At 48.0% G+C, this 70,973-nt stretch overlaps 2 protein-coding genes across 4 annotated transcripts in view; one reads left to right on the plus strand and one right to left on the minus strand.

The window, feature by feature from the left end:
• Positions 1-20,936: 20,936 nt before the first annotated feature.
• CTSB (cathepsin B) lies at positions 20,937-44,543 on the plus strand. 2 transcript variants are annotated; one of them, XM_007961633.3, is made up of 10 exons: positions 20,937-21,088; positions 35,452-35,602; positions 36,236-36,321; positions 37,839-37,953; positions 39,634-39,752; positions 40,637-40,722; positions 40,984-41,127; positions 41,633-41,749; positions 43,005-43,133; positions 43,579-44,543. In XM_007961633.3, exons 2-10 carry the CDS (start codon positions 35,477-35,479, stop codon positions 43,674-43,676), a joined length of 1,020 nt encoding a protein of 339 aa, XP_007959824.1. In that variant the 5' UTR covers positions 20,937-21,088; positions 35,452-35,476; the 3' UTR covers positions 43,677-44,543. The 2 variants fall into 2 exon arrangements, with proteins under 2 accessions (XP_007959824.1, XP_037839763.1); XM_037983835.2 differs by lacking the exon at positions 20,937-21,088 and adding an exon at positions 21,141-21,220.
• Positions 44,544-47,466: 2,923 nt separating this feature from the next.
• FDFT1 (farnesyl-diphosphate farnesyltransferase 1) overlaps positions 47,467-70,973 on the minus strand; it is a 34,811-nt gene continuing 11,304 nt past the window's right edge. For both annotated transcript variants that reach the window (XM_007961636.3, XM_007961635.3), the window contains 5 exons: positions 62,134-62,262; positions 58,130-58,321; positions 53,743-53,919; positions 52,497-52,649; positions 47,467-48,372 (listed from right to left, as the gene is read on the minus strand). In XM_007961636.3, the coding sequence (XP_007959827.2) occupies positions 48,151-48,372; positions 52,497-52,649; positions 53,743-53,919; positions 58,130-58,321; positions 62,134-62,262 (873 nt within the window). In that variant the 3' untranslated portion in view covers positions 47,467-48,150. The remainder of the gene's footprint in view (positions 48,373-52,496; positions 52,650-53,742; positions 53,920-58,129; positions 58,322-62,133; positions 62,263-70,973) is intronic.

The raw sequence follows: 70,973 nt of genomic DNA on the forward strand, positions 1-70,973 counted from the left end.
AGGCGTGGTGGCACGCACGGGTAGTCCCAGCTACTTGGGAGGCTGAGGCAGGAGAATCGCTTGAACCTGGGAGGTGGAGCTTGCAGTGAGCCGAGATCGTGCCACTGCACTCCAGCCTGGGTGACAGAGCAAGACTCCGTCTCGGGAAAAAAAAAAAAAGAAAGAAAGAAATGGGGTATTTTTGTAAAGACAATGCCAACTGCTTATTGCCTAAGCTGGTCTTAATCTCCTAGACTCAAGCAATCCTCCCCCCTCAGCCTCCCAAAGTGCTAGGATTACAGACATGGGCTACTGTGCCCAGCCATAAGTCAAAATGAGGTCATACAGGTAGGCTTTAATTCCATGTGTCCACAAAAAAAGAGGTTTGGAGGCCGGGCACAGTGGCTCACGCCTGTAATCCCAGCACTTAGGGAGGCCGAGGTGGGCAGATCACGTGAGGTCAGGAGTTCGAGACCAGCTTGACCAACATGGGGAAACCTCATCTCTACTAAAGAAAAAAATACAAAAATTAGCCGGACATGGTGATGGGCACCTGTAATCCCAACTACTCGGGAGGCTGAGGTAGGAGAACGGTTTGAAGCTGGGAGGTGGAGGTTGCAGTGAGCCAAGATCGTGCCATTGCACTCCAGCCTGGGGGACAGAGCGAGACTCTGTCTCAAAAAAAAAAAGAGGTTTGGAGACAGATACATATGGAGGAGAGCCCATGTGAGCACATAGTGAGAAAGCACCCATCTGCAAGCCAAAGAGAGAGGCCTCGGAAGAAATGAAACTTCTGACACCTTGGTTTTGGACTTGCCAGCCTCCAGAACGGTAAGAAATGAATGCATAGTTTAAACTGCCCGGTCTGTGGTATTCATTACAGTGGCCCACACAAAGTCATACACCTGGTGTATTTCATTTCACCCTTAGAGCTACACTGACCATTTTTTTCTATCCTGCAGAAGAAATCAAGGCTCAGAGAAGTCAGCTAATTTGACTCAGCTCATAGTGAGTGCCAGAGCCAAGCTTTGCAATCAGGTTTGTATGGTCACAAAACTGACATTCTTTTTTTTGTTTTTTGTTTTTTTTTTTGAGACTGAGTCTCGCTCTATTGCCCAGGCTAGAGTGCAATGGCTTGATTTCGGCTCCCTGCAACCTCTGCCTCCTGGGTTCAAGCGATTCTCATGCCTCAGTCTCCCCAATAACTAGGATGACAGGTGCCCGCCACCACGCCTGGCTAATTTTTGAAATTTTAGTAGATACAGGATTTCACCATGTTGGCCAGGCTGGTCTTGAACTCCTGACCTCAAGTCATCCACCCGCCTCAGCCTCCCAAAGTACTGGGATTTCAGGTGTGAGTCACTACACCTGGCCAAAATGCACATTCTTTTTACCATATCAAGTTGCCTAATCAAATGAACGTTTCACTAAAAATATTCTAGAATCTAACTGAAACTAGTTACTAACCAGATCAGTAATTGAAGGACCTTCCAATGGGAGAGAGTTCTTGCTGATTCTACAGGTAGGCTGGGCAACACCAATTTAACGCCTTTGCCTGGCTTCAGTCTCAACCACAGCAAAGTCACATGGGCCTGATGACCACTGGCATGAGGAGGAAACTCCATCAAGTCCTCAATACCTTTTTTTTTTTTTTTTTTGAGACAGAATCTCACTCATGCCCAGGCTGGAGTGCAGTGGCACAATCACAGCTCCCTTCAGCCTCCACCTCCTGGGCTCAAGTAGTCCTCCCACCTCAGCCTCCCCCAGTAGCTGGGACCACAAGCAAATGCCACCACCCAGCTAATTTTTTTTTTTTTTTTTTTTTTTTTTTTGGAGATGGAGTTTTGCTCTTGTCGCCCAGGCTGGAGTGCGATGGCACGATCTTGGTTCACTCCAACCTCCACCTCCTGGGTTCAAGCGAATCTCCTGCCTGAGCCTCCTGAGTAGCTGGGATTACACACACATGCCACCACGCCCAGCTAATTTTTGTATTTTTGGTAGAGATGGGATTTCACCGTGTTGGCCAGGCTGGTCTTGAACTCCTGACCTCAGGTGATCCGCCTACCTCAGCCTACCAAAGTGCTGGGATTACAGGCGTGAGCCATTGTGCCCAGCCAGATTTTTAATTTTATGTAGAGACAGGGTCTCCCTATGTTGTCCTGGCTGATCCTGAACTCCTGGGCTCAAGTGATCCTCCTGTTTTGGCCTCTCAAAGTGCTGGGATTACAGGCATAAGCCACTGTGCCGGGTCAGGTCCTCAATACTTTTTTTTTTTTTTTTTTTTTTTTTTTTTTTTTTTGAGACGGAGTCTCTCGCTGTCGCCCAGGCTGGAGTGCAGTGGCCGGATCTCGGCTCACTGCAAGCTCCGCCTCCCGGGTTTGCGTCATTCTCCTGCCTCAGCCTCCCGAGTAGCTGGGACTACAGGCGCCCGCCACCTCACCCGGCTAGTTTTTTGTATTTTTTAGTAGAGACGGGGTTTCACTGTGTTAGCCAGGATGGTCTCGATCTCCTGACCTCATGATCCGCCCATCTCGGCCTCCCAAAGTGCTGGGATTACAGGCTTGAGCCACCGCGCCCGGCCAGGTCCTCAATACTTAAGTCCACCTTTAGCCATTCCTTGCATACTCTGAAGGCGGTGCTGACTGTTGCACAAACTCCCATCTCAGTCCCTGTGCTCACGGGTATCAGAGAGTGGGGTCCCTCGCAGAACAATAGTAATTATGGTGCGAACTATTACCTGCAGCCTAACCCCTCCAATCCACTGAGCACTGTACTAGGCACATGACGTATGCTATATCTAATCTTTTTTTTTTTTTTTTTTGGAGATGCAGTCTCGCTCTGTCGCTCAGGCTGGAGGGCAGTGGCGCCATCTCAAATCACAGCAACTTCTGCCTCCCAGGTTCAAGTGAGTCTCCTGCTCAGCCTCCTGAGTAGCTGGGAGGCACACACCACCACATCCAGCTAATGTTTTGTATTTTTAGTAGAGACAGTGTTTCGCCTTGTTGGCCGGGCTGGTCTCGAACTCCTGACCTGAAGTGATCCACCTGTCTCAACCTCCCAAAGTGCTGAGATTACAAGAGTGAGCCACCGCACCTGGCCCCTGGCTAGTTTTTGTATTTTTAGTAGAGACTGGTTTCACCATGTTGGCCAGGCTGGTCTCGAACTCCGGACCTCAGGTGATCCCACCTCAGCCTCCTAAAGTGCTGGGATTACAGGTGTGAGCCACCGCTCCCGGCCTGTCATGTTTAATATTTCCCTCTGTTTTGTGAGAATATACTATCCCCACGCTGCAGAGAATAAACTTGAGCCTGGGAAAACCTGTGGGACTCACCCAGGGAGGCACCAACGAGACAGCAGAGAGCCTGGGTTCAGGCTCACCTGTGCTGGCCCCCAAAGCTTGTTCTCCCTCCTCCACCCTGCCTCACAGTGAGAGAAACCAAAGGACACTGAGGCATACCTGTGTGGCTCATTTGGGCTGCCCCTAGAGACCCCTAAGAAGACCCTCAGGAGGTCCCTGAACCCCTTTCAGAGGGGAAACCACTATAGGAGTTGGGGGAGCTCCAGGGTTGTCATTCACCTAATTAAAGCAAGTACCCAGCCAGTAATGGACCGAAGAGGGTTCACAGAGAGCACATTCCTGCCGGCTCATCCCAGTGGCTCCTAGCACCCTGCTCAGCCCCATACCCTTGACCTACTCTCCAACAGGCAGCCAGGGACTGGGGGAGTGGTGGGATCAACACTATGACCTTGGCATTTGTTATCTCTGGCCCAGGTAACACCAGCATGAGGATGACCCTCACCATGTGAGTGTCTCTGTTTGTGGACATCTAGGTGTGTCTCAAGGACAGGCAGAGTGGGGCAGGGGACTGTAGGAGTTCCAGCTTGAATGAGCCACAGGCCCATGTTATCTCTCTGGGCCTAATCCTCCTCAACTCTCCATTAAGGGTGTGCCTGGTCCTCTCTGAAGACCCTCAATGAAAAATGATTTTGCATTCCATTCCCTGGATTTTAGCCCTAACCAAGAGTGGCTGTACCACGCCTCTAGATGAGAACTAGAGTTGGACTTTATAATTCACACATTTACCCCATCCAGCTGATGTCTACTAGGTGCTGCTGTGGGCCTGATGTGAGAACAGCTACAGAAATCCCTTGGAGAAGCACAAGACAGCACTTGATAACCCGGGTTATCAGGCCCCCGAGGGCCTGCCACTGGGAGATAAGCACACTGTGTCTGGTTGGGCTGACTGATTGACATCTGTCTTCTCCAACCTAGACCCCAGTTCCATGCCAGGTGGGCCGACATTCAGTTCCCACTGCCTGGTGCAGTGCCTGGCACATGGGAGGCAAAATAATAGATGAACACTGCAAGCCTAGAGAATGACATTATTTCATTTTATTTTATTTCATTTTTTGGGACAGAATCTCCCTCTGTCACCCAGGCTGGAGTGCAATGGTGCGATATCAGCTCACCACAACCTCTGCCTCCTTGGTCCAAGTGATACTCCTGCCTCAGCCTCCCAAGTAGCTGGGACTAAAGGCGCACACCACCACTCCCAGCTAATTTAGAAGGACATTATTTTTACATTAATACAAACATGAATATTTCATGGAGTGTAAGTCCAATTTCACATGCATTTTTAAGATGAAACTTTAGTGCAAATTGCCTAAGTGGGTACGTTTGTAGAACAAGGTCATTCTTCTGGGAGAGCTTACGGGACACCAGCACCAGACCAAGCCAACAGAGAAAAAGGGGCCCCACTCCACCCGCATTATCTCCCTGCTGGGCGCCCCCCTGGCCAGCCCATCTGCTTCCTATGGGCATGTTGGGAACCATGGAAGCCACTAGAAGATTCAGTGTTCAAGCGCACATGACCCCACCAGCAGTCCTGCCCTGACCCCCTCCGTTGCGCTAAGCAAGGCTGGAATTTCTTAAGAAGCTTTTCTAGAGAAGTGAAATTAAAAAGAGAGAGAACAGCTGGCCCCAGAACTCTAAGCAGTGAAGGAGCTATCTTTAGCCTGGAGAGACCTGGTTGGGGCAGATGACATCTTGTGTGACGAAAGTCAGCTCTGAGCCTGTAGATCATGAGGGAGGCTGTTCTTCGGGGGACAGAGAAGAAATGGGTTGTTTTGCCACTGAAAGGAATGGAGAGAAATCTGAGAATGAGGGTGAGAGGGAACCAAACAATGAGAAGTTCAGGGTGAAATGAAATCTAGCCTGGAAGGGTCACCAAAGAATGTTACCTGAAAGGCAACGCCTGTGTTCTGGATGCATTTCTACAAAGTAAATCCCTCCTCTATCTCTTGGTCAACCCCTCCTCATCCTCATTGCCTACCCCTGAGCCTCCAGAAAAGTCTAAACTCACTATGATTCCAGTGTACATAGAAATCAAGCAAGAGGCTGAATTTTACAGCCAGATCAAGCAGCATGCCCAAGAGACAGACATGCAGAAAGCGTCCTCTTAGAGACAAGACATCAAAGCATGAATGAAAAACAACCACAGCCTCCTCCACCAGCACTTCCCTCTGCCCGGAGGCCTGCAAACATCTTAGAGACAGCTTTAAGCCACTAGACACCATGAAAACAGAAGGTTTTTGTCCCTAGATCTAAAAGGAGGAGAGGCCGCACATGGAAACCTAAAGCCCAAGCATGAAAAGAGAAAAGAATGAAAGGGATAAATGAACAGAGCACAATACTTTTGTCTGAATTAACTCAGGACTGTCTTAGACACACAGACCCTGGTTCCCTTCCTGCCCCGGTCTTGAGCTAATGGGCTGATTCATCATGAAGGCTTGGGCAAAGCTGGGTCTCCACCCTTGGCTCCAGACTGACATCTGGCCCAGTAGTACCACAGCAACTCTGACGACAGGCCCGGCCACGCTCCCACCCTGCCTCCGCATGCCAGCTCCCTTCTGTTGGCAGGAGGCTCCATTTTCTGACAAGCTCACTCGCCTGCAACCCCTAACCCCAGTCAATCTTCCAGGAAGCTCCTGTTCCTGTTTTTCTTCTTTTTTTTTTTTTTTGAGACGGAGTCTCACTCTGTCGCTCAGGCTGGAGTGCAGTGGCGTAATCTCGACTCACTGCAATCTCTGCCTCCCAGGTTCAAGCGATTCTCCTGCCTCAGCCTCTCTGAGGAGTAGCTAGGATTCCAGGCACCTGCCACCGTGCTCAGCCTAATTTATTTATTTATTTATTTATTTTTTTGGTATTTTTCATGGAGATAAGGTTTCACCATGTTGGTCAGGCTGGTCTCTGACTCCTGACCTCAGGTGATCCACCTGCCTCGGCCTCCCATGCGATTACAGGAGTGAGCCACCGTGCCCGGCCTGGTTCCAGTTCTGAAGGACCCTTCCAGTGGAAAGGCAGTCAACCTGAGCTCTCGTTAAGCCAGCTGACCTGAGGCTGAAGATGTACCCTGCCCCTATAAAACGTTCAAGCCCTTCCCAGCTCTTGTTGCAAAATTTCACCAGCTTCCCACATGTTCCCGGGTGACTAATCCACCACTTCCCTCCATACACACAAACAAGATGGCTAACAAAAGAAAAATGTCTTCTGTGTCTAGTCACAGACACATCTGCCAATTAGGTCCTCTTGCCCACACAGAACCCTGAATAAACGAACAAGGGTCATATGCTCGGGCAGGTAAACATCTGGGAAAACAAATTATTTCATGCCTCAACATGGATTTCTAAACTCCAAAGACATCCTCAACCAAAGCAAAACTCACAAATAATAAAAACACTTCTTTAAAGATGAGTACATTTTTGAAAATGAGTTCATGGCCATCTACGGTGAGCATGCCAACGATACTGAAATCCATAAAGCCCTTAGACCTTCTCCATGGATGATCTCACTGGTATCTAAGTAAGTCAGAGCAGGTCAGGTGCGGTGGCCCATGCCTGTAATCCCAGCACTTTGGGAGGCCAAGGCAGGAGGATTGCTTGAGCCCAGAAGTTTGAGTCCAGCCTGGGCAACATGGCAAAAACTCATCTCTACAAAAAATACAAAAATTAGCCAGGTGGCCGGGCATGGTGGCTCATGCCTGTAGTCCAAGAACTTTGAGAGGCTGAGGCTGGTGGACCACATGAGGTCAGGAGTTTGAGACCAGTCAGGGCAACATGGCAAAACCACATCTCTACTAAAAATACAAAAAATTTGCCGGGCATGGTGGTACACACCTGTAATCCCAGCTACTTGGGAGGCTAAAGCAGGAGAAAACCTGGGGCGCAGAGGCAGCAGTGAGCTGAGATTGTGCCACTGCACTCCAGCCTGAGCAACAGAGCAAGACTTCATCTCAAAAAAAAAAAATTAGCTAGGTGTGGTGACACACACCTATAGTCCTAGCTACTTGGGAGGCTGAAGTGAAAGGATCGCTTGAGCCCAGGAGGCTGAGTCTACAGTGAGCCGTGATTGCACCACTGCACTCCAGCCTGGGTAACCCGGGGAGATACTGTCTCAATAAATAAATAAATAAATAAATAAATAAATAAATAAATAGGCTGGGCGCGGTGTCTCATGCCTGTAATCCCAGCACTTTGGGAGGCTAAGACTGGCAGATCACTTGCAGTCAGGAGTTCAAGACCAGTCTGGCCAACATGGTGAACCTCTATCTCTACTAAAAATACAAAAATTAGCTAGGTGTGGTGGTGGGCACCTGTAGTCCCAGCTACTCGGGAGGCTGAGGCGAAAGAATTGCTTGAACCCAGGAGGTGGAGGTTATAGTGAGCCAAGATCGCACCACTGCACTACAGTCTGGGTGACAGATCGAGACTCCATATCAAAAAATAAACAAACAAATAAATAAGTCAGAGTAACAATGATGCATGGAAATGGGAGTGGTTTACTGTCTACGTTTACTCCACCCACAAAAGAAGTCTCATTCACAAGCTCTTTCTGCTGGCCTGTGGTACTGAAATGTCTCTTCTGTTTGTTTGTTTGTTTGTTTGTTTGTTTGAGACAGAGTTTTGCTTTTTGGCCCAGGCTGGAGTAAAGTGGCGCGATCTCGGCTCACTGAAATCTCTGCCCCCGGGCTCAAGTGATTCTCCTGCCTCAGCCTCCCAAGTAGCTGAGATTACAGGCACCTGCCACCACACATGGCTAATTTTTTTGTATTTTTAGTAAAGCCAGGGTTTCGCCATGTTGGCCAGACTGGTCTTGAACTTCTGACCTCAGGTGATCAACCCACCTTGGCCTCCCAAAGTGCTGGGATTATAGGCATGAGCCACCACACCTGGCCTGTCTCTTCCATTTGGACCACGGACTGGGCCAAAAATGATTGAGAAACCCTGATTGGGGTACTTCCCAATTGTTCCCTTTTCTTGTCCACAGAAACTGAACTGGTAAGTTTGCCAAGTGGACATTCAGTGTCCACCGCTGATGGCACAGATCTATTTTTCACAGATAGTGAAGTCAAATTTACTACCTAGGACTAAAATACTCCAAAATATTCCATGAAACACCAAGGTATAGGATCTGAAGTAGATGCCTCATTTTTCTGTGACTCAGATTTCTTCACAAACTTCCCGGCAGATTTAGGGTGGGCCCAGGGGACCACACTGCACTCAAGGTGGTAACTGCGATCTCAGCAAAGAGACAGGAAAAGTGCTGGACTGTCAGGAGGCTGAGCTGTGTAAGTGCCATGTGACCTTGGCAAATCTCCCAGCCTGTCTTCGGTGTTCTCATCTGTGAAATGCCTACCCCACAGCTTGCTGAGAAGCTAAAAGTAGAAACGGTTACGAAGATGAGAATGCACTGTAAACTGCAAGGAGTCACAGGAGCACAGGTGGTTCACAGGGCTGGGTGGTAGCTAATGTTAACTGAGCTTGCTCTCACTGAGTACCAGGGGTACTAACTCCCTCATCTCACAACAGCCTCATGACACCAGCCCATCATCACAACCCTTCTGCAGGTGAAGAAGGAGCCATGGAGTTTAATGAACTTACCCAAGGAACCAGTGGGGAAGTGGTAGAACCAGGATCATAAACCCGTGGCCCAGATAAGCTGGAGCTCCCCCAAATCGTATTTTTTTTCCTGGGAATGCAGCTTAACCACATTCCCCAAACCTGTGATACTCGGACAGTTGTCATTAATGGAGCACATATCTTGCTCACCAGCTGGGGTGGTTTTCAAGACATGAGGGTTTTCCCATTGTCTCCCTTCCCTGGAGCAGGGACCCTGGGCTCCATGTGTAGGAGATGGTGGCGCATCCCAAAGCAGCCCGAGTCCCTCAGGAACCTCAAAGCACAGCATCTCCCCCCTTACCAACCTGTAAGGTCTCCAACCTGAATAAGAAATTAACCATTGTTGGGTAGGCTTGTTTGTTATAGCAGCTTGCATTATCGCCCTGATGAATACATCTCCAGTCCCCAAGGTACCTTCTTAACAAGGACTACTGAACCCTCTTCTGACTACAGCCACAGGCAGCAAAGAGGTACTACCATTTAGGATGGCTTAACAGTGTAAAGGTAGACATCACATATCAGCCAGGCAGCCAGCCCAGAATTATATGTGAAACCAATGAAGATTCTTGGTTGCAGTATAAAAAAATGAATGAATGCTACCTCTAATTATAAATCAGGAAACAACACAGAGTTTTCTTTTGCTTGTTTTTTGGAGACGAGGTCTCTGTTGCCCAGGGTGGAGTGCAGTGGCACAGTCTTGGCTCACTGTAGCCTCCAGCTCTCAGGCTCAAGGGATCCTCCCATCCCAGCCTACCAAGTAGCTGGGACCACAGTCATGCACCACCATGCCCAGCTAATTTTTGTGCTTTTTGTAAAGACGGGTTTTCATCATGTTGCCCAGGCTGGTCTCGAATTCCTAGGCTTAAGGGATCCTCCTGCCTCCGCCTCCCAAAAGTGTTAGGATTACAGGCATAAGCCACCATGCTTGGCTAACACAAATATATATATTTTTTTCTGAGATGGGATTTTGCTCTGTAGCCCAGGCTGGAGTGCAGTGGTGCAATCTTGGCTTACTGCAAACTCCACTTCCCAGGTTCACGCCATTCTCCTGCCTCAGCTTCCTGAGTGGCTGGGACTACAGGTGCCCGCCACCACGCCCAGCTAATTTTTTGTATTTTTAGTAGAGACGGGGTTTCACCATGTTAGCCAGGATGGTCTCGATCTCCTGACCTCGTGATCCGCCCACCTCGGCCTCCCAAAGTGCTGGGATTACAGGCGTGAGCCACCGCGCCCGGCCAAGATTTTTAAATGAATATAGGAAGGATCACTTGCTATTGCACTTATCTTCAAGGAAATTTACTTTGATTACTAATACATATGCCACCAAATCTAGGTGACTTATAGCAAAATTTCCTTTGAACTTCCAGTTTGCAGTGCCTGTCACAGGCCAGGTTCTCAGCTAACATTTGTGGAGGGATGACTGGCCTTGCCCCTCATCGTTTTGTGCTCACTACCTTGTTGAAATAAAAATGTTCTCAAGATCAGGCGTGGTGGCTCATGCCTGTAATCCCCGCACTTTGGGAGGCCAAAGGCAGGAGAATTGCTTGAGGTTAGGAGTTTGAGATCAGCCTGGGCAATATAACAAGATCCCACCTCTACAAAAAATAAATATTAGCTGAGCATGGTGGCATACACCTGTAGTCCCAGCTAATTGGGAGGCTTAGGCAAGAGGATTGTTTGAGCATGAGAGGTTGAGGCTGCAGTGAGCTGTGATCAGGGCACTGCACTTCAGCTCCAGCTCCAGCTCCAGTTTGGGCAACAGAGGGAGACTGTCCAAAAAAAAACAAAACAAAACAAGACAAAACAGAATGTTCTCACCCAGTTTTTCTCCAGGGTTTCCAAACAGCCTGCCTCTGAAGCAGCCCTCTTCCCAAGCATAGTATTATGGGCTGAATTAGGTCCCCAAAACTTTGTATGTTGAAACCCTAACCCCTAGTACCTCAGAATGTGACCGTATTTAACATCTGGGTGTGGTGGCTCACGCCCGTAATCCTAGCACTTTGAGAGAGCGAGGCGGGCAGACGGCTTGAGCCCAGGAATTTGAGGCCAGTCTGGGCAACATGGCAAGACCCGGTATTTATAAAAATAAAATAGTCAGGCATGGATGGTTGTATGCACCTGTGGTCCCAGGCAGTCCGGAGGCTGAGGTGGGAGGATTGCTTGAGCCCAGGAGGTGAAGGTTGCCATGAGCCAAGATCCTGCCACTGCACTCCAGCCTGGGTGACAGCGCGAGACCCCGTCTCAACATTTTTTTAAAATTAAATAAATGAAAATAAAAATAAATCAAACTACAAGGGCTACTGAAACCCCGAGTGAGATAATACATTTTACTCCTCATGGAAGAGGATGAGTGAGTAAACCCTGCTCTTCTGTGTTGGGGAGGCCACAGTTAGAAGTAAAGGGGCCCCACCAGAAACGTAAATGGTGGGAAGCGGTGGCCTCTGGAGGCAAAGCTTTGGGGGCTGTGGCCGTCTGCTGAGACCCTGGCTGCAGACGTGGCTTCCCTCCCGGGAGAGCTCCTGTGAAAGCCGAGGCCCCCACCAGTATTAGAGGGGCTGCCATCTCTTTTGCTCGCAGTTAAACAAGTGCACTCATAGTAGGATAAGCAGCAAAGGAGACACTGTAGGAGAATAAAGAGGAATCCTTCTGGAAGCCAACGGGGAAAAAAAAATGTGGCCAGCCCTCATAAGGCTAGAACCAGAAACTTAGTTCTCTGAAGCCGAGGCACTGTAATTTCCCTCCCTCTGATGACAGTCACGCCACGGAAAGGGAGCTGTCGGGAGGAAGAAGGAGGAGCCCAGAGGCATGGCCTCCTTGCTCGAAGGAGGGGTGAAGGGCATGAAAGTCCTAAGAGAGGAGAGGAAAGAGAAATACAAATGAATAAGACAGCGCCCTACCCCAGCCAACTTAGAGTTTAGATAGGAATGGAGACATATTTCTGAAAATACTGGAAACAATCACAGCCAAATAAGAAATCTAGTTCATTTCAATACTATGAATAGTTGAGCACTGTGGGGTATTCAAGGATAATTTTTAAAAATTAAAAAGTAAAATCAGGCTGGGAGAGGTGGCTCACACCTGTAATCCTAGCACTTTGAGAGGCCGAGACAGCAAGATCATTTGAGCTCAAGAGCTTGAGCTCAGCCTGGGCAACATGCAAAATCCCGTCTCTACAAAAAATACAAAATTTGGCCAGGCCCCTTGACTCACGCCTGTAATCCCAGCACTTTGGGAGGCCGAGGCCGGGGAATCACGAGGTCAAGAGATAGAGACCATCCTGGCCAACATGGTGAAACCCCGTCTCTACTAAAAATACAAAAATTAGCTGGGCGTGGTGGTGTAATTCCAGCTGTCAGGCCTCTGGGCCCAAGCCAAGCCATCAAGTCTCCTGTGGCCTGCAGGTATATATCCAGATGGCCTGAAGCAAGTGAAGAATCACAGAAGTGAAAATGGCCGGTTACTGCCTTAACTGATGACATTCCGCCATTGTAATTTAATTTGCCCCTGCCCCACCTTAACTGATGGATTAACCTTGTGAAATTCCTTCTCCTGGCTCAGAAGCTCCCCCACTGAGCACCTTGTGACCCCCGCCCCTGCCCACAAGAGAAAAACCCCCTTTGACTGTAATTCTCCACTACCCACCCAAATCCTGTAAAACTGCCCCACCCCTATCTTCCTTGCTGAGTCTCTTTTCAGACTCAGCCTGCCTGCACCCAGGGCGGCATAAGACTGGGAATGAGAATAAGAGTGAGTATAGAATTCACTCTTATTCTCATTCCCAGTCTTATGCCACCCTCTACCTCTCCCCAGCTATCTCCACCACACTGTCATTCTCATTCGCTCTCTCCTAGCTGTTTCTAATCTCTCCTTAGCGAACAATTGCTGGCTTTGGATTTCCCTTTCTTCCTGTGCCTACAGAGCTGTCCCTGCCTTACATACAGACGGGCAACATCTCCTGTCTCCCTACGCCTCTGAACTTCCTTCAACAGCCCTCATCTTTACCCTCCTGAAGAACTTCTTTACTTTCTAGACAGGTCCAGCAAGACCTCCCCAGACATTTCACATCAGCAAGCTGCCGCCCTCCTCCACACTTACTTAAAAACCTCTCTCTCTCCTTATATCAACTCTACTCCCCCCACATTTGGACCCCTCACAACACAAACTACTATTCCTGGGGCCGCTGCTTTATGTATCTCTCGGCAAAGACCCACTGGAATTCCCCTGGGTAACCTTTCACCTTCTCAATGTTACTCACTCTTCATCTCCAAAGCCCAGCTACACACATCACTGAAACAATTGGAGCCTTCCAGTTCCGTTTTACAGATAAGCCCACTATCAATACTGGCAAACTTAAAAACCTTAGCAGTAATTATTGCTTAGGACGACACTTACCCTGTATTTCGCTCCATCCTTGGCTACCTTCCCCTTGCTCGTAGGACTCTCCTCCCAGGCCCTCTTCTTGTTTACTTATACCCAGCCCCGTAAATAACGGTGAAAGTGGCTCGTAGACACTCAACGTTTTCTCATACACCATGGAAATCGAACCTCCCCCTCTAGGCAGTTACCCCATCAGTCCCCATGACAACCTCTGCCGGCTGCCGCCCTAGCTGGATCCCTAGGAGTCTGGGAAGGAGACACCTCTTTTAGTACTCCTTCTCACCTTTTCACTTTGCATCTCCAGTTTTGCCTCGCACAAGGTCTCTTCTTCCTCTGTGGATCCTCTACCTACATGTGTCTACCTGCTAGTTGGACAGGCACATGCACACTAGTTTTCCTTACTCCCAAAAGTCAATTTGCAAATGGGACCGAAGAGCCCCCTGTTCCCCTCATGACACCAACATGACAAATAGAGTTATTCCGGCCGGGCGCGGTGGCTCAAGCCTGTAATCCCAGCATTTTGGGAGGCGGAGACGGGCGGATCACGAGGTCAGGAGATCATCCTGAGCTAGACCATCCTGGCTAACACGATGAAACCCCGTCTCTACTAAAAAATAAAAAAAAAAAAACTAGCCGGGTGAGGTGGCAGGCACCTGTAGTCCCAGCTACTCAGGAGGCTGAGGCAGGAGAATGGCGTGAACCCGGGAGGCGGAGCTTGTAGTGAGCCGAGATCGCGCCACTGCACTCCAGCCTGGGCGACAGAGCGAGACTCCGTCTCCAAAAAAAAAAAAAAAAAAAAAAAAAAAAGAGTTATTCCACTAATTCCCTTGCTTTTCGGTTTAGGACTTTCTGCCTCCACTATTGCCCTCGGTACCGGAATAGCAGGCATTTCAACCTCTGTCACGACCTTCCATAGCCTCTCTAATGACATCTCTGCTGGCATGACAGACGTATCACAAACTTTATCAGTCCTTCAGGCCTAAGTTGACCCTTTAGCTCCAGTTGTCCTCCAAAACCTCTGTGGCCCCTTGACTTACTCACTGCTGAAAACGGAGGACTCTGTATTTTTAAACGAGGAGTGTCATTTTTACCTAAATCAATCTTGCCTGGTGTATGACAACATAAAAAACCTCAAGGATAGAGCCCCAAAACTCACCAACCATGCCAGGAATTAGGCTGAACCCCCTTGGGCACTCTCTAATTGGATGTCCTGGGTCCTCCCAAGTCTTAGTCCTTTAATATCTATTTTTCTCCTTCTCTTATTCGGACCTTGTGCCTTCCGTTTAGTTTCTCAATTCATACAAAACCGTATCCAGGGCATCACCAATCATTCTATACAACAAATGCTCCTTCTAACAACCCCACAATGTCACCCCTGACCCCAAATCTCCCTTCAGCTTCATCTCTCCCACTCTAGGTTCCCACGCTGCCCCTAATCGCGCTTGACGCAGCCCTGAGAAACATCGCCCATTCTCTCTCCGTACCACCCCCAAAAAATTTTCTCTGCCCCAACATTTCCCCACTATTTTATGTTATTTTTCTTATCAATTTCAGAAGGCAGGAATGTCAGACCTCTGAGCCCAAGCTAAGCCATCATATCCCCTGTGACCTGCACGTATACATCCAGATGGCCTGAAGCAAGTGAAGAATCACCAAAGAAGTGAAAATGACAGGTTCCTGCCTTAACTGATGACATTCCACCATTGTGATTTGTTCCTGCCACACCTTAACTGATCGATTAACCTTGTGAAATTCCTTCTCCTGGCTCAGAAGCTCCCCCACTGAGCACCTTGTGACCCCTGCCCCTCCCCGCAAGAGAAAAAAACCCTTTGACTATAATTTTCCACTACCCACCCAAATCCTATAAAACTGTCCCATTCCTATCTCCCTTTGCTGACTCTCTTTTCAGACTCAGTCCGCCTGCACCCAGGTGATTAAAAAACTTGCTCACACAAAGCCTATTTGGTGGTCTCTTCACATGGACGCACGTGACACCAGCTACTTGGTAGGCTGAGGCAGGAGAATCTCTTGAACCCAGGAGGCAGAGGTGCAGTGAGCTGAGATCGCACCACTGCACTCCAGCTGAGGCAACAGAGCAAGACCCCATCTCAAAAAAGAAAAAAAAAATTAGCTGGGTGTGGTGGCACGTGCCTATAATCCCAGCAACAAGGGAGGCTGAGGCATGAGAATCACTTGAACCTGGGAGACAGAGGTTGCAGTGAGCCGAGGTTGCACCACTTCACTCCAGCCTGGGTAACAGAGTGAGACTCTGCCTCAAAAATTTTAAAAATGCCGAGGTGTTTCTTAAAACAAGGTGGCTATACTCTTGTTCTCCCACCAACAACATATGAGAACTTCCACTGTACCACATACTTGCCAGCCTTTACTACTGTCAATGTTTTTTGTAAGACTAGAACCTCCAGCGTATCTGGCCGTGGGTATTAGAAAATGGGAGGGGCTTTGTGACCAGCGCACGCTGTATCCGTAAGCCATGTGGCTGGTGTCTCTTATAGAATCCAATTGAAATGTACTCCTCACAACACCGTGTTCTGACCCTGGGAGAGGGATGTAACTGTGGGACTAGGATCCAAGCCAGGATTTTGGGGCCTCATTTTTTTTTTTTCCTCACCCTGGCTGTGAGGAGTAAAACAAGAGTGTTGGGAAAGGAGACCCCTGTGCAAGGGAATGTTTAAACCTTTTCCCCAAGCCCAACAGGAAGCTCTGCTTCATGGTAGCTCCAAACCTGTGGGTTCAGATGAATTGGGGAGTGTCAAGGGAAGTGAGAAATCTCCTCCAAAGACACATTCCTTCCATCTGCTGGAGGTCGCAGGAAATCAATCCTTCAGGCTCATGAAAGGCCTGGAGGAAAAGTTTTGTTTTTTTTTTTTTTGAGACGGAGACTCAATCTGTCGCCCTGGCTGAAGTGTGGTGGCGCCATCTCAGCTCACTACCACCTCTGTTTCCTGGGTTTATGCAATTCCACCTCAACCTCCCCAGGAGCTGGGACTACAGGCGTGCGCCACCACATTCAGCTAATTTTTCTTTTCTTAGTAGAGATGCGGTTTCATCATGTTGGCCAGGCTGGTCTCAAACTCCTGGGCTCAAGCAATACGCCCGCCTAGGCCTCCCAAAGTGCTGGGATTACAGGCATGAGCCACTGCGCCTGGCCTATTTTAAACAGATTTGGGTAGGAAGGTTGGTCTGATCTTACAAGACCTTGAACTCTAAGCAAATTTGAACTAATGGGTTTAAGCACTAACTGGGAGGAAAGAGAAGTTAGAGAGGATTCACTCTTATCAGGAGGCACTCTGTGGAGCCCATACCTGGGAGAAAGAACTGGCCCATCCCAAAACCATCAGACTCCAATTGTTAACTACAGAGGAACCCACTGCATATCTACAGAGGCCATCCATTAAAAATTGTTCACCACAGTCTCACTTCCCGGGATTTAGAAACTGTTGGAGGTCAGAGGCAATCAGATTTATAAGGGTTTGTAAAATAAAGGAGAACAAATCGGGCATTTCCTGAGAAAAGAGACCTCTTAATAGGGTCTCATTTAGAGGGTAGGGGTGGAAAGAGTTGTTTTCAGGACTTCCAAAATCAACTTTTAGTTTTTTAGTTTTTGTTTTTGCTTGTTTGTTTTTGGTAACAGCTTTACTGAGATAGAATTGACATATTCACCCTTTAAAGTGCACAGTTTAATCATTTTTAGTATATTCACAGAGTTGTGTAATCATCATCACAAATCAATTTTAGAACATTCATGACCGGGCGTGGCGGCTCACGCCGGCACTTTGGGGGGCCAAGGCAGGTGGATCACGAGGTCAGGAGATTGAGACCAGCCTGGCCAACATGGTGAAACCTCATCTCTACTAAAAATACAATTAGCTGGGCATGCTGGCGGGTGCCTGTAATCCCAGTTACTCAGGAGGCTGAGGCAGGAGAATTGCTTGAATCCGGGAGGCGGAGGTTGCAGTGAGGCAAGATCGTGCCACTGCATGCCAGCCTGGGCGACAGAGCAAGACTCTGTCTCAAAAAAAAAAAAAAAAAAATTCATATTAGTCCCCAGAGAAACCCCACACCTTTTAGCTGTCAGCTAACTAACCTCCCATGTGCACTCCCCTAGCCTAAAGGCAATTATGAATCTAGTTGCTATCTATAGATTTGCCTACTCTGAGGATTTCATGGACTCATACAACACGGGGTCCTTTGGGCCTGGCTTATTTTACTTAGCAGATGTTTTCAAGGTTTATCGATGTAGCGTGTGTCACTACTTCATTCCTTTTTACGACGGAATAATAATACTCCATTTGGTGCATTTATGACTGTTTATTCGTGCAATGGTTTTTTTTTTTTTTTTTTTTTTTTTTGAGACGGAGTCTCGCTCTGTAGCCCGGGCTGGAGTGCAGTGGCTGGATCTCAGCTCACTGCAAGCTCCGCCTCCCGGGTTTACGCCATTCTCCTGCCTCAGCCTCCGGAGTAGCTGGGACTACAGGCGCCTGCCACCTCGCCCGGCTAGTTTTTTTTTGTATTTTTAGTAGAGACGGGGTTTCACCGTGTTAGCCAGGATGGTCTCGATCTCCTGACCTCGTGATCCGCCCGTCTTGGCCTCCCAAAGTGCTGGGATTACAGGCTTGAGCCACCGCGCCCGGCCATCAATGGTTTTTAATGGATGGACATTTGAGTTGTTTTCACCTTTCGGTTATTGTAAATAATGCTGCTATAAACATCTGGTGCAAGTTTATATATATATGTTATTAACTTTTGGTGTAGAGATGGGGGTCTCCCTATGTTGCCCAGGCTGGTCTTGAACTCCTAGGCTCAAGCAATCTGCCCACCTCCGCCTCCCAAAGTGTTGGGATTACGGGCGTGAGCCCACTGTGCCTGGCGGATTTTTGTGAGGACATATGTTTTCATCTCTTTCAGGTGTTAACTTGGGTCTCTTTTACAGATGTTCAACAAGCAAACAGCTTTTACACATGTAAGTCAGGTCTCTCTGTAAGTTCTGAGAGCTGTTCCCCAGGCCCTGAACCCTGATCCCCAAATCTAGCAGGTTAAGCCCAAATTCTCCTCAACTTCAAGGCCTACTTCATTCATTACACATCCACTCAACGCACATTTCTCCATCCTCTGCCATGGGCCAGACAGCCTGCAATGTGCTGGGATGAAGCAGGGGAATAACACAGGTAAAAATCCTTGCCCAGGTGGCGCTTAAGAACCAGTGAGGGCAGGAAGGAACATACATAAGTAAATATGCTGTACGTTCCTTTCTCCATGAAGCTTTCCTAGATGTCCCAGGAAGGGATGAATTCTACTCTGGTAGTAATTTATTTCTTTTATTTTCTTTGAGATAGAGTCTTGCCCAGGTTGGAATGCAATAGCGTGATCTCAGTTCACTACAACCTCTGACTCCCTGGTTCAAGGGGTCCTCCTGCCTCAGCCTCTCAAATAGCTGGGATTATGGGCATACACCACCACATTCAGCTAATTTTCATATTTTTAGTAGAGACGAGGTTTCACCATGTTGGTCAGGCTGGTCTTGAACTCCTGACCTCGTGATTCGCCCGCCTCAGCCTCCCAAAGTGCTGGGATTACAGGTCTGAGTCACCGTGCCCAGCCTATTTCTTTTCTTTTCTTCTTCTTCTTCTTTTTTTTTTTTTTTTTTTTTTTTTGAAAGGGAGTCTTGCCCAGGTTGGAGTGCAATGGCGTGATCTTGGCTCACCACAACCTCCACTTCCCAGGCTCAAGCAAATCTCCTGCCTCAGCCTCTCAAGTAGCTGGGATTACAGGCACACACACCACCACGCCCGGCCAATTTTTGTATTTTTAGTAGAGACTGGGTTTCACTATTTGGGCCAGGCTGGTCTGGAACTTGTGACCTCAGGTGATCCGCATGCCTCAGCCTCCCAAAGTGCTGGGATTACAGGCATGAGCCACCACACGTAGCCTGTTTCTTTTGTTTCAAAAGTTATTTTTACCTCTCAAAAGTGATTTATGTGACACTGATAGAAAATTCCATCAAACAGCCATCACGCATATCAAGCACCCTGCTCTGTATACCTCCTGTCACACTCTAAGGGTGCGAGAGGGGAAAGAGTTATCCTGGTTCTGGCTGTGTCCTCCCCATTTTGGCTATCTTATGAGCTCTTCATAGAGGTCTGAAATGATTTGACTTCCATATGGAAGGCAGCATGCCCCAGCACTGATTTGGAGTCTGGAGTCCATGCCCCTCAGGATAGGACTAGGGTGAGTAGGCAGTTGGGACCACCTGGACCTCCAGCCTTCTGGTCCTCAGTTCCTTGGGTATCCCACTCCCCTGGGGGCTTAGTGACCATGTTTGGGCTCCGGAGATTATTTTTTCCTTCCACTCCTATCCTTCGTTTGGTACTAACCAGGCGGGAATACAGTTATGTCTCTGAAGACCCTGGCAGGCTCAGGGCTGTGTGACACATCCCTTGGAGTCCTACTGCCTTCTTACTGTCGCCACAGCCTGGATAAAATACAATGATTCTTCTGAACTTTTTTTTTTTTTTTTTTTTTTTTTGAGGCAGAGTTTCACTCTTGTTGCCCAGGCTGGAGTGCAATGGCGAGATGTCGGGTCACCGCAACCTCCACCTCCCGGGTTCAAGTGATTCTCCTGCCTCAGCCTCCCGAGTAGCTGGGATTACAGACATGCGCCACCACGCGCGGCTAATTTTGTATTTTTAGTAGAGCCGGAGTTTCTCCACGTTGGTCAGGCTGGTCTCGAACTCCCAACCTCAGGTGATCCGCCCGCCTCGGCCTCCCAAAGTGCTGGGATTACAGGCGTGAGCCACCGCGCCCGGCCCCTCTGAGCCTCTTGAATACAGGGGTCATGCCTGCCTTGCAGGTTTGTCTTTAGGATTAGAGCTGTTTGGGGAGGGTCTGGAGGAGGGTGTCTTGAGCCAAAGCCAGCATGTCCCCTCCAGGCCCTCCAGCTAATAAACCCCAAGTAAATGTGCACTTTGTCAGTCCTCTCGGAGCAGGTCTCCCGGGACTCCTGTGCCAAGCCGATTTCCGCCCCCCAAGGTCCTTTTCCTCCTCTGTAGAAATCCTGACGCAGCTCCTAGGTTCCTTCGCGGTGACAGCCACCCTTTTCTATTTGTACGTAGCTGGAGTGTTTTGTGGGTACGTTCTCAGAACAAAGTGGAGCTTTTAAAGGCTGTTCTGTAGGGTCCACAGCCTCGCCACCCCCAGCCCCTGCAGCGGCTTCTGAATGAATTAAATAAGCGACGGCGCCCTCTCCCCCACCCCGCCCCCGCCAAGCCGGCAGGCAGGGATCCCCGGCGCCGGTTCTGGCGGAAGCGGTCCCGCGAGGCGGGGGGACTTTTCTAGGTGGGGTGGGGGCTTTGGGACCACCTTTAGGGGCTTTTTCCCCATCCCCTGGCCCCAATTCGCAGCGTTTCGCCACCCAGGGCCCGCAGGGCTCCAAGCCCCTCTTCCCCAACCCGCGCGCTCAGGCCCCCGCCCTCCCCGGCGGTGTCCCCGGACCCCCGGCGGAAGGGGTGGGGGGGTGCGGGGCCGGGAAGAGGAGAGCGCGGGCGGCGGAAGGTGGCGGGAGGGGGTGGGGGCTGGGAAGCGGGGTGCGCGGGCAGCGGGAGGGCACGGGCGGGGCTGCGCGGTAGTCACGTGGCGCAGGACCGGGAGGGTACTTAGGGCCGGGGCTGGCCCAGGCTACGGCGGCTGCAGGGCTCCGGCAACTGCACCGGCTCCGCGGCGCGCAGGCTGGGCTGCAGACTCTCGGCGGCAGCGTTCGGTGAGTGCCGGGGGCACGGGGTCACAGCGGCGGAAGTGACCTTGGCGGGGACGGTGCCACTGGCCGCCGAGACGGGTTCTTCTGCGTCCCCAGTCGGGCCTAGGCGCGGCCCCGCGGCGTTCCTGGGGGCAGGTGGGGAGCCAGGACCCTCGGGACTGACCCTGACGGGCGGGCTGGGGTGGGAGCCCGCACGCTCCGAAGCGTCGACGAGAAAAGCAGAAAACAGCCCCGCCCGCCCGCCAGCCCCCTCCCCTCTGCTCCCCTCCCCGGGCTGTGCGCGGGACCCCGGCCCCCGGAGCGGGGACGCGGCCAGGAGCCCCGAGGGGGGCGCCTGCGAGGAAGAGCTCGGCTAGGTCCCGAGGCTGCTGCCTGAGATCGCGCTCCCAGCGCCTGGGCCTCGGTGTCCCCGGGACAAACTGCCGAGATTATCGCATCTGCCGGCATCTATTTTCGGTTTATTTTCCCCTCGTTCCAAAGGATTTGGCTGGCCAACTTTCTGCGCAAGATCCCACACAATTCCTGGGACCCCAGAAGACTGGTCCTGTTGAAGAACAGGGATCTGGCACTGGGTGGGCTGGGGAGGAACCCGCACGGAGTTAAATCCATAAACAGGAAGAGAAACCAAGCTGCGAAACCAAGAGGCGAATGGGCGATTGGATGCCGGGTGGGGAGAAGGCCAGGGACGCTCCCTGCCCCTGGACTCCAGTAAAGGGAAGCCGGGCAGAGTCCCTGGGGCCCTACCTCCCCCTCGGTTAGTAGCCCTGGAGGCCAGGGGAAGTTGGTCTCTGGGGAGCAGTAGGTGCCTGCGTGTGGGGCGCTGCAGGCAGGCTGGGGTGGGTGACCCAGCTGGAAGTGAATTGCACTTGGCTTCTTGGTGGGCCTCTGTCACCCCCTTCCCCAGGCATCGAGGAAGCCAGCAGGCTGGCAAGGAAAAGGATCCTAGCGCAGGCCCTACACCCCTCCTCCTAACGGAGGAGAGACCCCCAAACCCACTGGAGAAGCGATGCTGTGGGGCTCAAAGGCAGACCTGGCACGTTTTTGTAGCCTAGAAAAACTGATCCCCACTGCCTCCCGCCGGAGGAGAGGATAGCTGAGATGCACCCTCTTTCAATCCAAACGTTCAGGAAGGTAAGGCGAAGAGGCCTAAGAGGGCGTTGGCTTGGTTAAGGGCTGCTCTTTCTCTTCCATAACATCCGTTTTTTTTTTGTTTTTTTTTTTGAGATGGAGTCTCGCTCGGTCTCCCAGGCTGGAGTGCAGTGCCACAATCTCGGCTCACTGTAACTTCCGCCTCCCAGATTCAAGCTATTCTCCTGCCTCAGCCTCCCGAGTAGCTGGGATTACAGGTGCCTGCCACCACACCCAGCTAATTTTTGTATTTTTAGTAGAGATGAGTTTTAACCATGTTGACCAGGCAGATCTCGAACTCCTGACCTCAGGTGATCTGCCTGCCGCGGCCTCCCCATGAGTCACCATGCCTGGCGGAGAACTGTTTCTTGTTGGTGATGGTGACTTAGAACCCGCCAGCTCCTGGAGAAAGGGGCTGGGCCGCCCACCCTGTGTAGCTTTCCCAAAGACAGAGTCAGACGTCTCCTGGAGAGCAGAGGCTTCCTCTCCTTTTTGGTTATTTGTCCCCGAGCTGGAGTACCCCCTGGTGGAAAGGCACAGGTCCCTTGGCCCAGGTGGCAACGCAGACCAGACACGGCCCTGGCACAGCTCTCGCCCCAACAGCTCTCCTGGATGTTGGCTCAGGACAGCCCTGTTGTCAACTGGTCAGGCGGCGAGGGGTGGCAGCCCTTTGGCTCCAGGTTGAAGCGGCCCATGTGGTGCTGATTCAGCGGTTTGGTGAGGCTCTTCTCCTAGGCAGGTTCTTTTCTTTCCCTAGCTGCTGGACCTGGGAGTTGGAAGAGAAGTTGCACCCATTTTAGGGGTAACAGATATTTTCTGTTGCTCTTGGTTGGATTGGGAAGTGAAGGGAGGTGACGTTTAAGGGGTGCCTTGGGATGTCTGTCCGTGATGTTCTCTTTCTTTCTTTTCTTTTCTTTTTTTTTTTTTAAAGACAGACTTTCCCTCTGTCGCCCAGGCTGGAGTGCAGTGGTGCACCCTCCACCTCCCAGGTTCAAGCAATTCTCCTGTCTCAGCCTCCCAAGTAGCTGGGATTGCCGGTGCCCATCACCACACCTGGAATTTTAAAAAATTATTTTTAGTAGAGACGGGGTTTCACTATGTTAGCCAGGCTGGTTTTCGAACTCCTACCTCAGGTGATCCGCCTCAGCCTCCCAAAGTGGTAGGATTACAGGTGTGAGCCACCACGTGGGGGTGGCGGTGATTTTCTTAAGTCTGTTAATGAGTTACGGTTGTGTAGAAGAATACACCTTCCTTTCGAGATACGGACTGAAACATTGAGAGGGAGGAGTTACAGGTATGCCACTTCTTATCCTTTTCTCTTTTTTTTTTTTGAGGCGGAGTCTCACTCTCTCACCCAGGCTGGAGTGCAGTGGCAAGATCTCAATTCACTGCAACCTCCGCTTCCTGTGTTCAAGCGATTCTCCTGCCTCAGCCTCTTGAGTATCTGTGATTACAGGCATGCGCCTCCACACCCAGCTAATTTTTGTATTTTTAGTAGAGATGGGAGTTTCGCCACGTTGGCCAGGCTGATCTGGAACCCCTGACCTCGTGATCTGCCCACCTCAGCCTCCCAGAGTGCTGGGATTACAGGTATGAGCCACTGCGCCCAGTCTGCTGCCTCTTTTTGATGGCCTGGCGTAAGGAAATTATTGGAAAAATGTGCTGTTGAGTGATATTTACTGGGCACTTCCACATGGTACATGTAAAGGGAGATGGTTGGGGTGACAGGGAGTTGAGTCTAGGGGAGGCATGTACAGATGTGTTGTGCCTCTGGGATATCAGGGTGGCAGGCAGCAGTCTCTATGTCTGGTCCCAGGCTGCCTGAGAAAGAGTGTGTGGGAGGCAAACCTTGCGCCCTGGCATAGTAAAGTTTATATTTACCCTAGCCTGTGTGGGGTAGGAGGTTTAGGGATCAAATTCCACTCTGTGTTTAGACGTTTTTTTTTTTTTTTTTTTTTTTTTTTTTTTTTGGAGACAGAGGCTCACTCTGTCACCCAGGCTGGAGTGCCGTGGCACAATCTCCCAGGTTCAAGCAGTGCTCCTGCCTCAGCCTCCCGAGTAGCTGGGATTACAGGCACACACCACCATGCCTGGCTAAGTTTTGTATTTGTAGTAGAGACAGGGTTTCACCATGTTGGCCAGGCTGGTCTTGAACTCCTGACCTCAAGTGATCCCCTGCCTTGGCCTCCCAAAGTGTTGGGATTACAGGCATGAGTCACTGTGCCCAGCCCTGTGTTTAGACTTTTAACTAATCTCGTTTTTAGCTTCAAGCCTTATCCTCCACCTCTACAGACCACTCCTATGCCTGTTTACTGGTTCTTCCAGGGGCCATTGTATTCCCTGTCTGCTGCTCCTCTTTTGGATTCTCCTGCACATTTTTTTGTTCATTCATTCATTCATTCATTTATTGTTTGATTCATGACAGGGCCTTGCTTTGTCTCCCAGGCTGGTGTGCAGTGGTGCGACCATGGCTCACAGCAGCCTCGGCCACCCAGACTTAAGCAATCTGGTTCCCACCTCAGCCTCCCAAGTAGTAAGTAGCTGGGAGCACAGGCGGTGCCCAGCTTTTTTTTTTTTTCTTTGTAGAGACAGGCTCTCTGTGTTGTCAGGGCTGCTCTGAAACTCCTGGTTTCAGGTGATCCCCTTACCTGCTCCCACTTGGGCCTTCCAAATGCTGGGATTATAAGGCGCGAGCCACCTCCAGGCCTTTTTGTACTTTTAAAACTCTGCATCAGTATATAAACAATGTTTAAGTTTATATGACTTCAGTTCCACTACATGGATCCTTTTTCACTCATGGTTGTGAGATTTATTTCTGTTGATACATCCAATTCTAGTCTATTTGTCTTAAGTGCCCAGTGTTTATCTACTGAGGGACAGTTATATTATTTCGTTTTCACTATTATCCTGTGCTACAGTAAATATCCTGTGTCTCCCAGATGCTTAGAAGAGTTTCTGCAGGGCAAATGCAGGAGAGTTTGTTCTGGGTCCTGAGGTGTGTTCATCTTCCATCTTGCTAGATGTTGGCAAAGGGTTCTCCAGTGTGGTTGCATCAATTTACACGCCCAGCAGTGTGCAGAGTTCCTGTTCCTCACATTTACCAACACTAGATACTACCAGACTTTGATTTTTGCCAATCTGATGGATTTGAAGTGGTACCCTTGTTTTAATTTCATGACCAGAAATTCAAAGTTAATCTTTGCCATAGGAAAACATTAACCCACTTATGCCTAGTGTTCCATTATTGGAACGCTAAGCATGGGGAGTTTTTACATCGTACTGCTCAAAGTCATCACCAAGGTCTGATGTTTTTACTCATGCAACAATTCAAAAAGTTGCAACCTCTGGCATAAATGGGTTAATGAGTGACATTTTTCCTGTTTTTATTGTTGGTCAGTGATGGTGTATGTGCTGGTTTTATTCTTTCTTTTTTTATTTGAGACAGAGTCTCGCTCTGTCGCCAGGCTGTAGTGCAGTGGCATAATCTCGGCTCACTGCAACCTCCACCTCCCAGGTTCAAGCAATTCTCCTACCTCAGCACCTGAGTAGCTGGGATTACAGGTGTGTGCCACCATGCCCGGCTATTTTTTGTATTTTTAGTAGAGACAGGGTGTTGCTATGTTTGTTGGGCTGGTCTTGAACTCCTGACCTCATGATCTACCTGCCTTGGCTTCCCAAAGTGCTGGGATTACAGGCCAGAGCCACCGCCAGCCTATTTATTTTTTATCTTAAATTTTAATTTTCTAAATAGAGATGGGGTCAGGCCGGGCGCGGTGGCTCAAGCCTGTAATCCCAGCACTTTGGGAGGCCGAGACGGGCGGATCACGAGGTCAGGAGATCGAGACCATCCTGGCTAACACGGTGAAACCCCGTCTCTACTAAAAAATACAAAAAACTAGCCGGGTGAGGCGGCGGGCGCCTGTAGTCCCAGCTACTTGGGAGGCTGAGGCAGGAGAATGGCGTGAACCCGGGAGGCGGAGCTTGCAGTGAGCTGAGATCTGGCCACTGCACTCCAGCCTGGGCGACACAGTGAGACTCCGTCTCAAAAAAAAAAAAACAAAAAAAAAACCAATAGAGATGGGGTCACTATCCTGCCCAGACTGGTCTTAATCTCCTGGATTCAGTTGATCCTACCACCTTGGCCTCCCAAAGTGTCAGAATTATAGATGTGAGCCACTGTGCCCAGCCCAGAACTGATGTTTTGTAAATGCTGGGTGCTGAGAAGGATGTGTGGCTGGCAGTCTTGACTGTGTTATCTGTCTTTACCAGGCCAGTAACTTCTTTGGTCTGGACATCAAGATAATCTAGCATCACCAGTAAGCTTGCGTGGAGGAGGATGGGACCAGTGTGGCCAAGATGGTAACGGGACCAGTAGAGAGCCCTGTAGAAGACATCTAGATATTCTGCCCTAAGAGACCTGGAGGGCTGGGCTGTGTCATGACCCTCTGACCTGCTGACCGGGACTCCGGCAGAATGTGCACACACACACAGTCACGCAGCTTCCTGGCTTGCGCAAGTCCTGGGAGGGCGGTGCCAGCCACAGGCTTCTCCCATTGGAGGGTTGGAAGCGTCTATCAAACCACATCAGAGTGCTGGGGGCCACCTGCCACCCATTCCCAACTCCCCTAGCCCTCCTGGTGTTTGGGACGCGCTTTGCTTTGGCAGTCAAGACAGCAGAACAAATCAACTTTTGAGGCATTGTCACTGGGTACAGTTGCCATTATTTTTCATCCAAATTAGGATACTTCTGAAAATAGAAATGATGACTCTGGGACAGCAAATGTTGGCTGTCCTGTGTATAAGGAGATGGCTTTTCACCCTCCCAGTGACTGAGGAAGTTTCTCCCAGATGGCACTGCTCTGAGCCTGGTGCAAAAGAACGTCTCCTTCTATCTTCCATCAGCCTTGCGAGATGAGTATCTGTTCCCAGGGCCCCAAGGGAGGAAAACAGGACCTGGCTGGATCCGAGAGCTAGGCCTTTCTGTGGCTCGCCTTCATGTCAGCCAGGGCCTCGACTGCCCTGGTGTAATCTCGCCTGTGGTTGAATTTGGGAACCGCCGTGTTCTGCAGGCTGGAGAGACCCAGAACACTAATCTCATTGCAATCTCAAAGGATCTCTAAAAGCTTTTATAAAGCAGGCCCAAGGTCCTTTGGTATCCGATGCAGAATGGTGAATGCATTGGCTCTGTCAGCCTCTGAGCAAGTCAGTAACAGAACTGGGGAGCAGAAGCTTTCAGAACTTTCTAAAACATTGACTTACCAAATTGTCTTGTTTCCAGCCAACAACGACAACAACAGCAAATCAGTTGCTGAGGGCCTTCGTAGTGTCTGCTATTTCAAGCATACGGTAGCCATTTTGTCTGCAGGATGTGGGGTTGCTGTGGCTGACCTTGTACAATATTCCACTCATGGGTGTCTTCAGGCCTATGGAGAGCAGCTTGCGTGGGCTGGCCCTGCAGCACCTGGTTTGCAGATAGGTGGGCAGCGTGGGGAAGGACCTGTGAGTGGCCAGCCTGGTTCAGGTGAGGGAGGTGGAGTGGGGCTTCTCTGCTTCTCCTGGTTCCCTGGAAACCTCCAAGGCTGATGAGCATTGCTGTTGCCTCTGCCCGCCTGTGTGCTGGGCGGGTTTTCTGACGGGTTTTCAATTGCTCAGGGGCTAAGGCTGCAGGGAGCCCGCTCCATGGGACAGATGGGCCGCTGGTGTCCGTTCATCAGGAGACTGATGAGACCGAGGCCTGAGAGCCCTTTGGATTTCGTTTTTGTCCTTAATTTAATCATAAGTCAAGAATCTGCTAAACACGGTTCCATTAGGGGAAAAGACATAACACATCAGAGGCCACAGCAAGGCTGTGATTCCTACTCAAAAAGGAAAGGTCTCTGGGGTCTCCTCTGGGTCACTGCACAGCACACTTGAGGTCAGCACACTCCCACCCAGTGCAGGGCTGCTCCAGCATTGAGGTACGTCTGGCAGATTGAAGTAGGGGAAGATGAAACTCGCCAGTCTTGTTTTGTGGGTGCACTTAAGTGATGGAAACTTCAGGAGCAAGTGCCGTTATTAGCAGTGAGCGCCAAGACTAGTTTTTGTAGGAGAGAAAGAAAGTTCTCTGGGAAGGTCTTACTGAGCCTTCACAGTCTCCCCACCTTTCCACTGTTCCCCTGCTCTTAGCCGCTCTGCTGCCCTATAAAGCACAGTCTTCATTTGTGGCTTCTGGCAAAATGTAGGCACTTGACTTTTGATTTTTTTTTTTTTTTTTTTTTTTTGGAGATGGAGTTTTGCTCTTGTTGCCCAAGGTGGAGTGCAATGTCACGATCTCGGCTCACTGCAGCCTCCACCTCCTGGGTTCAAGCAGTTGTCCTGCCTCAGCCTCCTGAGTAGTTAGGATTATAGATGCACGCCACCACGCTCGGCTAAGTTTTTGTATTTTTAGTAGAAATAGGATTTCACCATGTTAGCCAGGCTGGTCTCGAACTCCTGACCTCAGGTGATCCACCTCCTTGGCCTCCCAAAGTCCTGGGATTACAGGTGTGAGCCACTGCGCCCAACCAACTTTCCATTCTTTAGAGCTAATGATGAGAGGAGCCAGCAGTATATTCACAGCATCAGCGAACGTGGAAGAGCAAAAGACTGCGTGAGAGATTTGCTAAGAATTCTTTCACTTTTTTTTTCCATCAGCCAGGAGCTAGCAACTTGGCTTATTTGGAAATTTTAGGTGTACGTGCCCTGTCTCCTTAAATCCTTTACAGATTTAGAGTGCAGTCTACCTGAGGGCTCTGTGACCATGTAAGAAAGCTTTTTCTTTTTTTTTCTTTTTTTCCTGAGAGAGTCTCACTCTGTTGCCCAGGCTGGAGTGCAGTGATGCAATCTCAGCTTGCTGCAACCTCTGCCTCCTGGGTTCAAGCAATTCTGCCTCAGCCTCCTGAGTAGCTGGGATTACAGGCACCACCACCATGCCTGGCTGATTTTTGTATTTTTAGTAGAGACGGGGTTTCACCATGTTGGCCAGGCTGGTCTTGAACTCCTGACCTTGTGATCCACCTGCCTCAGCCCCCAAAGTGCTGGGGTCACAGGCGTGAGTCACCATGTCTGGCCTCTTTTTTTTTTTTTTTTTTTTTTTTTGAGACAGCGTCTCGCTCTGTTGCCCGGGCTGGAGTGCAGTGGTATGATCTCAGCTCACTGCAACCTCCACCTCCTGGATTCAAGTGATTCTCCTGCCTTAGCCTCCCGAGTAGCTGGGATTACAGGCACCCACCACCATGCCCGGCTAATTTTTGTATTTTTAGTAGAGACAGGAGTTTTGCCGTGTTGGTCAGGCTGGTCTCGAACTCCTGACCTCAGGTGATCCGCCTGTCTTGGCCTCCCAAAGTGCTGGGATTACAGGCGTGAGCCACTGTGCCCGGGCAGAAAGCTTTCTTTTTCGAGCTTGGTGGCAGCCCAAAACTGATTCTTTAAGGATGTCAGGACTGAACACCTCCTGTGACTTAGCAGCACCTCCTCTCTGACTTTTCATTCCACCTCCTTCCAGGATCTCAAGGTCCCTATTTGTCCTGGGAGCGGCTTCAAGGTAGTCTGGGGTGCTGTTAAGGTGCTCTGGTTGATAGAGTCTCCTGGCCACGTGCTGTTTTTGGCACGTGACAACATTCTACAGAGCTGGAGTGGAGCATGCTTTCACGTAAGCACTCCACAGGTATGGAGAGAGAGGATAGGAGGAACACCTTTTTCGTTCTGTTTTTTTTTTTTTTTTTTTTTTTTTTAACCCAAAGATTAACTTGGAAAAGGGGCAGAGGGGTGCAGTGGAACCCAGGTCTGCCCAAGCAGCCCAGCTGACCAAGGTCTAGAGATGCGTCTGCTTGCAGCTGTTCTTCCACCAGCCCGCATCCTGGAAAGGGTTCTTGTGGCACGCAAGAGTTCACATCCTTCCCTCATGAAATAAGGACTTTGTGTTCATCGTTTCTTGTAAGAAGCAGAGCAGAAAGCACAGAATTGAGAAATAAAAGGGAAGTGTGTGCCTATACAAAGGGAAGTGAAAGCGGGTTGCCGTCCCATGCAAAGACCCTGGAACCTGTCAACAACCCAGCTTGTCATTTTCACCATCCACATTTGTCCAGAGTGATTGAGATTTGCGTTGTTGTGGAGAGAAAGGCGTCTGTTGCACGATGGAGTGAGGTTGTCACTGCCCTCAGGACCTCTGTGCCTGGCTTCATACTTTCTGGGTTCTCAGCAGTCTTGGGACCCTCAGAGTGGAAGCATTTTTGGATGTTAAATGATGGGGTTAATTGAAGTTAAGAGCTTGTTTTACTGGGCATGGTGGCTCACACCTATAATCCCAACACTTTGGGAGGCCAAGGCGGGCAGATCACTTGAGTCCAGGAGTTTGAGACCAGCCTGGGCAACACAGCAAAACCCCATCTCTACAAAAAATACAAAAGTTAGCTGGGTGTAGTGGTGCATACCTGTAGTCCCAGCTACTTAGGACACTGAGGGGAGCAGATCATGCCACTGCACTCTAGCCTGGGCAACAGAGTGAGATCCTGTCTCAAAACAAACAAACAAATGAACTTTCTTTTCATTTAAACTCTTCTCGGCGTTGGGGACCTATTGGAATAGGTTTAGTGTGAACTGAGGGCTAGAAGTGGTGGAGGAAGAGAAGAGAGGGAGGGAACAGAGCCCACTGGAGCAACTGCCCTTCCTACCTTATCATTGCACGCCAGGCGCGTGCTGGCGCTTCAGTCCTCAGTTCATTCTTGACTGCCACCTGAGACGTGGTTACTAGCTCCATTTTACAGGTGGTAAAACTGAGGCTTGGGGAAGGTCAGACCCCAAGGGTGCCATTTAGTCAGTGGCAGAGCCAGATCCAGATGCAGGTCTCCTAACTCCAAGTGCAGGGCTCATTTTATCAGCCGGTTGCAGCAGGCTGGCGGCCCCTTGAACCCCAACCTGGATGCCATGTGGGAGGAGCAGAGAAGCCAGGAACACCACAGCCCTGGGCCAAAGTGCGGGACTGAAAGAACTTCCCAGCGCTCAGCCTGGGACTAGTGGAATGGGCTGGACCCTGGGGCTGGTGGTGGTGGCCCCAGGGAGCCTGGGAATGAGTAGGGAGCACAGGCAGGTGTGGGAGGGCCTGGGAACCATGAAAAGAAGGGTGGGTTCAGGGAAGTTGCCCACTAGTGAAGTGGAGGCCCTGTGGGACTCCAGGGAATAGCCATGGCAGGTTGTCCTCCAGCAGCTGAGAGCCATTGGACATGGCAGCTGCCTGTGTTCTCAGCCACCACAGAAACCAAAGAAATCTTGGTTTAAAAATTCAAGTTGCCATAGAAACGCTCTCATCCTCGACTTGGCTTATTATTTAAAATAACATCTCTACAGCACAAAAGCCCCCGGGGACATCTGAGGACACTTCTGTCTGCCCACGAGACACGCTCACCTCACAGTGTGGAGGCTGTATGGGTCACTGACACGCAGGACCACGTGAGATGCTGCCTACCCACGATTCACGGAAAAGGGGAAGATTATTAAGAAAGTCACTAGGGGCCAGGTCCAGTGGCTCATGCCTATAATCCCAGCACTTTGGGAAGCTGAGGCAGTCAGATCCCTTGAGGCCAGGAGTTTGAGACCAGCCTGGCCAACATAGCAAAACCCCGACTATACTTAAAAAAACCAGACGTGGTAGCACAGGCGTGTAATCCCAGCTACTCAGGAGGCTGAGGCATAAGAATCACTTGAACCTGTGATTCTTAGGGAGGTGGAGGTTTCAGTGAGCCACGATTGCGCCTCTGTACTCCAGCATGGGCCACAGAGCGAGACTCCTGTCTCAAAGTCACCAGGGAGGAAGCCTCATTGGTGGGAAGGAAGACCAAATTGGAAATGCTGTGAGGAATCATTAAACCAAATGTCCTTTTATCAGTTTGGTGGCTCAGGGCCTTTAGTAACACCGCCAACTATTTTTCCTAGAAGAAATGAAACTGAAGTAATAGGAACATAGTCACTTTTTTTTTTTTCTCTTAAAAGTAAGAGTACGTTGTGAAAAAAAAGTCTTCCCGCTGTAGTGACCGACAACTGTACATCGTCCTCGGCATTTCGCGTGTCATAGCAGGAGTGTGCCTGCATGTTAGATTGTTGAGAGGGTCAGACGCTTATGGTCCTCGGTCACCCACAGCTTGCTTTTTCCCCACTTAACACTGGGACTTGGGGCATTTTTACTTTGTTAGTACAATAGAATGTACTTCAACTAATTGCTTTTTTATTTTTATTTTATTTATTTTATTATTATTTTTAGACGAAGTCTCTATCTGTTGCCCAGGCTGGAGTGCAGTGGCGCAATCTCAGCTCAGTGCAACTTCCGCCTCCTGGGTTCAAGCAATTCTACTGCCTCAGCCTCCCAGGTAGCTGGGATTACAGGTGTGTGCCACCACACCTGGCTCATTTTTGTATTTTTAGTAGAGATGGGGTTTCACCATGTTGGCCAGGGTGGTCTTGAACTCCTGACCTCAGATGATCCACCCACCTAGGCCTCCCAAAGTGCTGGGATTACAGGCATGAGCCACCGCGTTCGGCCTATTTTTATTTTTATTTTTTTAATTTTTGAGACGGAGTTTTGCTCTTGTTGCCCAGGCTGGAGTGCAATAGTGCGATCTCGGCTCACTGCAGCCTTTGCCTCCTGAGTTCAAGCAATTCTCCCACCTCAGCCTCCCAAGTAGCTGGGATTGCAGGCATGCGCCACCACACCTGGGTAATATTTTTTGTATTTAGTAGAGACGGGGTTTCACCATGTTAGGCTGATCTTGAACTCCTGACCTGAGGTGGTCCAGCCACCTCGGCTACAGGCATGTGCCATGGTGCCTGGCCAACTAGTTGCTTTTTTAATGGTTGCTTCATATTCTATTTAACCACTTACTATAATTTAACAATTACTCGGTTACTAGATACTTGCTTCATTTCTGGTCTTTTGCTAATGCAAAAATTATTTAGCGAGCACTCGTGTGCATGTATCTTTGCATTTTGTGGGATACATTTCTAAATGTCAGGTTGCCCAGTCCCAGGACATGCAGATTTAGAAACTGGTGGGCGTTGCTGTATATCAAGGAAAGGAAGCCTAAAGTATCTGTTAGTACTGCTTTGTCAGTTTTTGTTTTAAAGAGACTTTCCAGTTTAATGCAAGCATTTTCCTTTGAAGGCTATGTTTTCTGTCAATCCTAGGCTTTCCTCCAGCAGTACTTTAAAAAAAAAACAACTTTATTTTCTTTAGAGATGGGGTCTCACTATGTTGTCAAGGCTGGTCTTGAACTCCTGGTCTCAAGTGATCCACTTGCCTTGGCCTCCCAAAGTACTGGGGTTATAGGTGTGAGCCACCGCACCCGGCCCATTTTTAAAAGGGCATTGATTTTTTTCATAAAACCTTTATAATTAAGATCTGTCGGCTGGGCACAGTGGCTCACACCTGTAATCCCTGCACTTTGGAAGGCTGAGGTGGGTGGATCATGAGGTCGGGCATTCGAGACCAGCCTGGCCAACATGGTGAAACCTTGTTGCTAAAAATACAAAAATTAGCTGGGCATGGTGGCACGCGCCTGTAATCCCAGCTGCTCAGGAAGCTGAGGCAGGAGAATCGCTTGAACCCAGGAGGCGGAGGTTGCAGTGAGCTGAGATCATGCCATTGCACTCCAGCCTGGGCGACAGAGCAAGACTCCGCCTCAAAATTCTGTGTTGCATGCGGTACTTTTTGTGTGTGAGGAGTCCAGTGTGAAGATTCAGCCTTCAGGCAGCCACTTGTACAAGCACTGTCCTGTTTCGTCTCTGGCCTCACCTAGGTACGCTGATTCCTCCATGGAGGAGGTGCTTCCGAGCAGTCTGTTGGGTGCTCTGCTGGCGGGCATCACTCAGCGTTTTATGATACATTTGCTGCCCCAGAGGGCCTGGCTCCCGTCAGAGCTACTTTCCACTGGCTGGGTGTGGTGGCTTATCCTTGTAATCCTAGCACTTTGGGAGACCAAGGCCGGCGGATCACCTGAGGTCAGGAGTTCGAGACCAGCCTGGCAAAACCCCATTTCTACTAAAAATACAAAAATTAGGTGCATGTGGTGGTACACACCTGTAATCCCAGCTACCTGGGAGGCTAAAACATGAGAACTGTTTGAACCTGGGAGGCGGAGGCTGTAGTGAGCCAAGATTGTGCCGCTGTACCCCAGACTGGGTGACAGAACAATACCCTGTCTCAAAAAAAAAAAAAAAGAACTTTTTTTCCAGAGCCGTCTTGCTGTCCTCATATATTTATTCTCCCAGATGAATTGTTGCTTAAGCAACAATGCAGTTTAAATTGTTCTTCAGATAGAATCCACAACTTCAGATAGTTCCAGTCAGTTTGTTAAGCACTGACACCACAGTCCTGTGACTTTCATGTTGACCGGTGACCCGTGGGAGGTAGAGCACCTCACTCACCCGCGGAAGCCCCTGGAGTGAGGGACAGGAGCCCCTGCCTCACCCATCTCCCCACGCTGCGGTTCTCCCCAGCCCTGGGTGCAGGCGCCCAGGAGACATGTATTGCTTTTGTCGAGCTGCTTGCTTAGGAGGGTGACTCAGAGTTCAAGCTGGAAAGCACTGGCTTGTGACTCATGAGCCAGTCCCAGATCAAAGGGCTGAGGCATCAAGGTGAGAATTTTCCTTCCCAGAAGCCTCATCTCTGCAGCCGGAAGCAGAGCCCTTGGCTGACTGGAAAAACCAGAGAGGCCCCGGGAGTGGGTGGATGGCCAGCCCAGCCCCACCTCTCAGCCTCCACGTCGACCAGCCCACACCAAGCTTGTTTGTCTGTGTCCTGTCAAAACTAGGACTCCTGTCTTTTCTTACGTTTCTTTTCTAACTTTTCTTACATTTCCCTGTCCCATGGGTGTTCCACTTAGGGCGTAATGACACAAACAGGCTCTTCACTGTTTCATGTCACTTACTTGGGCAAGTCTCTCGAGCTGTTCCACAAATCCAGGCAAAGGCTGTTTAAAACTAGTGGAGCAGGCCCCTTGGCTTTCTCTCCTGGCTCTGGCCGCCTGGCCCCCGGGGACACACACGAGGTCATGGCATGCTGCAGGCACCAGGGCAGGGAGGCGGGGAGCCCATGGGCGCCTCAGCTCCTCAGAGTTCTCTGCCTGGGCCAGGACGAGCACGGGAGTCCACTGATGTCTGAGACAGTGCCCGTGTGTGTGTGAGCCTTTGACCCACATAACAGGTGTCCTGATGCCCTCTGTCCTCTCCAGGTGGATCTAGGATCCGGCTTCCAACATGTGGCGGCTCTGGGCCTCCCTCTGCTGCCTGCTGGCGTTGGGCGATGCCCGGAGCAGGCCCTCTTTCCATCCCCTGTCAGATGAGCTGGTCAACTATGTCAACAAACGGAACACCACGTGGCAGGTAGGCTGTGGGGCTGCGTCCTACGTGTGTCCCCTCCCAGGTCGGTCTGTGCACACTGACTCCAGGATGGGGGGCTGACTCTCACTGTGGCCCGCAGAACATTATGCCCTGGACTGTTGAGGAACAGCCCTGACCCCAAGTCACAGTGGCTCTGGACCACGCCTGCCTCCTCTGTCCCATACCCCATATGTGTGCATGAGTGTGTGTGCGTGTGTATGAATGTATGGTTGTGTGCACGCGGAGGTGCGTGGGGGAGTAGGTGAGCTTTGGAAGTGTTCAAAACCAGCTAGCCCCTGTGACGCCTGCCGTGGCAGAGTGGCCGTTCACCAGTCCTGCCCCTGATTCCCTCTGTCTCTGTCCAGCTCTGACCCTGGGACTGAGAACCAGAAATGAGGAGTGAGCCATGTTGAGGGCCGGAGAGGGTCTCTGATTGTCAGCAAATGGGAGCAGATCGGGGAGACACCCACTCTGCCTGTGTGTCACTCTGGGCTGTTCCCCGCTGCCCCCCAACCCTCGTGCCCTCGAGCTGGGTAGGGCCCCTGGCTTTCCCTGGGTTGGGCCTGGTGTGTGGGCAGCGTGCCCATCCACCACTATCCCAGGAAAGCCCTCAGTCAGTGGGTGACTCTCTTCCAGGCCGGGCACAACTTCTACAACGTGGACGTGAGCTACTTGAAGAGGCTGTGCGGTACCTTCCTGGGTGGGCCCAAGCCGCCCCAGAGGTGAGTGCCCGCTCCTCCGCACCACTGTAATGTGAGTGGCGGGCGCTGGTTTGGGGCAGTGGGAAGTGGGAGAGTGAAGGCCTCTCTGGCATCCACAGGGCTCTTGCTACCCAGGGCTACCGACACCGCTTGAGGTACAGCACTTGTCTCTTCTTTTCATTTTTGTATTATTTACTTTTTCTTTTTCTTTTATTTTTTCCTTCTCAAGTTATTAGTAGAGAAGATGCTGGTGCTTTCTTTTGTTTTGGGGAGGGTCTCACTCTGTCACCCAGGCTGGAGTGCAGTGGCGCCATGTTGGCTCACTGCAACCTCTGCCTCCCGGGTTCAAGCGATTCTTGTGCCACAGCCTCCTGAGTACCTGGGGCCACAGGCTTGTACCACCATGCCCAGCTAATATTTGTATTTTTAGTGGAGACTGGGTTTTGCCGTATTGGCCAGGCTGGTCTCAAACTCCTGGCCTCAGCAAGTGACCTGCCCCCGTCGGCATCCCAGAGTGCTGGGATTACCAGCATGAGCCACCTCCAGTGTTTTCTGTCGCGCTTCTCTAAGGTACCTCAGCCCTAGGTGTGACAGACTAGGTCTGGGTCTCCACTATGTAGGCAGACTCAATCTTGAGTAATTTAAGGAAAATCTAAGAAAAGCCAGATAAGGCCAAGTACAGTGGCTCTACTAAAAATACAAAAATTTGCCAGGCATGGTAGCGGGTGCCTGTAATCCCAGCTACTCAGGAGGCTGAGGCTGGAGAATCGCATACACCCGGGAGGCGGAGGTTGCGGTGAGCCAAGACCGCGCCACTTCCCACGTGAGGATGGGGTAATTAAGTTGCAGGACACTGCCTTCTGCACAATGGGGATGATATGAGAAATGATGAGAGGATCCTGGGCAGACGTTGAGGCAGGAGAGCGGGGCAAGAAACACTATCTGGACTGGATAAACTCATTTTAAAAGTCCATTACATAAGCCTAGAAAGAAGCATACAACATCGCAAGTCAGACCAGGCATGGTGGATCACGCCTGTAACCCCAGCGCTTTGGAAGGCCGAGGTGGGCAGATCATTTGAGGCCAGGAGTTTAAGACCAGCCTGGCCAACATGGTGAAACCCCATCTACTGAAAATACAAAAATTAGCCGGGCGTGCTGGTGCGTGCCTGTAATCCCAGCTACTCAGGAGGCTGAGGCACCAGAATCACTTGAACTCAGGAGGCAGAGGCTGCAGTGAGCAGAGATCTCACCACTGCACTCCAGCCTGGATGACAGAGTGAAATTCTGTCCGGCCCGCCCCCCATCCCCAAAGAAAAAAATCGCTAGTTGCATTGAGCAATAGAATTTCCTTTGGTTTTGTGAAAGTCCCAGGGACACCTGCCTGCAGCCTTCTCCTGCGTGTCTTGTTGTGCTCACTTCCTTTCTAGGGGATTGTGGCCCAGCCACAGTGACTGCTCTTAAACCAAGTGGCTTTTGCAGGGACTGGGGAGGGAGCTGTGGGATGAGAGCTTGTAATGAAGACCTTCCTTTATCCAGAGTTATGTTTACTGAGGACCTGAAGCTGCCTGAAAGCTTCGATGCACGGGAACAATGGCCACAGTGTCCCACCATCAAAGAGATCAGAGACCAGGGCTCCTGTGGCTCCTGCTGGGTAAGGCCCTGCTGGCCAGCGGGGAAAGGGCTGGAGAGAGAGGAAGCAGCAATGGGGAGTCTTGGGGGATTCGGGGTGGGGACAACTCTGACAAGGCAAGTTATAGAAACTTTCTGAGTCCCAGTTTCCATCAATACAAACATCACAGTCTCTCTGGCCATGAATTATGGCAAGGATTAGGCGGAGTGGCGGGCAGAGCATCCTGCAGATTGCAAGTCCACGTCTAAGGGTGGCGAAGCAGCTCCCTTCCCCTGACACGCTGCCCCGTCCACAAATACCAAGAGCTCTCACCGCTACTCTGCTTCAAGAAAGCGTCCCTTTAGTGTCAGCGAGCTGTCTTAATTTTGTCACTTAATTGTGGTAAAATACACGTAACAGAAAATTTAATAATCTTAGCAATTTTCTTTTTCTTTATATTTTTGGGAGGTGGAGTCTTGCTCTGTCACCCAAGCTGGAGTGCAGTGGCGGGATGTTGGCTCACTGCAACCTCTGCCTCCTGGGTTCAAGCGATTCTCCTGCTTCAGCCTCCCCAGTAGCTAAGATTACAGGCGTGCGCCACCACACCCAGCTAATTTTTGTATTTTTAGTAGAGACGAGGCTTTGCCATGTTGGACAGGCTGGTCTCAAACTCCTGACCTCAGTTGATCTGCCCTCCTCGGCCTCCCAAAATGCTGGGATTACAGGCGTGAGCCACCACACCCGGCAACTATTTTCAAGTGTACAGTTCTGTGGCATGAAGGACATTCACAGTGTTGCTCGGCCATCACCATCTGTCCCCAGAACTCTTTTTCACTTTGCAAGACAGAAGCTCTGTCCCCATTAACACCAATCCCCCAGCCCCTGGTGACCCCCACCCTACACCCTGTCTCTGAATTTGACTCCTAGGGACCTCATACAAGTGGGTCACACAGTATTTCTTTTCTGGGTGAGCTGTGTTTTTTGTTAAGAAAAAAACACGGCCAGGTGCGGTGGCTCACGCCTGTAATCTCAACACTTTGGGAGGCTGAGGTGGGCGGATCACCTGAGGTCGGGAGTTTGAGACCAGCCTGGCTGGTGAAACCCTGTCTCTACCCTGTCTCTACTCAAAATGCAAAACAGCTCGGTGTGGTGGCGGGCACCTGTAATCCCAGCTGCTCTGGAGGCTGAGGCAGGAGAATTGCTTGAACCCAGGAGGCAGAGGTTGCAGTGTGCCGAGATTGCGCCACTGCATTCCAGCCTGGGCAACAAGAGTGAAAACTCCACCTCCAAAAATAAAAATAAAAAAGTAAAAAAACACACATACAAACTAAAACTACACATTTGACACTTTTCAGAAATGAACCGAGTTCCCAGGCGGAGGTTCACGGTAGTGGCTCTCTTGCTTTAAAAGCTGAGTTGGGCAGATGTCGAGGCAGGAGAGTGGGGCCAGTGGCTCATCATGCCTCTAATCCCAGCGCTTTGGGAGGCCGAGGTGGGCAAATCACTTGAACCCAGGAGTTCAAGACCAGTCTGGCCAACATAGCAAGACCCCATTTCTATCAAAGAAAGTGAAAGCTGAGTTTGAGCCCCAGGCGCCTCCCCTGGTGTTGAGAGATCAGTTGTCCACAAGGTCTGAGGTGCCCCTGTGGCCCTTTGAGGGGACCGTGGCAGAGGGCCCAGCCCGGAGGTGGCAGCCTCATGCGGTGGGACTCGTTCCTACAGGCCTTTGGGGCTGTGGAAGCCATCTCTGACCGGATCTGCATCCACACTAATGCGCACGTCAGCGTGGAGGTGTCGGCGGAGGACCTGCTCACCTGCTGTGGCATCATGTGTGGGGACGGGTGAGTCCGGCTCTGCTTCCACAGCGGGTTTAGTGCTGGGAGACCCTGGGCCCCGGCGTCTCGGTGCAGGGGACTTTGAGGACTTCTGGGACTCCTGCGAGTCAGAAGTGTTTCAGGGAGACTCCGGGAGTCTGGCAGGCAGGGCCTGGCGTGGCTGCTGCTTCCTGGGAGGTGCCTGAACCAAGGTTGGCCCGGCAGAACTGTCTGAGGGGTGGTGTCCCAGCAAAACAGACAGTCTCAGAAAATGTGGTGGAATGTCTGACCCTGGCCTGGTTTGTGTCATCGCATGTTCCTTTTTCCTGCTTGGGGAAGCAGTCTGGGCATTTCCTTATGTGTAGTTAAGGAGGATGGAGCCACGTTAACAGCAAGGTGGTGGCACAGAACTTCCCAGCCCAGCCTCACCTTGGTTCTGCAGTAGTGGTGTTCGCCCGCAGCTGCAGATCCGAAACACCTGAGGCCTTCAAACATGTGCCTGGGCCTTTCCCCAAACTAGTTAAATGAGAATCACTGGCGGTTCTCATTTCAGAGAACTGGTGGTTCTCTCGTAAGAACCACCAATTGGTGGCTTTTCATAAGTACCTCAGGGAAGTTTAGTGTCCGCTCAGTTGAGAATCACTGTTCTACTTGGAAGGACACGAACAGGAGAGCCTCTTGTCCTCTCCAGGATCTTTGTGGGCAGGGGTGGGGCCGGGGGTTATTTCCTGCAAGCTGTGCTAATCTAGGGAGCGTCCCTTGGAGGGTTTGGTGTCTGGGAGGGCTGCTGCACCACTTGCTGAAGGTGGGGGCGGGTCCGCGAGTGACCTCGGGCACTTGGGTGGCACACAGCGGTCTGGAGAGCAGCTAGTGCTTCTTTCGGAGGTTTTCATGAGAGGCTGTCTTTTCAGCTGTAATGGCGGCTATCCTGCTGGAGCTTGGAACTTCTGGACAAGAAAAGGCCTGGTTTCTGGTGGCCTCTATGACTCCCATGTAGGTGAGTGTCTCCCCTCGGCCCCTTTCCGGCCAGATGGATTGTTTAAGCAGTTAACCATCGTGGCTTTATTTGCCTTTATAAAGTGGAGGTTGAGACAGAGGGCCGGGTGAAAGGTGCGAGCAGGTGCACAGGCCTCTGGCAGGACCTGCCTGGCATCCATGCTGCAGGCACGAGGCTGGCCTTGCGCCAGGTCTGCCTGTCCCAGCGGGGCTTCTTGGTGGGGGCTGTAGGTTGACTCTGCTTTCTCCCTGATCCCATCAGGGTGCAGACCGTACTCCATCCCTCCCTGTGAGCACCACGTCAACGGCTCCCGGCCCCCGTGCACGGGCGAGGGTGATACCCCCAAGTGTAGCAAGATCTGTGAGCCTGGCTACAGCCCAACCTACAAACAGGACAAGCACTACGGTAAGGGGCCTGGCCACGGCCGCGTGAGGCTGGGGAGCTGCTGCATCCTTCCCTACGCTGCAGGGAAGAGGTCAGGGCTGAGAAGCCTTGGGGTCCAGGAACCCTAGGATAGGGAAGGAAAGGGAAATGATGCCGTCTTGCCAGGGGAAGCAGCGCACTCTCCACTTGCTGTCTGTTCCACCCTGAACTCAGCCTCAGCCCTCCCAAGCTGGAAGGGACCAAAGCCCTCATTTCACAGGGGAGTGGCATGTCCTGGAGTCCTGGGGTATCCTGGCCTCTTCCAGGGCCGCATGCTCATTGTTCCCTTCTCTCACTTCTGAGCTTCCAGCCCCAGCCCCGTCCTTACTCCCTCAGGGGAGCCTTCCTCGAGCTCCCCTGGCTGGGCAAGTCCCCTTAGACGCAGTCTTCCCCTGGAGGCGACCAGAAATCAGTGACTGGCTGATGGTGGCACAGCACAAGGCACTGTCACCTCCCTCCCCAACCGCCAGCTCGGTTCATTTTGCAGGCTACAATTCCTACAGTGTCTCCAATAGCGAGAAGGACATCATGGCCGAGATCTACAAAAACGGCCCCGTGGAGGGCGCTTTCTCTGTGTATTCGGACTTCCTGCTGTACAAGTCAGGTGCGCGCTGATAACAGTGGAGGCTCATGCTGACCCTCCAGGGGAGGGGAGCCTGGGGGGCCAATAGGACTTGATTGGGGTAGGCAGGCAAGGGGCTGGGGAAGAGGCCGTGAGGGGCCTCCCGTGCAGGCTCACTGCTCTGTGGACCAGGCTGGCTCCTCACAGTCTGGCTCTCCACCTGCTGTGCCACCACACAGAGAATTCCGGAGGCCTCTCCCAGGGCCTCTGGGCTAGTTCCTTCCCATCCCTTAGAGTCCAGCTCACATGTGTTTTCCGTGGAAGCGCCTCCTCCCTGGCGGCTGAGCATGCCTGCCCTCGCCTTCATGGCTCTGCATTGCTTTACCAGCATGTTCCCGTTAAAACGGCAGGCCTTTTGTGTCCGCACTGGGTGGCACATTTTCTTCATCTTTGTCTTTGCAAAGGCCTAGATCATGCCTCACACCAGTGGATGAACACACAGGGACCTTGCCCTGGGCAGTGCTGTAGGGACTCGAACCAAGGAATCTGGACAGTCCCCATCCCCAAGTCCTGTTTTAGAAATCCCTTGCTCCAGATGAACGGTCTTTGCTGACCGCGTCGATCTCATTAATATTTTGCTGGGAAACTCCAAAGCTCTCAGCTCTTGTAAAACAACAGTTTGACAAAGGAGGATGATCCTGGCAAGAAAAAATGACTGTAAAGATGGTAGTTCTTAGCACAGTCCTTGCCCATATTATTAAAAGATGCGTTTCCACTTTGATAGTGATTTCCCTACCAGAGGAGACTGGTTGGGGAGCCCTGAGCCCCTTAGCCAGTATCTTTCCCATCAGCGAGCGCTGGCCGCCACCAGCCCGCCCTTCTCCCTCACCTCTCCAGGGTGTACCTGGAGCAGCTGTTAAAACTCTTTAAGCCGTGTGACCCTTCTGCCAAAGCCTTCCTTACATGGAATCCCCGTGTATAGAACAGACGCATCTGTCACCTACCATTAAATGTTTTACAAACTAGAATGTATTAGAAATTCTATTTTTAAAGACAACCAACAAGCACATTTTGTAGGAGTCTATTTTAATATTTACTCAACAGATTTGAGTGTGTTGGGCCTTCAGAAATATATTTAATATTCCCCAGTGTTGTGGTAACCCCAGAGCCTTCTGATGGAGCAGCAGGGTCCCTCTGGAAGCTGTTTCTCCTGCCCAGAGGGTGACCAGCGGAGTGTGGGGGGTACTGTGGGGTGCAGGCCAGTGGCCTGGTCTTGGTCTCAGCTGGTTCTTTTCAGGAGTGTACCAACACGTCACCGGAGAGATGATGGGCGGCCATGCCATCCGCATCCTGGGCTGGGGAGTGGAGAACGGCACACCATACTGGCTGGTTGCCAACTCCTGGAACACTGACTGGGGTGACAATGGTGAGTGGCGGCCCCTTCCTGTCGAGAACAGGGAATCGTGAGCCACACACAGTGCCCGTCTCGGCTTTCTCTGTTCTACCCTCTGCACAGCCTCAAACCCTAGACCTAAGGCCAGGCTGTGAGCTCCTCCTATGTGCCAGGCACCCAGGAGTTTCCTTTTGCTGCAAGGGCAGACCCCGAGCAGCTTCAGAGCCCACGCCTGCCACAGTTCCCACAGCATCGCGCCAGATGCCGTGATGGGGGCGGTGAGCGGGCAGGAGGGTTGTCAGTGGAGGTGTGCCCCACGGCTGCCTCCAGAAGCCTCATGGTGCTGAGGGCTGTGCTACTGGGCAAACAGCAGGAGCTGCCAGGGATCGGTGATTACTCCCAGGTCTTTTAGGGATGAGTCTGAATATATTGATTGACCCTTGTCACACTTTAAAAGCACCTTACTTTTTATTCCCAGGCTTCTTTAAAATCCTCAGAGGACAGGATCACTGTGGAATCGAATCAGAAGTGGTGGCTGGAATTCCACGCACCGATCAGTACTGGGAAAAGATCTAATCTGCTGTGGGCCTGTCCTGCCAGGCCTGGGGGAGTTTTCCCTGAATACAGTCAGGGATCGGGGTGAGATGGGGGTAGAAATGCCTTTTATTCTTTGAGTTCACGTAAGATACAAGTTTTAGACAGGGCTTGAAGGACTGGATTGGCCAAACCTCACATCAGCCATCAGAGCTGTCTTCCAAGGAGACGCATCCCAAATCCTGGCTACATCCCAGCCTGTGGTTACAGCGCAGACAGTCAGGCCATGTGAGCCACTGCTGCCAGCACACCACGTCCTCCCGCTATAGACCAGTGCCACAGGGAGTGCCTGCTGCCCCAGCTGACTGTGGCCCCTCCCCGATCCATCCATCTCCAGGGAGCAAGACAGAGACCCAAGAATGGAAAGCGGAGTTCCTAACAGGATGAAAGTCCCCCCATCAGTTGCCCCCAGTACCTCTAAGCAAGTAGCTTTCCACATTTGCTATAAGATCAGAGGAGAGATGGTGTTGGGAGCCCTTTGGAGAACGCCACATTCTCCCAGACCCCCTGCATCTGTCGAGTTTGCAATGTCACAACTTCTCTGATCTTGTGCTCAGCATGATACTTTTTTAATAGAAGTCTTCTCTTTTGTGCACTCTGCTAATCATGTGGGTGAGTCGAACAGCTGGGAGCACCTGTGCTAGTTTTACAGATTGCCTCCTAATGGCGCGGCTCAAAACGAAACCAAGTGGTGAGAACTTTTTTCTGACCCACTATCTCTACTACCACAAGGAAACTAGTTTAGGAGAAACCAGCTTTTACTGTTTTTTAAGAATTACTGCTTCACCCTGTCAAGTTAACAAGGAATGCCTGTGCCAATAAAAGGTTTCTCCTTCAACTTGAAATCGACTCTGATGGGATCTCAGAGATCATTTGTCACTGCCTATAGACTTGTGGCTGCCGTCTATCCTCATCCCTGCAGAGAATTACGTCCTGGAACTGCATGTTCTTGCGACTCTTGGGATCTCATCTTAACTTCTCGCTGCCCCAGCCATGTTTTCAACCGTGGCATCCCTCCCTCTTAGTTCCCTGTCATCCTCATCAACCACCTCTCTAAGTCCTTGGTAAGCTTGCCCTTGCTTAAGAACTAACAACACAGCTGTGCTCTATTTTTTTGTTGTTGAGACAGAATCTCTGTCTGTCGCCCGGGCTGGAGTACAGTGGCGCCATCTTGGCTCACTGCAACCTGCGGCCTCCTAGGTTCAAGCGATTCTCCTCCTTCAGCCTCCTGAGTAGCTGGGATTACAGGCACTCACCACCATGCCCGGCTACTTTTTGTATTTTTAAGTAGATACGACATTCACCATGTTGGCCAGGCTTGTTTCAAACTCCTGGCTTCAGGTGGTCCACCTGCCTCGGCCTCCCAAAGTGTTGGGATTACAGGCGTGAGCCACCATGCCTGGCCTCTCTTTTTTATCAGCCACAAATCCAGCAGCAGCCTGAGGATTCAGCTCATAAAATAGGCCTGGTGTCTTGGTGATCTCACATAACCAAGATGCCATCCCGTGGAGAAACACATCCCCCTGGATGCCCTCCAGTCTTGGTTTGGGCTGGCGTCAGAGCCGGTATACAGTATTTTGAATTTGTATGCCACTGGTTTGCATTGCTGGTCAAGAACTCCAGTGCTTTGCGTAGCCCTGGTTTAGAATCATGTTACAGCAGTTCTTGGTGTAGAGGAACCTAGAAGACCCAGCAATCATTCCACTGCCCTGCCAAGGTACACCTCAGTACTCCCCTTCCCAACTGAGGTTGTGTGGGGCTAGCTCTTTCCAGAAGCACTGAAGTTTGGTTTCTGACGTGACTCAGAAGTTAGGAACCAGAAGCTACATCAAATAAGCTCTGAAAATCTGAGGAGCATTGTATTGTAGGAAAGGTTATGCTCATCATGGCACTTAAGAGATGCTTAACAAAGGTTACCAAAGCCACAGTTCATAACCACTTACTCATCCGGTTTCAACTAGAGTATATTCATAACCTCAATAAAGTTTTACCTGCTCCCAAACTGAGTTGAATCATTCCTCGCGCACTGTGTCCCTCACCTCCATTGTATCCCCACCTGCATCTCCCTCCCAGCCTCTGCATGGAGCCAGCGGGGATGTGCTAGTGACAGAAGGAATTGTGGGGCATCTCAACCTCAGCCTAAGGCGGTTAGAAACACCTGCCTTGCAGTGTTTGTGACTGCGACAGAGCCCAGTGCTTTAATGCACCTCAGATCACCCCAATGGTCATCACTTTGTCACCTCAGTTCAGTAGTTTCTCCTGGATTCTTGTCCAAGTGACATGACAGGTGGAGGTGACAATGCCTTTTCAGTCTTTAGGCTCTCCAGAGAGTCACTCCAGAATAGAAATTAGAGTATAGGTAGGCAGTCCAACCTTTGCCTCTTAAAAAAATTTGAGATGGAGTCTCGCTCTGTCACCCAGGCTGGAGTGCAGTGGCGTGATCTTGGCTCACTGCAACCTCTGCCTCCTGGGTTCAAGCGGTTCTCCTGCCTCAGCCTCCCAAGTAGCTGGAATTACAGGCATCCGCCACCACACCTGGCTAATTTTTGTAGTTTTAGTAGAGACAGGGTTTTGCCATGTTGACCAGGCTGGTCTCGAGCTGACTTCAAGTGATCCGCCTGCCTTGGCCTTCCAAAGTGCTAGGATTATAGGCATGCGCTACCATGCCCGGCTGCCACTCTTTAAAGAAAGCAGTAATTTGCCCTCTTTAATGTGCCTCAGCCATACTCAAGTGGTCCACAGCACGGCCGTCACCTGAGAGCCTGTTAGGAAATGCTCTCCTCAGAGTGTGAGAAGGCCGGACCTCTGGACCAGCATTCGCATCTCCCAAGACCCCAGGTGTCTCCCAGGTACATTCAAGCTCAGAATGCCTTTCCAACTGCTCCCTGATTAGAACACTGCCTGAGAATTTAAGAATGCAAGCTCTTGGGCGCCCCACCAGACCTACTGTGTCAGTCTTTGGTCCCAGCAATCAGGCAATTCTGATATAGTCTGAGAACCACAGCCTTAGAACTCTGTTTCCAAAACTGCTAAGAATAACCTAGAATGCTTGTTCACATGCTTGACTCGCCCTCTTCCTCCTATACACACCCGAGCCCCTGGGAAATGGCTCAGTAGATGGAAGAAGGGGCCCTCCCCGCACTTGGCCACAGGCATCCAGAAGTTCCCATATGCAGACGTCAAACTCTTGTTCCCAACCATTGTAGTTGTTTATGGTCCTAGATTCAGATGGATCAGAGGCTCCTCTGAGGAAAACTTAAAATATTCCACCATTAGGTAGGATCCAAATAGACTCTATGCCAGAGATGCTATAAAATTATATTAGAAGTGGGGAGTAGAGGGTAGTGTTGCTAGAGTTAGCAAACAGAAATACAAGATGGCCAACTACTTTTGAATTTTCGGATACGCAAGTTTTTTGTTTTTTTTTTTGAGACAGTCTTACTGTCGCCCAGGCTGGAGGGCAATGGCGTGATCTCGGCTCACTGCAACCTCTGCCTCCTGGGTTCAAGCAATTCTTGTGCCTTGGCCTCCCGAGTAGCTGGGGCTACAGGCATGTTCCAAGCCCGCCTAATTTTGGTATTTTTAGTAGAGATGGGGTTACGCCATGTTGGTCAGGCTGGTCTCGAACCCCTGACCTCAGGTGATCCGCCTGCTTCGGCCTCCCAAAGTGCTGGGATTACAGGCATGAGCCACCACGCTGGGCCATCAACTCCATTCTTGAGCTCCATCTTTTCCAGTCAGGCAGGCTTTCAAGTGAACTGAACTTGACAAATGCAGAGCAATTAAATTCTTTATTATAAAAATCTCAAAAATGTCCACCTTTACTGAAGGTCAATCTTCTGAAATGGGGTCAAAGGCAATCCCTGCTGTTTCTCTCTGAAAGCTAAACTCCCTTATGATAATAGGAGAACACCCAGAATTTTATTCCCAGCCTTCGTGTGCAAAAGGCAGTTTGCATTCTTAGGAAACACCTAAGTGTCACCTAAACCATAAATATCTCCATCTACTCCAACCCAATTAAAGAAAACAAAATGATGAGAAAACTAGGAACTCAACAGAAATAAATTTCACATCATTTTCTACTATTGTGAACATTCGAAGGTTGCTTCAAATTAAATACTTTTAATTATCATTCTAGCCAGGATCACACTAAATAGGATCTCATGACAGTTACATACGCAGCCATTTCACCTAAACTGTGGCACAGAGTGCTCTGCCGTGAGTCACAAGCAGCACAGTGATCATCACCCACAAGGACAGGTTGCTGGGGTGAGGCGCCCTTTGCTTTCATGTTTAGATTCTTTCAACTGCAGCTCAATTTCCTAAAGGCCCCAGCCACACAGTTCTTTTAGGGATTAAAGTAGGAGGAAAAAAATAAAGATAAGCCAACATCCATCCTTAAAGAAAAAAAGTAAATCCATTTTATGGTGAACTTCACCCACGGACAAATTTGGGATCAGTGTTCTCCAGTCTGAACATAGTCTTCTGTGACCTGGGAGAGTGTGGTCAGGTACTGCCAGCTCAGGGCAGCCAAGAGCATGACAAACGACAGGTAGATGGGGGAGTAGTGGCTTCGGGAGATCAGCTGACAGTTGGGAAGATTCTGCGTCCGGATGGTGGAGATGATCTGCCTTGTTTTACTAGAAGATGGGTCTGAGTCGGGGATTCTATGATAAATCTGTTAAAGACACAGGAAAAAATGGTAAGTGCTATGTGCTTTACATTTTCCGTGGCTACTTACAATCCTCCACTGGTAGGTAGTTTATGCCTATTTTACCAATGAGGAAAGGGAGGCTCAGAGAACATGAAAGTAACTTACCCAAAGCCACCCCAATGATAAGGTGGGGACGTCAGCCCCAGCCTACTCATCGCAAAGCCTGTCTTCCTGAGCAAACGGGAAGCACAGGTGTGCATACTGCACCCCGGAGGCCCTCAAGAGCAGCAGCTGAGCCACACTGATCTTCACATCCCCAGCACCACAGTGCCCTTCCAGGAGATAAGTAAGGTGAATAAATGAAGAGAAATCTCGGTTGTGACGGTCCCTGGTAATGCAATTAGTGGCAAAACTTTTGGGTCCTTTGATGATCACTTCTAATATATAAGCATGACAGCACAGCCGGAAGAAGCTGCAGTCACTGGTCCTCAGACGTGGCCTTACCTAAAACAGAGCCGCTAAGGTCAAAGGGACCTTCTAGATGCTTCGTTGCTAGCCCAAACCCCACTTTCCATTTACCTGAAGGCATACAGTAGGTTTTTGCAAACTCAATTATTCAGGTCTTAAAAACCTACCAGCCTCAGTCAAGGAGTTACATCTGCTTGTCAAGGACAGGTTGTGGCCAACTTTTCATCTACATGCCTGGCATATAGTTGAAGCAAAAGAAATACTTGAGGGGTTTGAGAAAGGGCCTCACTCTGCCCAGGCTGGAGTACAGTGGTGCCATCTCAGCTCACTGCAACCTCTACCTCCTGAGTTCAAGCGATTCTCATGTCTCAGGCTCCCAAACAGCTGGGATTACAAGTGTGTGCACCACCACGCCTGGCTAAATTTGGTATTTTCAATAGAGATGGGGTTTCACCATATTGGCCAGGTTGGTCTCGAACTCCGGACCTCAAGTGATCTGCCTGCCCCAGCCTCCCAAAGTGTTGGGATTACAGGTGTGAGCCACAGTGCCGGGCCTGATGATTAAATGACAGAGGCTCCTGTAAGTGCTTACTGGACTGAAATAAGCTCTTGTGCAATGCTGCACTACCGGAGCGCCTCTGTGAGTCCATGTGGTACTTCCAGGTCTCAGCAGTTCCACTTACAACAACAGAATATGGAATCAGCTTGATAATCATTTAAAACTCTCATCTAGGAACATCTAAACTCCCACTAAAGCAAAAACATCCTTCGGAAAAAAACAAAAAAAGGCAGACTCTGATTCGACAGGTTTGGGTGGGGGCTGATGTCTAACGGGCTCCCAGGTGATTCCCAGCGGCTGCTGGCTGGGACCATCCTTGAGCAGCGAGGCACCTGGGGTCCAAAGGGCCCGATGATGCTCTGACTTAACCACAGGAGGGCACAGGAAGTGTGCAGAGACACGAACAAGATTCTCCCTGCCAAGGAATCACTTTGGCAGAGAGGGGAATGGGGGTTTCTGGCCATTTGGCTGAGCATTTATTTATATCCCAAAATAGCAGGTTGATCTTCTCCCCAGCTGACAGGCGTCCAGGCTGGTTGAAAGCGGCGGCTGCTCCAGGGTGGGGTGAGGGCCCTGCAGAGTGTGGCCACCTGCTTGGGAAGGCCGCGGGCTGCACTCCCAGGTCCTCACTGAGCACTGGAGATGCATGAGGAGGTCTCTGGCAAGTCCCTTCCAGGTGCATGCTCGCTACAACACTAAGTCCAGAGATCCCACAGTCAACATTGCCTCCGTTCTTACTGCAAAGGACAGACTCGGTCAGCGACGAGAAACAGGATCAGTGTTCATATCTGGACACCAGCAAGAGGCCAGACGACTTGTGGCTTCATACAAAATGTTTTCATTTAAAACTTTACTTGTAAAATGTCCTTACTGCTGAAACTAAAACCATTAACAGGTTCTGGGGCTTAAGACTTAGAAATCTTCAGAGATTTTTCTAAATCAAATCAACTTAAGTATTAATATTAACATTTCTCCCCAAATGCCTTGAGTTTTACTTGGATAACTTTAAACAAAACAACTGATGCCCTAAGCCAGAGGTCAGTAAACCTCTTATTCAAGGGCCAAAAAATATTTTTAGTTTTACAAGTCATCCCCGTTGCAGCTCCTCAACTCGGCCGGTACATTGCAAAAGCAGCTACAGAAGATACACAAGCAAATGGGTGTGGCTGTATTCAGATAAACTTTATTCACAAAAACAGGGCTCGGCCAACTGTAGGTTGTCCACCCTGACCCTCAAACTATGAATTACCACCAGGATTTAATTCCAATAGTTAAGGAAAAATCAAATACATCTGAATTTTAATATAGTAATGGAATTGGCCACAAAATGTTTAAAAACTGGTTTCTAAAACTAGTGATCAGAATAAAACTGCAAAACCGGAACACTCTGAACTTACTACATAAAATGTTTCTAATTTATATAAAAGGAAGAAATGGTGCTTAATATGGCAGGATTCCATTTAGAAAGGGTAGTTGAACCCCTTAGAATTGGGGTTAACATCATGGATTCCGATGTCAGACAGACCTGGGTTCAAATATCACTGCAGCCATGAGGCTGGGGCTCAAGTTTCCCTGAGATTACTCCTATCCACCCACTCGCTCGCTACCCCAGGCACATAGCTCAAAATAAGTCCTGGCTACATGGCAAACTGGAGAGTCTCCTTGGTAGCAATTCTTTTGGTCAGTGGCCGAATACTTTCATCTAGTGACTATAAAATTTTAGGATTTTTAAAAGCAATTTGGTCTTCTGATAGACTTCTATAGGTGCTCTGATGTTTTAGACATCAGCATTTCTATGACAGACAGAAGGTAGGGAGGAAATATAGGGACAATGTGCAACATGTAAGAGAAATCAGAAATAGCTATTTTGTATAATTCTATTTAGATGAAAACACTGTTGCAAACCATATTCCGGTAAAGGCATAACAAGGGGACTAGAAGGATGTACAAAACCATGGACAGTGGTAACTTCTGGGGAGGGAGCTCAGGCAAAGGAAAAATGATAAGCATCCTGTATGTTTTCATAAAGTCTACAGTGTTTCAGTCTCAACAAGACCACACCTGAGGATCACAGCATCATCCTGGGCCTCTACTCACCAGATGCCAGTAGCACCCGATTCCTGTCCTCTTGTGGGAGGGGAGCAAATCACCTCCATTTACAAACCACTGCTCTAGGGTCTAGAGATTACTAGAGATTACAGAGACTTCTGGTCTCTAAGAAGTAATTTTTGTTTTTGAGACAAAGTCTCACTCTATCACCCAGGCTAGAGTGCAATGATGAGATAACACAGCTCACTGTAGCCTCGACCTCCCAGGCTCAAGTCATCCACCTGCCTCAGCCTCCGGAGGCAGCTGAGACCACAGGCGCGCACCATCATGATCAGCTAATTTTTAAATTATTTGTAGAAATGGGGTCTTGCTATGTCACCCAGGCTGGTCTTAAATTCCTGGCCTCAAGTGATCCTCCCACCTTGGTCTCCCAAAGTGCTGAGATTTCAGGAGTGATACTGTGCCTGGCCAGAAATAAATTTTCTGAACCTAGTCAGATATTAGAGATTTGACCTGAGAAGGTATGTTTTCTTTTTATAGGATGCTTTTGGTATTTGAAATGAAATTTTCCAAAGAAAATTTAGGAAATAATTGCAACTGGATGGCTTTCCTTGGCCTAAATTCCCTACTGTGATTTTTCAACTGAGGCCTGTGGCATAATGAAAGTACCCGACTGGGAGTCAGAACACATGGGCAGGAGCCAGAGATCCACTCAATCACGTACTGCATCAGCACAGACAAGCTTCAACTTCACATTCCTCACCATCAGCAAGAAGCTTGGTTGGCCTCCGGCAACATCTTGCAGCTCAAAATCTATGATTCTACTCAGGGGCTCCATCCTACAGCCTTGCTCCATTTATCTCCTCTCACCAGGGTACTACACAGCAGTGAGCAATCTGCTCGACTCCTGTGCATAGATTTTTTTCCTAACAAAGGATATAAATTCCTGTCTCTTTAGGCCATAGGACAGTAAGTTGTTAGGATCATCTAATATCCAAACATGTTTAAACAGTGACATTACTAAATCATAAAAGCAGCTACAAATTATCCAAGCAGTTAAATAAAAACCCACCTCTTCCATATACTGATATATGATGGCTTTGACAGCTGGCATATTGGTGGCATCCATCATCAGGGTCACCGCTTGCCCTTTCCGAATCTTCACTGCCCCTTTGAACACCTGCTGGTTATTGTAACAGGCAGCCAAAGTGGCAATGGCCATCACCTACAGAGAGCAAGAAGAGAGGGGAAAAAAGAAGAGATGGTATTGTAAGCTATCATTATCCCAAAAAGGTAAGAAAACCTTCTGTCGAATGGGCCGTTGCTAACCGCTAATGAACTAAGATGTAATTAATCAAGAAAATACCCACGAAGGAAGTATGCCAAAATTTTTACCTTCCCCACTCCTCCCTTTCTCAACAACACACAGAATTAAGCAGTCTAAAACAATTCTACAGTTTAGCCACAAAAGTTCCATTTTATTTGCAAAAAGCAAACACAGGTAAATCCAACATTTTCCATGCTAGAGCAATGGATTATTAGATCTGAAATATCTATTTCAAAATAATATACGGAAAGAATTTTCTGTTTTACTTGTTTTTCTATTTTCCTACAACAAACATAATCATTACATATTTAAAACTAATGCCAGAGGGAGAACAACAGAAGGGGATTAATTTCCTGTGCTCAAAGACAAACTATTTCTAGGTAAATTGAAACATAAGACAGGGATATAGATTTTACTTTCAACCATCATTCCAAGTTGGCCATTAGAACAAGATCAAACCAAGTTCCCAAATCAGTTAAATGCTATTACTTTCTTCACTTATTTGCAGTAGTATCTGAAATACTTGGTAAAGGCAACTAAAAAGTGTTAAGTTCCTAGCATACTGAGGGACTAGGTCTACAGGACCAGGTTCTTGTTATCCTGGGTCTAGGAAAAGGCCAAAAATAATTAGATGCTTAATGAAGACTTTTTAATGATAACAGCCTCACCCATGTTTTACCCAGCACTCCCCATAAATCTAGGCCAAAGACCTTGACTTAACTGAGGATAAGAACCTAACTAGTTTAGAACAGCTGTGGAAAAGAGTAAATCCAGAAAGAAGGTTCTGAAAAGGAGCAGGCTTAACCTCAAGGCTGAGCTGAGTTTGGTGGCTGGAAGCAAAGCGGGGGGCTATGAAACCCCCAGCACAATCAGCTGGAGCCATCATCTTTCGAAGGCATCATATCCTTGAATACAGCACAGCAAAATCCTCCCCTACTCCCACCCCACTCCCTGTAGCCCCATATCCACCCAGAGGAGTCCCATTCCCTACCTGTGGAATAGCACAGAAGTTAAACACACTCTGGTTTCTGAGTCTCGAAAGGTAGGTGATGACATCTGGGATGTGGTGCAGTGCATTGGTTATAAGTTCATTCAGGCACTGCACGGCCAAGTCAATATTCTCCGGCTTGGCAAAATCCCCTAACTTCTTAACATACCTGCTCCAAACCTAGACAGATAAGAAGATTAAGGAAGAGGTCAGCATGTGCATAAGGGAGAATTTACAAACAATATTAAAGGATCTTTGTGCATAAGAACTATGACACAGGCTGGGCGCGGTGGTTCACACCTGTAATCCCAGCCCTTTGGGAGGCTGAGAAGGGTGGATCATGAAGTCAGGAGTTCAAGACCAGCCTGGCCAAGGTGGTGAAACCCTGTCTCTACTAAAAATAAAAAAATTTGCTGGGTGCGGTGGCAAAAAAAAAAAAAAAAACTGCGCTATACAGTAAAGTCTCTCTTAGCTGCACACTCATCTTTCACCAAGATCAAGTTCGTTTTAAGCTCCATGCAATGGCTATTTCTGACTACCAGTAAGGGTCCATTTGCAACCTAGGAGTGAGTTAAGTATTGGAGAGCATGTCCTTATGGACAATTAGTGCGACGCTGCACTACTTGGACGAATTCAGTTTAAAGAGGCTCCTGTTAGAGCTGTCGGTCTACTTCTGAAAAAAATAACCCGATACGCAAAAATAGTTATAATTGTACTGCAGACTAAACATTAAACGTTCTCAAGATGGCCAGGCCTCTAAATAATGACTAATATTCTATTCCTACTCTGGTAAGAATGCTGCTGAAAGGCATACCTGGGAAACGAGCTGAGTCTATCCTCTAAGTGTATTACCTCCCTGGATCCTGATAATTAGAAAGTAAAATAAAACCCTCAGTTCTAACAGTGGGATTCGGCTTGATAATTTTTAATGATATTATTTAGAGGATTATCTAAAGCTAGCAAAAGTTCTGAAAAGATAGCGTTGACGGTTATATAACATCATTAATGTACTTAATGCCACTGAATGATACACTTAAAAATAGTTAAAAAGGCAAATTCTCTATTATGTACATTATAAATAAGAAAATGTTAAGTATATATACCTACAGTTAAAAAGAGATAACAAGAAGTGTTGGTGAGGATGTGGAGAAACTGGAACTCTCACACTGCCGACGGGAATGTAAAATGGTGGGGCCACCTTGGAAAAGAGTCTGGCAGCTCCTCACAAGGTTCGAGCTGCTGTATGAACCAGCCATTCCACTTCTCAGTATAGACCCAAGAAAAAGGAAAACACACATCCACACAAAACCTTACATGCAAATGTACACAGTACTATTCATCATAGCCAAATAAATGGAAAGAACCCAAATATCCTTCAACTGATGAATGAATAAATGTGGTCTGTCCACACAGTGGAATAATACTGGGCAATAAAAAGGAATAAAGCACTGATGCAATGCCCCAGCATGGAAGAGCCCTGAAAACACACTAGTAAAAGAAGCCAATCACCTAGAACCACATTTGGCATGATTCAACTACTATGAAATGTCCAGAACCTTTACTAAGCATTCTGTGCTAGAAGTTCATCTCATTTTATTCACACCACCACACTGTGGTAGAAATAATTCTATTTTACAGATAAAGGAGGTGGATGAGAAGAGCAGGGCTCTGCGCCCGTGTGTGCAGGATGGTGTGGCTCATGCTCATGAATCACATGCCCGTGGCTGAGGTTCTGTCTGGGAAACAACGGAACAGTGGTCAGGTGCTGGCCGAGGAGCTGGGAGACTGAGACTCCACTTCCAAGGCAGCCACTGCCTCACTGTGCATCCCCAGACAAACCCCTTCCCTTCTCGGAGTCCTGTTGTCAGCAAAAGATGGGTAGACAAGAGTGGCTTCTCAACCCTGGCTGCACACAAGTCACCTAGGAAACTTAAAAGGCCGTAGCTGAGCTCTGGGTAGTGTTTTTGTTTTTTTAGAGACAAGGGTCTTGCTCTGTCACCCAGGCTGCTAGAATGCAGTGGTGTGATCGTGGTTCACTGCAGCCTTGAACTCTTGGGCTCAGGAAATCCTCCTGCCTCAGTCTCTCAAGGAGCTAGAACTATACGGTCATGCCACTATGCCCAGCTAATTTTTAAATTTTTTTTTTAATGGAGTCTTGCTCTGTCATTCAGGCTGGAGTGCAGCGGTGTGATCTCAGCTCACTGCAACTTCTGCCTCCTGGGTTTGAGCGATTCTCCTGCATCAGCCTCCCAAGTAGCTGGCACTCCAGGCATATGCCACTATGCTTGGCTAATTTTTGTAATTTTAGTAGAGACAGAGTTTTGCCATGTTGGCCAGGCTGGTCTCAAGCACCTGACCTCAAGTGATCCACTCACCTGGGCCTCTCAAAGTGCTGGGATTATAGGTGGGGAGTCACTGCGCCCGGCCAATTTTTCCGTTTTTTTTTTTTTTTTTTTTTAATAAAGACAGGCTGTTCTTGATATCCTGGCTTCAGTGATGTTCCCGCCTTGGCCTCCCAGTGTGGAGATTACAGGCGTGAGCCACTGCACCCGGCCCCCAGGCTAGTTTCAATGTGAATTTTTCTTAGGAGTAAGACTCAGCATCTTTTCAGATTTTTAATAATCGGCCGGGCGCGGTGGCTCAAGCCTGTAATCCCAGCACTTTGGGAGGCCGAGACGGGCGGATCATGAGGTCAGGAGATCGAGACCATCCTGGCTAACATGGTGAAACCCCGTCTCTACTAAAACATACAAAAAACTAGCCGGGCGAAGTGGTGGGTGCCTGTAGTCCCAGCTACTCGGGAGGCTGAGGCAGGAGAATGGCGTGAACCCAAGAGGAGGAGCTTGCAGTGAGCTGAGATCCGGCCACTGCACTCCAGCCTGGGCGACACAGCAAGACTCTGTTTCAAAAAAAAAAAAAAAGAAGATTTTTAATAATCATCTGCATGTCTCTTCCTGTGAACAATCTGTTCTTATCTCCTTGCCCATTTTTCTATGGGGCAGTTGGTCTTTTTCTTAACTTTTAGAAGTTCTCTTCATATTAGAAATATGAACCCTTTATCTGCTCTATGAATTGCAAATATTGTTTCCCCCTTTGTCACTTGTTTTTCTTGAGATAGTTTCATTCTGCCACCTAGGCTGGAGTACAGTGGTGTGATCATAACTCACTACAACCCTGAGCTCCTGGGCGCAAGGGATCCTTATGCCTCAGCCTCCTGAATAGCTAGGAATACAGGTATATGCCACCATGCCCGGTTAATTTTTAAAATTTAGTTTTTTCTACTTTCTTTAATTTTTATTTTTGCTCTCTTTCAGCAGAATCATTTTCAAACAATTTTTGGTAGAGATGGTGTCTTGCTGTGTTGCTCAGGCTGGTCTTGAACTCCTGGCCTCAGCACTAGGATTGCAAGTATGAGACACCTCACTTGTCTTTTTAAAAATTTAAAGTACTTGGCTGCAGGAAACAATTTTATGGAAAGCAAAAGGTAAATGCTGGAATAAATTCAGGAAACAATCATAAAATTTTCTAGTTTCCTTCTGAACAAAATCAGTATCAAAACCTTTCCGTTCCCTGTCAATGTTTTAATTAAGTTAAAGATCGACCCTTGTCTCTTATTACAGACACCTGGAGTGTTGTGTCTACCTGGCATCCCTTTCCCCTTCTTGCGGCAGAATTCTTTCTTTGGGGGAAATCCATTCCGTGTGTACTGTGTAGACATAATCCAGGTGAGGCCAGAGAACTCAGCTGCATAGCAACTGATTCAGGGCTGAGCAGAAGAACGAAGCCCTTCCTCTTTTTTTGAGATGGAGTCTCACTGTCGCCCAGGCTGGAGTGCAGCGGTGCGATCTGAGCTCACTGCAATCTCTGCTTCCTGGCGACTCTCCTGCCTCAGCCTCCCGGGTAGCTGGGATTACAGGTGTACACCACCACGCCTGGCTAATTTGTGTATTTTTTAGTAAAGACGGGGTTTCACTATGTTGGCCAGGCGGGTCTCGAATTGCTGACCTCAGGTGATCCGCCCACCTCGGCCTCCCATAGTGTTGGGATTACAGGCGTAAGCCACCGCGCCGGGCTGAACAAAGCCCTTCCTAAGAACTTTTTGTTAAGCTAGTGCACATGGGTTGTTATCATATCCACTGCCTGGAGAAAGACTGTCTGAAAGAAAGCAAGGACAGCAAGGCTTGAATATACTGATTACAACGTGTAAAGCCTGCGATTCAGCCAGTCTACCTGAAGCACACTCATCTCAAACTATCCTCTTTTCCACATCCTCTTATGTTGCCTGGGGGAGGTCTGACTTGTGTTTCTGTCACTCCCAACCTCAAGAGTGAAATGATTTTTCAGAGAATGTCTAAAATTTTTTTCCCCCAAAATACCCTGAATCTGTTACCTCTTGAGGCCAAAACTCTCTTCCTTCTTGCTGGTCTTCCAGATAGTCACGAATGATGTTTGTTTTCTGCAGAAACAGGCCCATAGAGTTGGCACGCTCCGTATCTTCACCAACTAAGGGGTCTTCGAACTCTGAAGCCGAGAAGAGGCGGGAAAGGCCGATTCCTACCAGCCCAGCGACATAGTGGCAGTACTGCAGAGACGATTTGTAAAGCACTTTAATCATGGAATTTTTATTGAAAGGGACACACTAGAGATCATTAGCTCCAAAAAAGCAGGTTCGAAACAGAATGGGTAAGAATGCATTTTGATTTTAAAATACAAATACACATACCAGGATTTAAAAAAAAAAACATCCAAGAAGGATGTGCTCAAAAGACTTAACAGCGGTCTCTGGCTGATGGGAATCTGATGTTTTTATTTTTTACCTGTATTTTCTCAGTTTCTACAATGCACATGTACTGCTACTATAATAAAAGGCTATTGAAAAAAACTAGTCTAGTAAACATTTTTTATTCTATTTTATTATTATTTTTTAAGAGATGGAGTCTCATATGTTGCCCACGTTAGACTCAAACTCCTGGGCTCAAGCAATCTTTCTGCCTCAGCTTCCCAAATAGCTGGGATTGTAGGCAAACACCACTGTGTCTAGCCTTACCTTACAATAAACTTTTTTTTTTTTTTTTAGATCAAGTCTCACTTTGTCACCTGGGCTGGGGTACAGTGGCACAATCTCGACTCACTGCAACCTTTGCCTTCTGGGTTCAAGTGATTCTCCTGCCTCAGCCTCCTGAGTAGCTGGGATTATAGGTGCCCAGCACCATGTCCAGCGAATTTTTGTATTTTTAGTAGAGATGGGGTTTCACCATGTTGGCCAGGCTGGTCTTGAACTCCTGACCTCAACTGATCTGCCCGCCTTGGCCTCCCAAAGTGCTGGGATTGCAGGCCCAAGACACCGTGCCCGGCCCAGCTTTACAATAAACTTTTTGATACATAAAATTGTGAGAGAAGGCAACCATGAAAGATGGAATATTCTTGCTAACAGAAACTAAGACAATACTAAGTATAGTTGAATCATTTTTTGACCAACCTGAAAACATTTCAAGATCTGCAGGCCCTCAGAATCACCATTATATGAAAGAACAAATAACTATATGTTCTTGACACTGTTTTAAGAACTTTGCACATTCAATCCTCACAAACATTTATCAGGTACATAGCACTATGATCTCCATTTCAGATGAGGAAACTGAGGCACAAAGAAGTTAATTAACTTGCCCAACATTGCCCATCTGAGAAAAAAAAAAATTAGCCAGGCAGGGTGGCACATGCCAGTGGTCCCAGTTACTCAGGAGGCTGAAGTAGGAGGAACACTTGAACCCAGGAAGGTGGGGCTGCCATGTTTGTGGCAGGGGCTAAGGGTTCAAAACTAGGTAGTCTGACTTAAGTGTCAGGCTTTAACAACTTTGCTAAAACTTCCCCCTTTTTTTTCTTTTTAATTTTTCTTTTAGAGATAGCGTAACTTCCCCTCTCTCAACAGAGATTTCAGTAAATGCAAGTCTTAATTGTCAAATACTTTTTTTCCAAGACACCAATTTGTTAAAAGTTATCCTCCTCTGAAAAGGGTATCCTAAGACAACTTAACACAACATTCACATACAATAATTGTCTATTAGTTAACTTAAGAAGAGAAAAGTAAAGAAGGTAAGCTCTGGAGTGTCATTAGGAAGGGTAAAAGTTAGGCAATGACCAAAGTGCACACCTGTAATCCCAGAATTTTGGGAGGCTGTGGAGAGGGGATTGCTTGAGCCCAGGAGTTTTAGACCAAGCCTGGCAAACAAAGCAAGACCCTATCTCTGTAAAAAATTTTAAAAGGCTGACTGACTGTGGTGGCTCACACCTGGGAGGCCAAGGCAGGTGGATCGCTTGAGTCCAGGAGCTCAAGACCAGCCTGGGCAACATGATGAAAACCTGTCTCTACCAAAAAATTACAAAAATTAGCCAGGTGTGGTGGTGTGCACCGATAGTCCCAGCTCATCAGGACGCGGAGGTGAGAGGACTGCTTGAGCGCAGAAGGTCGAGGCTGTAGTCAGCCTTGATCATGCCACTGCACTCCAGCCTGAGCGACAGAGCAAGACCCTGTCTCAAAAACAATAAAAATTAAAATAGATTAGCCAGGCACGGTAGCAACATGCCTGTGGTCCCAGTTACTCACGAGGCTGAGGCAAGGAAGATTGCTTGAGCCCGGGAGGTCAAGGCCGCCTTGTTTGTGCCACTGGATTCCAGTTTAGGTGACAGAGTGAGACCCTGTCTCAAAAAAAAAAAAAGTCGTCTCTGATTGAAAGTAACACAAGGCCAGAGACTAATTGGGGGCACAATGAACAGGCGAAGAGAAAGCGCTTGAAATTTGTTCTAGGAGAAAAGTAACATGAAAAAAGTAACATTTTGCTGAAATTACATGTAAATAAATTAGTTTTGGGCAGCTATACAAAATCTTTAAAAGAATTACTAGAAATTTTTAAAAATCATTAGTATATCTATAGTACTATCCAAAAATATATTTTAAGATAATAGTTCTTTTGGTAGACATACTCCTAAAATGGAGACGTATATAATTCATCTTCCTCCAAAGTTGAAGAAAAAAAATAACTCCTTAAAATATTTGGCTGGGTGCAGTAGTAGCTCATGCCTATAATCCCAATATTTGGGAGGCTGGAGTGGGAGGACGGTTTGATGCCAGGAGTTTGAGACTAGCCTGGGCAACATGGCAAAACCCTCTCTCTACAAAAAAAAAAAATACAAAAATTAGCCTGGTATGGTGGCATGCACCTGTAGTTACAGCTACTTAGGAGGCTGAGGTGGGAGGATCATTTCAGCCCAGGAGGTTGAGGCTGCAGTGAGCTGTGATCACACCACTACACACCAGCCTGGATGACAGAGCAAGACCCTGTCTCAAAAAAATTCAGGTTTATCTGATCAGAACGTCTATCCAACAACCTACAATTAAGTTTCCTGAATAAAGCTGCACAACAGAAAATGAAGTTACTATCATAACCAGTGCTGCTTCTTGGCCAGAAGTTTTAACTTGTGGCACAATCATGGCTCACTGCAACCTTGAACTCTCAGGCTCAAGCAATCTTCCCATACCTCAGCCTTCAGAGTAGCTGGGACCACAGGCACATGCCACCAATGCCCTGCTCATTTTTTAATTTTTTGAGAGATGGGGTCTCGCTATGTTGCTTAGGCTTGTGTTGAACTCCTGGGCTCAAATGATCCTCTCACCTTAGCTTCCCAAAGGGCTGAGATTACAGGTAACCCAAAGTGCTGAGCTTACAGGTAAACCACAGTGCCTGGCTAACTTCACCTTAAATGCAGAAGTTGATTGCTAGCACTCATTATATGCTGTTAACTTGGGAAGCACAAACCAGTAGTTCCAAAGACATTGTTGTCATGTTTTGAGGTTTGAAAAATTAAGAGGCCCAAGACCTTGGACCCACTAACTTGGTGACTATGTAGCAGCATCTCTTTGGAGATCCTAATTTAAGCACTGTTAAAGGTATGAAATACATCAACACTTTAGATGTCTGAAATGTCTTTGATTGTTCAATTTGACTGGCTTTAAAATAAATTAATAAAATGTCTTTGCTTCCACAGAGGTGATAAGTCTTGCAAACACCATTCCTATGAAAAATAGGCAAGACTCCTAACCCTACCTTATGTTCTGATGTGTAGTTTAATCTTCATGGTCAATTACATCCCTTTGTCTGATAATCACTTCTCTCTCTCCAGCCCCTCCTCCTCACCTGGCCGACATCCTACATCGCTGCTGGTTCGGAATCACCTCTGGAACCAAGTGTTTATGATGAGACATTCAACCTAAACAGATGAACTGTGAAACCAGAGGGCCCAGAACTAGTGAACAACTTTTCTTGTTCTGCGCTTCACTATGAGGATTGCTAGCTGTGTCTCATACATCACACACAGACACTGTTGTATAAGACTAACCTTGTCCCACTCCTGTTCAGAGGTCACATGCTTATCCAAAAATTCTGCCATCCCAGTTCCCATTCTCTGGCAAATGTCGGCAATCACCGTTTGGTATTTCTCAGCCAGATTTCTAAACTCGAGGGAGATCTGAAATAGAAACCGTAAAAACACAGAAATCATGAAATATGTACAGACATGGCACCAAAGATCACAAGGCAAACAATGGTGGAATTAATTATCACTCTGCAGTGGTTCATCTATAAGCCTAATTTAGGTCATGTATGTTTTGTTTTTGTTTGAGACGGAGTCCCGCAATGTTGCCCAGGCTGGAGTGCAATGGCGCGATTTCAGCTCACTGCAAACTCCGCCTCCGGGGTTCAAATGATTCTCCTGCCTCAGCCTCCCAAATAGCTGGGACTACAGGAACGCACCACCATGCCCAGTTAATTTTTGTATTTTTAGTAGAAATGGGGTTTCACCATGCTGGCTAGGCTGGTCTCAAACTCCTGACCTCATGATCCACCAGCCTTGGCCTCCCAAACTGCTGGGATTACAGGTGTGAGCTACTGTGCCCAGCCTCATGTTTCTTACTATTCCATAAATTTTATAAATATTCTAATAGAAGGGTCTAAAAATGCTAACGTTTCTAGATTAAAAAGAAGATTCAAAGTCTCACTACACATTTCATCTTTCCAATGTATAATTAGATGCTTCAACATAAAGCTGGGTATAAGAATTTTAGGGAGAACAGCTTGTTTAGACAAACCTCATTATGAGAAAGATTCATTTGTGCAAACATGGATCAAGCACTTCCTATGTAACAAGTATCATTCTAGGCACTGGGGATGTACATCACGGACACAAACAGAAACTCAGACCCAGAGCTGCTTCCAAGATGCCCAAATAGGAACAGCTCTGGTATACAGCTCCCAGAAAGATCAACGCAGACAACGGGTGATTTCTGCATTTGCAACTGAGGTACCTGGTTCATCTCATTTGGACTGGTTGGACAGTGGGTACAGCCTACGGAGGGCGAGCTGAAGCAGGGTGGGGCATCGCCTCACCTGGGAAGCACAAGGGGTCAGGGGATTTCCCTTTCCTAGCCAAGGAAAACAGTGAGTGACTGCACCTGGAGGAACCCAAATACTGCGCTTTTCCCACGGTCTCCACAACTGGCAGACCAGGTGATTCCCTCCAGTGCCTGGCTTGGCGGGTCCCATGCCCACAGAGCCTTGCTCGCTGCTAGCACAGCAGTCTGAGATCAAGTTGAGATGCTGGAGCTTGGCGAGGGGAGGCACGTCTGCCATTGCTGAGGCTTGAGTAGACAGTTCTATGTTCACAGTGTAAACAAAGCAGCAGGGAAGCTCAAACTGGGAGGAGTCCACCACAGCTCAGCAAGTCCTACTGCCTCTCTAGATTCCACCTCTGTGAGAAGGGCATATCTAAACAAAAGGCAGCAGACAGCTTCTGCAGACTTAAACGTCCCTGCCTGACAGCTCTGAAGACAGCAGTGGTTCTCCCAGCATGGTGTTCGAACTCCGATAATGGACAGACTGCCTCCTCAAGTGGGTCCCTGACCTCCATGTAGCCTGATTGGGAGACTCCTCCCAGTAGGGGCCAACAGACACCTCATACAAGTGGATGCCCCTCTTGGACAAAGCTTCCAGAGAAGGATCAGGCAGCAATATTTGCTGTTCTGCAGCCACCGCTGGCGATACCCAGGCAAACAGGGTCTAGAGTGAACTTTCAGCGAACTCCAACAGACCTGCAGCTGACGGGCCTCTCTGTTAGAAGGAAAACTAACAAACAGAAAGGAATAGTATCAACATCAACAAAAACGACATCCACACCAAAACCCCATCCATAGGTCACCAACATCAAAGACCAAAGGTAGATAAGATGGGGAGAAATCAGAGCAGAAATGCTGAAAATTCCAAAAACCAGAACACCACTTCTCCTCCAAAGGAACGGAACTCCTCGGCAGCAAGGGAACAAAACTGGATGAATGAGTTTGAGGAATTGACAGAAGTAGGCTTCAGAAGGTTGGTAATAACAAACTTCTCCGAGCCAAAGAAGCACGTTCTGACCCATCACAAGGAAGCTTAAAACCTTGAAAAAAGGTTGGACAAATGGCTAACTAGAATAACCAGTGTAGAGAAGAGCTTAAATGACCTGATGGAGCTGAAAACCACAGTATGAGAACTTCATGAAGCATAGACAAGCTTTAAGAGCTGATTTGATCAGGTGGAAGAAAGGATATCAGTATCTGAAGATCACATTAATGAAATAAAGCAAGAAGACAAGATTAGAGAGAAAAGAGTGAAAAGAAATGAACAAAGCCTTCAGGAAAATATGGGACTATATGAAAAGACCAAATCTACATTTGATTGGTGTACCTGAATATGGTGTACACTACATTTGATTGGTGTACCTGAATATTGGTGTACCTGAATATGGGATTATGTGAAAAGACCAAATCTACATTTGATTGGTGTACCTGAAAGTGATGGGGAGAATGGAACCAAGTTAGAAAACATTCCTCACAATATTATCCAGGCCCAGCAAGGCAGGCCAACATTCAAATTCAGGAAATACAGAGAACACCACAAAGATACTCCTTGAGAAGAGCAGTCCCAAGATACATAATTGTCAGATTCACCAAGGTTGAAATGAAGGAAAAAATGTTAAAGGCAGCCACAGAGAAAGGTCGGGTTACCCACAAAGGGAAGCCCATCAGACTAACAGCAGATCTCTCGGCAGAAACCCTACAAGCCAGAAGAGAGTGGGGGCCAATATTCAACACTCTTAAAAGAATTTTCAACCCACAATCTCACATCTAGCCAAACTAAGCTTCATAAGTGAAGGACAAATAAAATCCTTTACAGACAAACACATGCTCAGAGAGTTTGTCACCACCAGGCCTGCCTTACAAGAGCTCCTGAAGGAAGCACTAAACATGGAAAGGAACAACCAGCACCAGCCACTGCAAAAACATGCCAAATTGTAAAGACCATCGACACTATGAAGAAACTGCATCAATTAATGGGCAAAATAACCAGCTACCATCATAATGACAGGATCAAATTCAAACATAACAATATTACCTTAAATGTAAATGGGCTAAATGCCCCAATTAAAAGACACAGACTGGCAAACTGGATAAAGAGTCAAGACCCATCAGTGTGTTGTATTCAGGAGACCTATCTCACGTGCAAAGACACAGACAGACTCAAAATAAATGGATGGAGGAAGATCTACCAAGCAAATGGAAAGCAAAAAAAAAGTATCCTAGACTCTGATAAAACAGACTTTAAACCAACAAAGATCAAAAGAGACAAAGAAGGCCACTACATAATGGTAAAGAGATAAATTCAACAAGAAGAGCTATCCTAAATATGTATGCACCCAATACAGGAGCACCCAGATTCATAAAGCAAGTCCTTAGAGACCTACAAAGAGACTTAGGCTCCCACACAATAATAATGGGAGACTTTAACACTCCACTGTCAATATCAGACAACAGATCAATGAGACAGAAGGTTAACAAGGATATCCAGGACTTGAACTCAGCTCTGGACCAAGCGGACCTAACAGACATCTACAGAACTCTCCACCCCATATCAATAGAATATACATTCTTCTCAGCACCACATCACATTTATTCTAAAATTGACCACATAATTGGAAGTAAAACACTCCTCAGCAAATGTAAAAGAACAGAAATTATAACAAACTGTCTCTCAGACCACAGTGCAACCAAATTAGAACTTAGGATTAATAAACTCACTCAAAACCACATATCTACAAGGAAACTGAACAACTGGCTCCTGAATGACTACTGGGTAAATAACGAAATGAAGGCAGAAATAAAGATGTTCTTTGAAACCGATGAGAACAAAGACACAACATACCAGAATGTCTGGGACACATTTAAAGCAGTGTGGAGAGGGAAATTTATAGCACTAAATGCCCGCAAGAGAAAGCAGGAAAGATCTAAAATCGACACCCTAACATCACAGTTAAAAGAATTAGAGAAACAAGAGCAAACATATTGAAGAGTCAGCAGAAGGCAAGAAATAACTAAGATCAGAGTAGAACTGAAGGAGATATAGACACAAAAAACCCTTCAAAAAAAATCAATGAATCCAGAAGCTGGTTTTTTGAAAAGATCAACAAAATTGATAGACTGCTAGCAAGACTAATAAAGAAAAGAGAGAAGAATCAAATAGACGTAATAAAAAATGATAAAGGGGATATCACCACCGATCCCACAGAAATACAAACTACGATCAGAGAATACTATGAACACCTCTACATAAATAAACTAGAAAATCTAGAAGAAATGGAGAAATTCCTGGACACATACATCCTTCCAAGACTAAACCAGGAAGAAGTTGAATCTCTGAATAGACCAATAACAGGTTCTGAAATTGAGGCAATAATTAATAGCCTACCAACCAAAGAAAGTCCAGGACCAGACAGATTCACAGCCAAATTCTACCAGAGGTACAAAGAGGAGCTGGTACCATTCCTTCTGAAACTATTCCAATCAAAAGAAAAAGAGGGAATCCTCCCTAACTCATTTTATGAGGCCAGCATCATCCTGATACCAAAGCCTGGCAGAGACACAACAAAAAAAGAGAATTTTAGGCCAATATCCCTGATGAACATTAATGCGAAAATCCCAATAAAATACTGGCAAATCGAATCCAGCAGCGCATCAAAAAGCTTATCCACCCCAATCAAGTCAGCTTCATCCCTGGGATGTAAGATTGGTTCAATACATGCAAATCAAAAAACGTAATCCGTCACATAAACAGAACCAATGACAACAACCACATGATTATCTCAATAGACGCAGAAAAGGCCTTTGACAAAATTCAACAGTCTTTCATGCTAAAAACTCTCAATAAACTAGGTATTGATGGAACGTATCTCAAAATAACAAGGGCGATTTATGACAAACCCACAGCCAATATCATACTGAATGGGCAAAAACTGGAAGCATTCCCTTTGAAAACCTGCACAAGACAAGGATGCCCTCTCTCACCACTCCTCTTCAACACAGTAATGGAAGTTCTGGCCAGGGCAATCAGGCAAGAGAAAGAAACAAAGGGCATTCAGTTAGGAAAAGAGGAAGTCAAATTGTCTGTTTGCCGATGACATGATTGTGTGTTTAGAAAACCCCATCACCTCAGCCGAAAATCTCCTTAAGCTGATAAGCAACTTCAGCAAAGTCTCAGGATACAACAATGTGCAAAAATCACAAACATTCCTATACACCAAGAACAGACAGAGAGCCAAATCATGAGTCAACTCCCATTCACAATTGCTACAAAGAGAATAAAATATCTAGGAATCCAACTTACAATGGATGCGAAGGACCTCTTCAAGGAGAACTACAAACCACTGCTCAACAAAATAAAAGAGGACATAAACAAATGGAAGAACATTCCATGCTCATGGATAGGAAGAATCAATACAGTGAAAATGGCCATACTGCCCAAGGTAATTTACAAATTCAAGCTATCCCCATCAAGCTACCATTGACTTTCTTCACAAAATTAGAAAAAAACTACCTTAAATTTCATATGGAATCAAAAAAGAGCCTGCATAGCCAAGACAATCCTAAGCAAAAAGAACAAAGCTGGAGGCATCACACTACCTGACTTCAAACTATACTACAAGCCTACAGTAACCAAAACAGCATGGTACTGGTACCAAAACAGATATATAGACCAGTGGAACAGAACAGAGGCCTCAGAAATAACACCACACATCTACAGTCATTGGATCCTTGACAAACCTGACAAAAACAAGCAATGGGGAAAGGATTCTCTATTTAATAAATGGTGCTGGAAAAACTGGCTAGCCATATGTAGAAAGCTGAAACTAGATCCCTTCCTTACACCTTATAAAAAATTAACTCAAGATGGACTAAAGACTTAAACGTAAGACCTAAAACCATAAAAACCCTAGAAGAAAACCGTGGCAATACCATTCAGGACATAGGCATGGGCAAAGACTTCATGACTAAAACACCAAAAGCAATGGCAACAAAAGCCAAAATAGACAAATGGGATCTAATTAAACTAAAGAGCTTCTGCACAACAAAAGAAACTATCATCAGAGTGAACGGGCAACCTACAGAATGGGAGAATATTTTTGCAATCTATCCATCTGACAAAGGGCTAATATCCAGAATCTACAAAGAACTATAACAAATTTACAAGAAAAAAACAAACAATCCCATAAAAAAGTGGGCAAAGGATATGAACAGACACTTCTCAAAATAAGATATTTATGCAGCCAACAGACATGAAAAAATGCACATCATCACTGGTCATCAGAGGAATGCAAATGAAAACCACAATGAGATACCATCTCACACCAGTTAGAAAGGCGATCATTAAAAAGTCAGGAAACAACAGAAGCTGGAGAGGATGTAGAGAAATAGGAATGCTTTTACACTGTTGGTGAGAGTGTAAATTAGTTCAACCATTGTGGAAGACAGTGTGGCGATTCCTCAAGGATCTAGAACTAGAAATACCATTTGACCCAACAATCCCATTACTGGGTATATACCCAAAGGGTTATAAATCATGCCACTGTAAAGACACATGCACACGTATGTTTACTGTGGCACTCTTCACAACAGCAAAGACCTGGAACCAACCCAAATGTCCATCAATAATAGACTGAATAAAGAAAATGTGGCATATATACACCATGGAATACTATGCAGCCATAAAAAAGAATGAGTTCATGTCCTTTGCAGGGACATGGATGAAGCTGGAAACCATCATTCTCGGCAAAATATCACAAGGACAGAAAACCAAACGCTGCATGTTTTCACTCGTAAGTGGGAGTTGAACAATGACAACACGTAGACACAGTGAGGGGAACATCACGTACCAGGGCCTGTTGAGGGGTGGGGGTCTGGGGGAAGGATAGCATTAGGAGAAATACCTAATGTAAATGACGAGTTGATGGGTGCAGCACACCAACATGGCACATGTGTACCTATGTAACAAACCTGCACGTTGCACACATGTACCCTAGAACTTAAAAGTAAAATAAGAAAAAAAAAGAAAAAAAAAAAAAACTCAGACCCTTGAAGAGCTTAGATTCTAGTGAGCAGATCTGCCAACCATTTCATCTCATTAGTTACCCAATTTATATTATGAAGCTACAGAGTCTCTCTCACTATTAAGGCTATACTTTTACATTCATTAAACAACTCAATATGAGGCATGCTGCCCAATACTTTTTCCATAGTCCAAGCCCTAATGTAGAAAAGTTGAACTGATGTTTTTAAAATTTATTGTTACTGCCCAAATATCTTGTTTTAACTTCAAAGAATTGTTCATAGGTTGACGAAATACAATATAAAAACACCATGGGAAGTCTTAAAACAAAACATGAGAACCTACATATAATACTGCAAACAGCGGAGAGATTTGGTTAAACATTGAAAGTGTGCAATATACTTGGTCTGTGTTTACAGAAAAGTTAGAAAAACTTCCTCGGAAAACACCTAAAATTAAGGGCCCAGAGGAAAACCAGGTGGCTGGCTGATTGCAAAGCACCAGGAATTCACAAAATTTAGGATTTCTGATTAACATCAACTGTCAACACCCCCATCCCCCTCCCATAAAAAAAAAAAATAATCAAATCAATCAAATCAATCTGGTTTTCCCAGAACTCTTTCCAAAAAGTTGTTCTTTGCAGAACAGCTGTTCAAGCTAATGCCAAAAGATAATTCCTTCTTGTGGCTGAAACAAACTAGTGATTCAACAAGAGGTTATTAGAATCCCTGAATCTCCATAGGACTCTGCTCTTTCCACAGATCCTTGGCTAGACCAGTTCTATTTATTAGAGAGGAAAGGCCAGTGAGAGTGGGGAGGAGCTTAGACAGCTCCAAAACACTTTCACTTCTGAACTTGACCTAGCCTTCCAACAACTTTTGGTATTTATTATATAATTGTACAGTTCCAAAAGTAAAAACAAAAATATACAGGAGAAAGTGACAATGAAGAGCTCTATGGTTTTCCCCAGAAACCCAGAGGACGGACAGGGCTTTGCTGACTCCACACTCAGTGCCCAGTTTTGTATATTCCCTGGGTACAATAAGCCCTGACATGTGAATTGAGCCAGGAGGGCTTCTTCCCCTTCCAGGTAATTCTGTTCCACAACACAGTCGTTTTCTATGTTCTCAGATCACTTTCTGGTGACTCCAAGTACAAGAAGGAAGGTACTAGAGCAAGTCCACAGGGATAATGGAGAAAGGCCAAATCCCACATAGGAGGTAAGAGTAGCAGGGAATACAAAGACAAATTCCTCTGATTATAAACCTTAGGAGTACTGTGATCAAAACACTGGGTGGGTCTACCTTTGCCTATGTTTAAACTGTTTTTGGTTTGTTGGCTTTGTGTTTTCAACCATTTTTTTTTTAAGTGGCAGTATAGTATGCCAGTGGCTAAGCACAAGGGATCTGAAGCCAGACCTTCCAGATTCACTGATTCTGCCACTTAATTTTACAGGTAATCCTAGGCAAAGTACTTAATTTCTCTGTGCCTCAGTTTCCTCATCTACATAAAATGTAGATAATAACAGTATGTTATGTACTAGGTAATTTCCCTGTTAAACGATTGTAGATAAAATAATATAAAGAGTAAATTAACGATGAAATATATTTAGCAACTAACTCATAGTAAATTGCTCAATAAGAGAATGCTATTATCACTATTATCATTTAAAAATAAGGAAATAAGGCTGTACTATTACTTAAATTATGTTTACAGGTAGAGTTCTAAGCTTTCTAGCTTTCCACTAGTACCAGGTGAGAAAGATACGTG

Source organism: Chlorocebus sabaeus, chromosome 8, assembly GCF_047675955.1.
Source record: "Chlorocebus sabaeus isolate Y175 chromosome 8, mChlSab1.0.hap1, whole genome shotgun sequence".
In the NCBI taxonomy this organism is placed as follows: domain Eukaryota; kingdom Metazoa; phylum Chordata; class Mammalia; order Primates; family Cercopithecidae; genus Chlorocebus; species Chlorocebus sabaeus.

What these genes read in the sequence shown, in the direction of transcription:
- CTSB (XM_007961633.3), top strand. Translation starts at nt 35,477, where the DNA reads ATGTGGCGGCTCTGGGCCTCCCTCTGCTGCCTGCTGGCGTTGGGCGAT. An exon ending in GGGCCCAAGCCGCCCCAGAG is followed by an intron (nt 36,322 to 37,838) that starts GTGAGTGCCCGC and finishes TCCTTTATCCAG; the next exon opens with AGTTATGTTTACTGAGGACC. An exon ending in CCTCTATGACTCCCATGTAG is followed by an intron (nt 40,723 to 40,983) that starts GTGAGTGTCTCC and finishes TGATCCCATCAG; the next exon opens with GGTGCAGACCGTACTCCATC.